Source organism: Tauraco erythrolophus, chromosome 2 (genome assembly GCF_009769465.1).
Source record: "Tauraco erythrolophus isolate bTauEry1 chromosome 2, bTauEry1.pri, whole genome shotgun sequence".
Lineage (NCBI taxonomy): Eukaryota > Metazoa > Chordata > Aves > Musophagiformes > Musophagidae > Tauraco > Tauraco erythrolophus.
This window is the reverse complement of record NC_141466.1, coordinates 21,645,562-21,716,651: the sequence shown is the minus strand read 5'-3', so window position 1 is coordinate 21,716,651 and position 71,090 is coordinate 21,645,562. Positions and strand designations below refer to the sequence as shown.

At 44.8% G+C, this 71,090-nt stretch overlaps 1 protein-coding gene across 2 annotated transcripts; it reads left to right on the top strand.

Moving 5' to 3' along the window:
* Positions 1-32,802: 32,802 nt before the first annotated feature.
* On the top strand, positions 32,803-62,993 carry PRDM1 (PR/SET domain 1). Of its 2 annotated transcripts, none has more exons than XM_086608145.1 (7): positions 32,803-32,862; positions 42,353-42,601; positions 49,349-49,468; positions 52,631-52,883; positions 60,457-61,565; positions 61,871-61,999; positions 62,418-62,993. In XM_086608145.1, exons 1-7 carry the CDS (start codon positions 32,803-32,805, stop codon positions 62,991-62,993), a joined length of 2,496 nt encoding a protein of 831 aa, XP_086464271.1. The 2 variants fall into 2 exon arrangements, with proteins under 2 accessions (XP_086464271.1, XP_086464272.1); XM_086608146.1 differs by lacking the exon at positions 32,803-32,862 and adding an exon at positions 40,691-40,807.
* The last annotated feature ends 8,097 nt before the right edge of the window (positions 62,994-71,090 follow it).

Genomic DNA, 71,090 nt, shown 5'->3' with positions numbered 1-71,090 from the left:
TTTTTTTTTAATGAAACTGTCTTTTTGTGTGATATGTAATTTAATCGGAGTCTTTGTGACTCCAGTTAAAATTAATGTCTGTACTGTTGTGTGGTTACTAAGTTAGGATTTCTGTCTTACCTAAATGAATGAGTGAAGAGCTTACTCCTTTTACTTATTTTTCACTGTTTCTGTTTATTTTTACCGATTTTAGTTTAGTTTTGGTCTGGTGAACACGTAGTAGCTTTCACTGTTCACTGAAATATTTTGTGCCTGTTGAAGGAGCTGTCTAAATAGTCCACTAGCAAAGGCTAGACCTCAGAAGAGAAAGCAGAGGCAGAAAAAGAGTGGCCCTGAATACCCATACATGCATCAAAGCCAGCTGCTGTCGTGGTGAATAAGATTTAAACAGCAAATCATCGAACATGGAAATATTCCCTTCAAATATGTTGGGTTTTTTTTTTTTTCCTGACGAAAAGAACTGTGTGCCACTAGATTTATCTTTTTTTTTTTCCCCTTTCAGCTTACTTGCTCATGTTTTTTTTTTTTTTTTTTTTTTACTTTTTTCCATTGGAAATGAAATCAGCTAGCATTCTGAAGGAAAACCTTTTAAAAACATCAGCAGAGGTGGAGGTGTACCAAAAGGGTTGAGTGAACTGACCAGCACTTGCAGTCCCCTCTTCTCCTGTCCCCCCTTCCCCGTTTCTGTATGTTCAGCAGTAAAAACCTATTGAAAGGTGAGATTACCAAACTGAAGCAATCAGTCTGAAATGATTAAAGCAGATGACTGTTCTTTTCTTCAGATGACCAAAAGTCATCTTGTTGAGTTCCTTATCTTCGAGCTGCTATTTCACAACTGTTTCTTTCTAAGTTCGAATTTCCTGTTAAAATCTAAAAGTACTTTACATCGTATGTAAGCTTATATGTAGAAACCATCACCAGGAGTTAGAAGAAGTGAGGTCTTTCCCTTAAAATTAAGTTGAGATTTTTTTAAAGGAAAAAGTGTGTGTTTGTTTCTTCAGTAATTGAGCAGATTATGTGTCAAACCCAGGGTGAAATTTTGTTTGCCGAACTTATCTTAAACTTCAGGAGGGGAGGAAGGTTCCGTTTAAAGGTCAAAGTGTTTCAGGATTTCAATTCAGTGAATTTTTTACCTTTTAAAGTTTTCCCTTACCCCACCCAGACCTTGGACCTTGGAAGCTTTTCAGATGTCTTACACATGTTTGTCTCGTACTGAAATTTTTGAAACAACTAGACATTAAATCGCAGAATCGTTAAATATTCACATACGTTATTGTTATCATCCACTGCACACAGACGTCCCTCTGGGAAGAAATTCGGTGTTTGAGGTTAGGGGAGAATGCTGGAGCTGACAAAATTCAGATGCTAATGATAATTAATTTATGTAGTGGCAAAGATAGGTGCACTGCCAGGTGCTTTACAGGCAGATAAGATCTGGTTTCTGCTTCAGTGAGTTTACAATCTGAGGCCCTGGTTTTGCAAATAGTTATGCACATGAGGTATGCCACCCAGTGCAGTGACACTGCTCGTGCATGTGAAGTTACTCACCTGTAGTAGTGAGCTATCTGTGTACAGTTTCAACTACATTAGCTTTTCAATTGATTTCGCGGTGAGTCAGTAATTGTTTAGTGTGATAATTGAAGTCATTAAATAAGCTCTGCAAGTCGGAAGTTGAAAGAAAATACAGGAGTCACCTTTCCTTAAGGGAATTGAAAACAGAGATTTTTCTGGCAAGTTTTTTAGGATGCAAACAATCTATGTTAGGTCTGGCACTTTCATGTCACACTGGCTTTAATTATGTCTATTTGCTTACAAATCACACAGGAGAAAAATACCGCCCGATAATCGGAAGGGAAAAGTGTTATTGCCCTTCCTCATTTGTCGTGATACTGATCTTGGGGCCGCATTAAGAGTGTTTCCAGTGAAATTACTTTCGAGTCTGGGAAAATTTAATCAGCAGAGGCCTTGGTAGCTGTAAATTTGTGGCAGCAGTCTCTAATTCATCTTGTAATTCTATGACAGGCTCTGAATTGCCCGTATTTGGCCAGGGATCACCTCAGTGGACAGTTAATGAAAGAGTAGAGGGAACTTGAAGGTCAGTTGTACTGAATTCTTTTTTTCTTCCTGGATGTGTCTTTTTTATTGCAACCTATCTTTCTTTGTATAATTTATTAAACAAAGCTGTTTTTTTTTTTGTTTCCTGCAAAGGCAAATCTATCCCTCTTTGTTTATCTGCCTTCTTTCCTTGAAGCATTTATAAAATAGCCCGAAAAGTCTCAAAATAGATGTTTCTGTTGAAATTACTAGACAGAATTACACTCTAGCCAATTTATATTTCTTGTCTGAGCACGGTTGTGAAAATAAAACTGCAACAGATGCTGCAACCAGGTATGTTTTTGAGAGTGGAATTTGTACATCGACATGTAAATCTAATCTCAGTACAATGAGAAGACTTTAGTTATTGGCTCAAGATCAGAATAAATGAATTTGAACTTCAGAAAACCATGAGACTAATCAAAATGGCACCAGAAAATGCATTTGGGTCTGCTGGATTCAGACTCACCAGCAGATAAACTGGAATAGCTTTTGTTTATTGAAACGCTATAGTAAATGAGTGCTGACTTGGCAAAACACAGGATTTTCTTGTGACATGTATAGCATAACAGATGTGTTGAACATAAAATGGGAAAAATAAAAGCAAACAGGGGGGCATGGCATAAAAATTATAATGGCCTTTTCTTCTTTCCTCTTTCTTATTTAATAAAGTAAGTGTCTGTTAACACTATTTTCTCTTTTTCAGGATCTTTTCTTTCTTTGGAGAACCTGAGCCTTACCTCCTGCTTTAGCTCACTCACTCTCTCTCTCAGAGTACCTTGTGTCTTAATCTTCTCTCTAGCTTATTGCTAGAGATTTTTTGCCCTTTTTTCCTCCTTTTTTTATCGTTTTGCTATTTTTTTTTCTCCTTCATTTTCACTTCCATTCCAAATGCAGTATCTTCCCACCTCAGAGTTCCCTTCCCTGTTCAGGCTGTGTCGGAGGAAAATTTGTGGGGCTCACCATCATTTGACACTTCAAGATCAAGTGTTTTGAATGACTGCTTTGGCTTCAGAGGAAAAGAATGTCTTGGTAAATGAAGTAGTGTTTTGTCAAGCTCTTAGCATCCTTTCAGTCACAAGAAGATCACTGCTACTTTCTCTCAGGCTGAACTGAAAATCTTTTGCAACTCTTGGGAGGCTTCATTTACTATTAAATTAAACCTACAAACTGGAGAGAAACAGGAAATACGAAAAGTATGTAGAGAAGTCAACTTTCTGCCTGGTAAACAAGGAAAAAATAAAAAAGTTTGTAGGTGAGTTTACTTTTCAAAGTGCGTTTAATTTAAACTAGCCATAAAAATTACCTGCATTTTTATGGTTATCATCTAGTCAAGGATGCCCTTACTGTAAATACAGTACAATGAGCTCTTCTATTTGTAAACTTAGGATTTCATGTCACTGTTTAATATTGGCTTCTGAAGCACACGTCCATTTGACTAGCTCTGAATCAGCAGTGGTCATTACTGGCTGCAGGACCTGTTACTTGGCGTACACTAGCTGTGCCTGTCTCAGATGGTGGGTCCTCTCTTGTGGATGGTGTGACTGTGACCACTGTTTGTCATTTACCAGCACCAGGGGATTTCCAGCGTCAGCCCTTCTGCAGATCACAGATGTGATACGGGAAGCAAGATGATGCCTTTTAACCCGGTGGTGCTGTTGTGTCTGTGTGGACAAGTGGGGGTTTTGCCCATATTGAACCTTTTCAAAACGATGCCAACACAATCTCAGTCAAGTCCTGTGGAACAAAAACGGTCTTTTTTCTTGTTCAAACCAATGTGGAGAGCAAGGTGGCCTCTCACAGTGTTACAGTGTTAGCAACGCCGCATTTCTACACGTGCTGAGTTTCCAATATTTGTACAAGAAGCTACTGTGATTGGAAGTGATCAGAGTTGTTTTGCATCTTGATTTTGCGTATTTCTCTTTAAATTAGAATAAGTAGTCGTAATTTGAAATGCTGGGGTTGACAGTAACTGCAGAGTAACAAAATTACTTGAAAGAGGACATGAAAATCTTCTGTTTGTTGGTAGAAGGCTATTGTTAATTTAATATAATTGAGTGTCAAGCTTCAAAAACCATCATACACTATGTGTTTATTATAAAGTGCTTTTATTAATGGAGTAAAAAATCCAGTAACAACCCAAGAAACTTCTCACTGTGAGAGGAGAAAAATATTAGTGCCTTTCCTGGCAGGGTTTCTTTTCACGAGGGATTCCTCTATGGAACACTAATCAAGTCCATTCAGAAAGGCCTTAATTAATTTAATTAAAATCTGTCAGATCAAACTGATTAGCCTGACATCCAGCCTGGCGGGAGGAAGGAGGCCGGTACGGGCGTTGTAACTGCGTTGAGGTGGGCTTGCCGTCTGCAATCAGAGACGTATGGCCGCTGCGGTGATCAAAGCCGTCTTTCATTGTCGTCAGAATAAACGTTACAGCTCCTCCAGGCATGTGATCCAGTTTCTTTTTGTTAGGAAATATTTTATACCTCCACAGCCCCAGCAGCTCAGGAGGGGATGGCAGGTACCTGGCTTTGCGTGTGATTGAAGGGGAGCGCCGGGTGACCTTTCCTACCCTTCTGACAGCGGGAATACAGATTAAACATTTTTCATCCCTTTACCATCCTCTGTGTTAGCCGTTGACCATGACCACTGCCGTACGGGCAGGAGAGAGACAAAGGCCACGTTGACGGGGGCGGCTGTGTGTGCCGGCGGTGAGCACTGATATCGCTGCAGCTGAGCCTTCCGAGGAATGGTGTGTCCGTGTAGGCCATCTTCCTTTCGAGGACTGAACTGAGTTGAGAGCTGAGGAGCTGCACCCTCTGCTATCTGGCTGTGCTCATCCAAAATATGGGGAACCTCTTCAACCACATAGACTTCTTAATCCTACAGCTGCTCATAACCATGTGTAGTTTCTATGGCAAACATCAGGATGGCCAATGCAATCTGTGTCTCTAGCCCTTTCTACTTCCCCTACCCCACACATGTACTTACGGAGTATCTCTCATCTTCAAAGCTTTTTTTATAAACACTTTTATCCATCGTTATAGTGGGATGGATCCATCAAAAGAATAATAGCTAGTAAATGCTCAGGTTTTTAGGCCCCAATCCTGCAGGCGCTTCGGCATATGTTTTAGCTTTATGTACTGTAATTCAGGCTTCAGTGGAACCGTTCACAGTGCATGAAGTTAAGCATATGTGTAAGTTAGGGATCGCAAAGATTAAACAGCATTCCTGTTTGCTGGAAATCAAAAGGTAGATGAAAACAGTGACCCCAGCTACAGGAGAACAGCGGTTCCTGACAGAAGAGCAGCAGCAGCAGCTGACATGAAAGACTTGCCAACAGAAGACCTGCCAGTGCCATGAAAGTGTTTGGTCTTTGTGAGAAGGACCTTTCTCTTGGCAAAATGCTAACAGGCCGCTTCGAGAGTGGGAGGCATGTGGGGCATCCAGTTGCAGTTGTGTGGGCACACACATAGGAAAAGCATCTTTCTACGGTTTGACAGCATGTATCCAATTTTAGTACTTGAGCTTGACCAAACTTTTTGCCATTGAAATGACAGAGATGCATTGTTGGAAGAAACAGAACATAAGTTTCATCTGCAGATATTTTCCCTGACATGTTGCTTCCCAATATTTTCTGTCCATGTCAGTTGAATTGATACTGATATCCCAGAAACTGGCAAGGCAGCTTTAGTTTGAACACTGAACCTGCAGTAAAAAGGGTATGTTTGGTCATTTAGGATCTTGCCACTGGAGAAACATGCCTTATGGAATGATTCAGGGTCATAAAGATATGGCAGACAAATGTGTAAGAAAGTAAGCCACTGGCACATACATTTGTCTTTTTTGAAATAATGTACTACTTTGTCTTCTCTGCTATCTAAGCCTAAGCTTAGATGTATAGACACGTTGTACCCTACCTGCCAAGGGCGTCTTTGATCCTGATCTTGTATTATTTCCATGCTGGCCCAAGGATCTGCCCATAATGAGACTTTTTTGCAAGTGAACGTATTACACAGTATCTGCATGATCTCTGTTGATTGTGACTCAACTCTAGCAGTTTCTTCCTAGTGGAGTACCAGAGTCTATCTTTTTTTTTTTTGTTTTACCGTGGAGTCCCTTCCCTGACATGTTCCCAATTTCTCCGCTGTTTTTGTCCTAAGGTAGTACAAAACAGAATTCTATTCCTCTGTACTCATTAAATTGGATTCTGCTCCAAATTTTATTTTATACTTAATCATCAGGTACCTAGCTTGAAAAATTCTTAAGATTCCTATCATGTAACTGAGAGTGAGTGGTTGGCTCAGCTACTTGCTATAATGCATTTTTGTAGATACAAATCATCAAAAAGAAGGAATTTTTAAAGAGATATTTCTTAATAGGATTTTATAAAGTTTGTCTCTTCCCATAAAACAACTGCACTAACTCTATGTACTATTTGAATCAAAGTGATATTTTTAAAAAATTTTTTCTTCATCCTTTCCTTTCAGCAACCTAATATTTGTGAGGAAATAACACTGGACATTTTTGATCTATTTTTTTTTCTTTTCTTCCTGGGTCCTAGGTCACAGTTTAGGCCCTAGTTCAGCAAAGTACTTAAGAAGAGGCTTATCTTTAAGCACATGTTCAAGTCTCAGCGGAGTAAATGAGAATTAAGCAAATACTTAAGTACTTTACTGAATAGGGATAGAATTAAGCACGTAGTTGAATGTTTTGCTGAATCAGGGCCTTAAAATTAAAAATTAATCTTATTTGTGCTACAAAGATTGGAAAGCTAGGCACTAGATTTGGATCTTGAATTAATATAAACCAGAAACAGAGTAGCACCAACTGTCACAAGAAGAAGGGTATATAGGTGTAAAAATGAGGTAAAGCTGGAGTTGTTAAAATCGTGGGTAGGACGTAGGAGAGATGTGCCTTCAGTTCCTACGTCTGAAACAGGCGCTGGAGATTGACAATCCCTTGTGTGCTTCAGTCCTGGCACTGGTGAGCCCTGGCATGCATAAAAAGCCCTATAACATTAATAGCACCGTGCTGAGTCTAAAGTTGCAAGAGAAGGGGCTTAGTCTTTCCAAGCCTCAATACATTACTCTCATTGTCCTGTGAAGCAAAGGTAAAGCCACTTCCCTTTTTTCATGTTGTGTCTCCCTTCTCTATCTGATTGCAAACTTATTGAGGTGGTGAGATTTCTTTCTACGCGTTTACGTGATGCCTGGCACGGTGTGCTTGCTTGTGGCTTCTAGATGGTTTTGTAATAAAAGCCCATAATAATAAATCTTGGGCTTTGGGCTTGACAAAATAATTTATGTGACGTGACAGAGTATCATTACAGCTAAAGTTTTTGTCAAGATTTAGGTTAATACAAAGTAATGACAGCACTAAGTAGCTTTTTGACCAGCATGAGTAACTTGTGAGTCTCCAGGAAAAAAGATTAGAAGAAGCATGGTAACTTCCCACTTACTTTTAGGAAGACAGTTGCTGTGCTCAGCCATTAGAGTTGGGCTGCTTATGGTTGAACGTATGGGAACGAAACTTGTTTTGCATGGGTTGGTTTTAGGGCCATTTTGTTAAATCTGCAAACCTCTAGTACATGTTTTTAATACTTGTGAATTCCTTCTGAGCAGTGTTTGGGTACCAGTAATACACGTTTGAGTTGTGTAAGTGAAGTACTTGACAGACATCACTCCTTTGAACATGGAGCTTGTTCCCTAGGCTGGCTCAGCCTACATCATGACAGTTGGTGTTACCCTCTGGCGACACTTAGAGAAGACTGACTGACTCAAGTGCTCATCTTAAACTAAACTTAATTTAAGAATACGTTAACAAGTATGCATAGTGAGTGTAATACGATCGGTATGGGTGCTAGCTAATGGTTAACCGCCTCTGTTGAACCTGTGCTCCTTAAACAAACGCTATCAGTGTGGGATGAGTTGTCTTATTTTCTCTGCAGACAGGCGTAGTGCAGGTTGAAGACTAATGCTTTCTTCTTAAGAGTAGAAGACAGCAGGAGGGCTTTCACTGCCTGCTCAAACAGGGAAGGGAAGGAAGGCATCACGTTACTAGAGCTGCTATTTTCAAATAAAGACGGAGGGATGAGGGTGGTGGGGTCTCTGAATATGTCCTGAAGTTCATAGGTAGGGTGGCTGACCTCAACTCAGCTGTTACTTTGCTTTTTTAACTGACTGTTGTCTGAACAGGTGCTTGAATGCAGGATAAAGCTTCTCCGGATAGTTGGCGTAACTTTGCTTTCACGCTGTGAGAAAGGGGAGAGAAATAGGCAAGATCATGCTTTACGTAGGAGGTTACTGTGTGGAGATACTCTGTACGGTGAATGAAGGGGCAAGATAGTGCTGAAACTTTGAGCTTTCTGTACAAGGCAAAACCCTAATAGCTCAGGTGAGTCAAAACTCTGTGGATCTTGCTTATATGCTGGGGGCTTTGAGAACTGTGGAAATTCCTTCTCATAAGGCATATGGGATAACAATCTTGTTTTCTGAACTTTTACCAAGGCAAAAAATTTATGTTTTATATATGGGAGAGCTGTCTCATCCAGGCACAGTTTCTGCAGTGATAGCATTGCATGGTCAGCTTGATGAATCATCTTGGCTTATACATGGGTTGAGTTAGTATCTTTAATCTGAACAGTTCTCGAACTGTTAGAAAAATGCTGAATGAGTTGCGATGGTCTCGTTTTTTTAAATGGCAAACACAAATTCTCTCTGTGCATTGAAATAAGAACAGTGGGCTTTCGTTGAGCATAAGCAAATTATTAATTCCTACAGGTAGAAACCCAGAACTCGACATGGAAGGCAGAAAAGCACATCTAGAGCAAAAACTATGTATTTTGTTTTTTCACAGTTATGGGCAGAGAAATTTGGTATTTCAGTTTTTTGACCATGGAGGAAGGAGGTAGGAGATATGTTAAGTACTTCAGAAATCGTCTCTTTGTGATTATTTTTTCAAACTAACTTCTCCTCCTCTCTTGATGAATTAAATAACTTACCTCTACAAACAAATGAGATTGTTAGCTTTGGATAAAGTAATGGATTTATAACTGTATAACATCTACTGCTCACAATAGAAGCTTCTGTTCAGGACAGAAGTTTAGAATTTGACGCATTTAAGGTATTTTTATTGACCAGATAAAAATTTTTTGTTAAAACATTGTTGGGCATTCAACTCCCTCTTCATTTAGGTTATCCTTGCACTGGGGTAAATACATTTAATTCAATGAAGTTCCCTCTGACTTAGAGCATTAAACATGTGACAAACCAAATGATGAGATGATGAGAGAGTTAAATGACAACTCTCTTATATTTTTTTTGTGTTGTTTATTAACGGTATACTTCATTTGACTTTGGTTGCACAAAGGCTCTGTCAATTAAGTTAATAGTAAATGTCACTTTCTAGTTAACATGTCGTGAAAGCCTCTAGAATACATAGTGATTATTTTAAGAATCTTTCATTCACAAAAATAAAACACATAGCCGTAAATCTTTTCTTATTTAGTCTTTTTAAATGACTATCAAAGAACAAAACCTTAATTTGTAGCCTGAAGTTATTTTTTTTAATTATTTTTTCTTGACAGACTTATTCGTGCATGAGTATGGTTTGATACAATAACTGAATTGATTTATAATGCAGAATGAAATAAAAGTGAAGATATTTTAAACAGATCCATGAAACATTGACAGACTTGAAACACAGATGACTTTGGTTTGTGAATTCTCCAGTCGCTTTTTTCTTAGGCAGAAAACTCACACTTGGACCATTTCTATGATTTATTCTGTTAACTACAAAAGTTTAAGATTATAAATGAAAATTTTTGAAGTGAATCTGAAATTAGGAATCTGAAACAAGAGGCTGGTTTTGGACTCCATGTTTGTTAAACAAAAATGCATTCTCTATTTTGCTGGGAAATGCTTCTTTTAAGCATAGCAGAGTGATAAATATTTATCTCCTTAATAGTTTTTTGGATTAAAGTAATAAAGTCTACAGTGACTTTATGAATCTAAGTTTTGTTTCGCTAACATCCATTTTATGGAGACTTTATGAGTTCCAGTGCACCTTCCAAATATTGACAGCGCCAGGGCTGGATGGAAAGTTCAGACCAAATCTTGAACCTCCTCGTGTTGGTTCTACAGACTGTCTGGAGTCCAAAGGTTACGAACTGCTTGTAAACTATCTCCAGAATAAAAGCCTGTGTGCCAGGACATCAGTTCTGGTATTGTGTTCTCTATTCTTTCCCTAATTTGCAGTTTCTCCCCCCTCTGCCCCGGTGGATTCTCAATGGCCTGAATTGCTTCAGTCTATTTAATTCAGTGATGCTATGCTAATCCATGGCAACCGAAAGCCTGTCCTGAGACCCCGAGACTTTTCAGAGATGTTAATTCGCTTAGTACTACAAGACTGAGGGGAAAAAAAAAAAAAGGAAAAAAAATAAAAGGATAGTTCTAAATTGTCTTCTCCTGAGGCACAGATACTAAAACTCTGAATTCAGCAAACTCTTTCAGTGAGTGCCTTAATTTCAGCCTTAATGACGCTGACTTAACAGAACTATTTTCTTTTAACATTAAGCACCACGTACAAACATGAGGTAACTGATGTAATTTGTTAGCAGTAAAGGGTCTCTGCAGCTTTTTTTATCTCTATTGGGTCTGGCAACATAAAATTTGCATTCAAAATACTCTGTACAAGTTTGTCCCAGTGACTACTGAACTCAAGAGAAGCCTTCCTGGCAATCCGAATTTGAGTTTGCCTCTGCAAGATGTGAATGCTGAATCAAATAAGACCATTTATGTCCTTAAATGTGAGGCAGTAACACACCACTCAACGAGAGTGAATCTGGACCTTGTGGTGGGTACCTGGGGGAGAATCTTCAAGCATGAGTTGGGTGCTAAGGCTCTCCAGGTGGTTCTCTGGGAGAAGATGGTGCTCAGGAGAGGACTCCCAGGAGCCAGCAAGCTCCTGAGTTCAGTTCAACAGCAGGATTTGTGCGTTTTTGCCAGGTGGAGGATGGGGCATAGTCCAACCCCGTCCTCCGATAAACTGAATTGCCTGTCTGTGCTTTGGATATCCTTTGAGGATCCAGGCTTGACCTCTCAGGCAGAAGTAAGTGCAAAGTGGTAGATTTCCTCAATGTTACAAAAACATCTGCTTTCTAAACGAACGTTTCTGCCTAAAGTCCTTTTCTGAAGAAATACTTTCACTAGAGAGGCAGGGAGCGATCCCTTACAGCTTTCCACAGACAAACACTGTATCTATTTTACTGCCAACTGTGATAAATTTACCTGTTTTATAGTTCATTGAGAAAACTTCAGCAGGGAGATGCAATTTCTCGTCATTGTGTAAACGTAACAAATAGTACTTACCTCCTTTGACTGGTTGTTTTTCAGACATGAAATTCCTGGTAAATGGGTCTAATTAATGTAAAAAGCTGAAAAAAAACCCACACATTTTTTCCCCTTTATCAGTGTGTGGTTTTTGGTTAGTAACACAATATGTAGAATCAATGGTTCATTAAAGTGATCAAAGATCAATGAAGGCAACTGATGTGAGTCTTGAGCTCTGAATTGATCCTCAATGATCAACTTAAACTTGTTGCTTTATTCGCTAGAAATAACTTTGTGTGTGTGTGTGTATAAAACAGCCTTTACCAGAAAGTGTTTTTTTGTATCAGAATTTAATGTTATGGTGGCGTATGCCTCGTGGGTATATTCTAAATACCCTTCAGAGCCAGTAGCGATCTCGATGATAAGTCATTTTACAAGGCTTCAAATGTTCTTAACTCTTCGTGAGATAATCCGAAATTTAGTGCATTAAATATTTTCAAGAAACAGGCCCACTGACTTTTAATCTGCAGGTCTGTTTTGTACAGTGTGCAGTTTCCAGGTACTGGGTATCTCTTGTGCCGCGTAGCCCGTGTCGCGTGCGCCGGCTGTCAGATCTTGCGGCAGGTGAGAAGCCGCAGTTTGCGGGACGGCTTGTCGCAGTACAGAAAACCGATGCGGAAAGAATGGTGATTGAACTGTATTTGGCCCACGCCGTCTTAATTCTGTATCGAAAAATAGGCAACAATGAATGAGTAATCTTCAGAGCCATTAAAACATTACGGAGTCACGTGATGCGACGGCGATCCGCACAGGCCACCGGTGCCCCTCGCTCTCTGGGGGCCGAGTGTCTCCGTCCCCCCCCCGCCATGCTTACCAAGATCTGTTTGTCTGGTGATGCAAGAGTTTGCTAATTAAACAGTTCACAGTGGTGTTTGGGGCAGAACCTGTGGACATTTAACCAATTGGACAATTTATTGCTGTAATTGAAGAGGTTAGCTGGTGTTTATTAACTAGCCTTCCTGTCACGTTCGGGTGGCGGGACTAACCCTTGGTCCCTGACTTGTTTTCAAGCGTCCCGGCAGTGGTGCGGCCCCTGCCGTTGTCACTCTTCAGGCTGCTGCTTCAAGGCCAGAACTCTGCTTATCCCCCTTTTGCAAATTCAGCAACATCGCTGGGCGTTTTTTTCCTTGCAGGAGCAAGTGTTTTATTATGAATCAAGTATTGTCCCTTTAGAGTGAAAAGGAGATTTTTATCTTGATACAAAAAAGAAATTGGGATAATTAAGAAATTTCAGCAAACCACTTCTGGCTTGAAAAAGGGTGTTGGGCTTTGTAATTTCAGCGTAGTGCTAGTTTATTTTCCTTTTACAATCGCGGTCACCTCTGCCGTCTCCATCGTCATTAAGACCAGTTTGGGGCCAGGATAAAGGCATCATAGAATCATAGAATCATAGAATGGTTAGGGCTGGAAGGGACCTTCAAAGGTCATCTAGTCCAACCCCCCTGCAAGGAACAGGGATATCTCCAACTAGATCAGGTTGCTCAGGGCCTTGTCCAACCTGGCCTTGAACGTCTCCAGGGATGGAGCATCCACCACCTCTCTGGGCAACCTGTTCCAGTGTTCTACCACTCTCATGGTAAAAAAATTTTTTCCTAATATCCAACCTGAACCTACCTCCCTCTATTTTAAAACCGTTACCCCTTGTCCTATCATAACTGGCCCTCCTGAACAGCCTCTCCCCATCTTTCCTGTAGGCCCCCTTGAGGTACTGGAAGACCGCTATAAGGTCACCCCGGAGCCTCCTCTTCTCCAGGCTGAACAGCCCCAACTCTTTCAGCCTGTCCTCATAGGAAAGGTGCTCCAGCCCTCTTATCATCTTCGTGGCCCTCCTCTGGACCCTCTCCAACTGGTCCATGTCCTTCTTATGTTGGGGACTCCAGAACTGGACGCAGTACTCCAAGTGAGGTCTCACGAGGGCAGAGTAGAGGGGGAGAATCACCTCCCTCGACCTGCTGGCCACGCTCCTCTTGATGCAGCCCAGGACGCGGTTGGCCTTCTGGGCCGCAAGAGCACATTGCCGGCTCATATTGAGCTTCTCGTCCACCAGTACTCCCAAGTCCTTCTCCTCAGGGCTGCTGTCGATCCATTCACCACCCAGTCTGTATTTATGCCTGGGATTGCCACGACCCAGATGTAGGACCTTGCATTTGGCCTGGTTAAACTTCATGAGGTTGGTACGGGCCCACCTCTCCAGCCTGTCGAGGTCCCTCTGGATGGCATCCCTCCCTTCCAGCGTGTCGACGGCACCACACAGCTTGGTGTCATCGGCGAACTTGCTGAGGGTGCACTCCATGCCACTGTCCACGTCACCGACAAAGATGTTGAAGAGGGCCGGGCCCAACACGGACCCCTGAGGGACGCCACTCGTGACCGGTCTCCACTTGGACATTGAGCCGTTGACCACTACTCTCTGAGTGCGGCCATTGAGCCAATTCCTTATCCACCGAGTGGTCCATCCATCAAACCCATGACTCTCTAGTTTAGAGAGAAGAATGTCGTGCGGGAGAACGTGGCAGTGGCATGCAGCAGGGCTTCCAGTCGCACTGCTGGGGCACACGCAGTTTGGGACACAAATCTGTTCAGGGAGACAAGGACTCCTGATGGTGATAGCAGGCTTCTTCTCCCCCTTAGCCGTGAAAGCTTCTATAACTAGAACTAATTGGCCGTTCTTAAAGTGCAATTAGCAGGGATATTAATCTAGGCCTGACAGGTGTGAAAATTTGTTTCTTTTGAATGGACTCAAAGACACCCTATCTGATCAGCCATAGGAGGAACCTGAAGCAATTGTGTCTATAAACTTGCAAGGCTTTAGTTTGTTGGAACTGAGCAGCCTGCTTTTATTAATCACATTTGAGTCAGATGACATTAACTCAACAGAAATGGATGAGAGGAAGTTCACTTAATACTAACATAATACTTGGTATCACTTCCATCATCGGGAAAGGAAATGCTTGCTTCCGCCTTCGTTTGGGTACAGGAAGAAAAGGGAAGACTTTTAAAATAAATATATTTTAATTAGAAAGATAGGTCTGAGTTATTTTGCTTTAAGAATCATTGAGTGTTGTCCCCTGCAGTTCATTTCTAGCGTGGTTTGATAATCTCCATTTGTTATGTTTGGTACTTTTCTCATTTAGTTGTTCTTCATCCCGCTAGGCACAGCACGTAGCAGTGACTTCAAAAGGTGGTACCACCCAGGGTGACATTCTCATCTGCTGTGCAGGTATTAAATAGTACTAATGTAACAGTCTTTGATGGGAGTTTTAGGACTTGTTTAAGGAACTCGGGCTGGATACATCACTGCTAGTTCACCTTCTCTACGGCTGGTGGAAATGGACACAGCTCAGTGGAGCTGCACTGATTTATATGTCTCCAAAGATCCTGGATTCAACCAGCAGACTTACTGTGGGGTGCTGAAAAGATTCCAGCTGAATCTGCAGATGGCTGCTTGTGCTAGTGGGCTTCAGGCTTGGAACTAGGCAAGGAAATTTGTATTTCCCGTTTTAATTAAAAGGGGTGTTCACAATATAAGACTAAAAGACAAAGCCTGCCCAACATGCATCTGTTTTACATAAAATACATGCTTTATAAGAGGGAGAAATTGCTTGAAGATGGTCTTGATACTGAAAATAGTGTGTATTCATGGGCGTGCACATGCATGTATACTGCTGAGTCAGCTAGAGTTTTCTCCAAAGGCAGAAAATTCCATTTTGTTTTATTATGTATGGTCTGCTCTAAAAAAACGTATGCACAGTGCTTTACTGGATCATCCTGCTGGAAGTATCGGAATATCTAGACCACTGTCAAATTTCTTAGAAGTATCTTAGAAGATTTCGTAGAAAAGATGAGTTTAGAGGAGGTCTTCCTGGTCGCTCAGCCCAGTCTTCTGATGGGAAAGGCAACTTCATGAAAAAATTGTTCTGCTAATGAACAAGGCCTGACTTACCATGGTAAGCTGTTTTGCCCCTCCAGTGTGAGAGAAAAGCCCCTCTCAGACTGAAGAACTTCTGACATGAACTTGCTCAGGTCAGTTTTGTTCTTCTGTGAAAATACTCAGCTGAAAAAGGCAAGGAATAGCTCCTTGCTCTTTACCCCATGGCATATTTATAGAGCACAACCATATCCTTTCCCAACCTTGTCAAAGCCAGAAAGCAAGAAAGATCAGCTTGCCTTGCATAATGGAACAAGGTTCAGCAGCCTTCAAGAGTATGAGCAGTAATTGAGGTAGCCTTCGAAACAGTGTAAGTCTATCTCTGGACTTAAAATTTGTGTGCTTTTCTGAGCTGTAAGACTTACAAACTTAGTTGCTAATGTATCTGCATCGCTCTCTTGAGCACTTCCGCAGTCAGCAGGCTTGGAGCTGGCTCTGCGGGCTTTGCAGCAGAGCGTGCTGCATGGCAGACGTGCTCTCTTGCATCTTTTTGAAGAAAGGCTCTGCATTTTCTAACCTATTGCCGTCTAAATTGATCGTGATTGTATATGGATGACCAGCATAGGAAATGACACCCTCCTTCCAGAGCATTAGGAAGGTTTGTCCTTTCTTTGGAACCCATCACCTTTCCATCAAGATGTCTGAATTTTCTGGGTGATACATAGGTTTAGTATTCAATCTAAAGGAGGAGGGCAAGGCAATGTCTTTTTTTTATTACTCTAGATAGTGCAAGACATACAAGAGGAAGGAGAATCTTTGTGATTGAGACGAAGGTCTGTGATTCAGGATGTGTGGGTTCAGCTCCTGTCCCTGCTGCCTGTTTTCAGTGAAACCTTGGGGAAATCATTTAATTTATTCCTCTTACGCAAAATCTCTGACTCTTTCTGTCTTTTCTTGAGCTGAGAAATTCTTGTCACTGACTGCATGTTTGCATACCTTCCCCACCGTCGTTGCCTTCTGGTGTGAGCTGGACAGTCTGTCTTCTCATGTTTAGGGAGGAGGGTTCAGGTATGAGAGTTTTGGGGTCCATTCTTAGAATGGAGAACGTGATCTCACGCCCAAGTGTACTACCAGAACTCCTGCTAACTTTTCCTTCTCTTCCTCAACACCTCCTTTTCTCTCCTGTCCCTCCTGAACCACTCAGAAGTGAAGAGGAAGAGAAGGACTAGTTTCCCCCCTCCCCACTGTATTCCCCACACTATATTTCCCCCCTCTCCACTGTATTCCCCACACTATATTTCCCCCCTCCCCCCTCTCCCACTGTTTCCCCTTCCCCACTGAAGCCAAAATCTATTATTATCAGTCTATTCTTAACCAGATGTGGGAACAAGATTACTCAGATTGGTGTCAACGGAGTACAAGTTACGCAGTTTTGCAAGTTGATGACTAAAATTATTGGGGTTACCCAGAGCTAAATGATTTGATAGCTGGAAATTGGAGAGCCTCTGGTGTTTACACCAGTGTTCGTGGTGGAAGGGATAAGTCCTGCTGCTTCACCTCTTTGCCCTTTTTATAGACAAAAACGGTGCGCAATGAAGATGTTTGTTCATACTCCCTTAACCTCAAATGGTTTGGACAGTTACTTTCTTCATAACTCAGTTATATTTTTATTCCTATTCAGAGTTTTCATTAGCAAGTTATTTTGCAGCTACCCAGAGCGACGTTTAATAATTGCATTGAGATGTTTCTCTCTTAGAAATCTAAACTGTAATAATGCCATAAAACCTGCTTTTGCTCGAGAGATACCTGAGCAGAAAAAAATCAGTGATTAAAATAATGGCTAAATAAACACCGATGTGGTATTTACGGATAGAAAGCTGCAACTCTTTGCAGCATGACGGGTAAGAAACCAGAGAATGAATAATAGCTACCCGTGTCCCAAGTTTGAAAAGTCAGAGGAAATGGCAGCAAGAAAAAGCAAATGAAGATGGATGAAACCTCAGGAGGGTGAAGGGAGACGTCCTTCGTGCTGGACGGGGCCGGGCGGCTGACTCTGGGGTCACCTCAGCTGTTGCTTTTTGGAGTGTTTTGAAAGGGCACTGTTTGGGAGAAGGGCTTCCTGGCTGCCACCACCGCCCAGCGCTGCTTGCAGATGCTGCCTGTGGGTCAGTGGGAGGTCACCGCCAGTTAACTCAACACCTCCAGCGAGGAGAAAGCTCTTGGGGATAAACTGCCTTACTGTCACTGTCTAACCCACACCGAGAGAACTCGCAGATGCTTGACTTGCCCCTTTGATTTGTCCCGAAGTACGTTTTCTTGATGTCCTTAGCGCTGCCAGCTAATACCTCTCCCCTTGCTTGGTACAGCGGGTTCAGCATCGGTTTCTCTGGCCTGGTGGTTGTGTTTTCTCCTGGCAGATCCCTCTCCCTGTGCTGTGGCCAGGGCCGAGCTGCCCTCCAGTCCCTCAACCGAACCTTGGCGAAGCTGCTGGGGACCAAGCGAGACCTCAGGGTCTGCCGAGGCAGCAGCATCCTGCGCACGCTTGAGTGCCCCCAGGGCTTGCTGTGTGCGTGTGGGCATGCCTCGTGGTCCCGTAGGACCTAAAGCAAGGCCAGCTCCCCATTGCCATGGCACTCGTGGCTCCATGGCTCAGTGCCAAAGGCAAGAGGCAGCTCTTAGAGTCATAGAATGCTTTGGGTTGGAAGGGACCTTAAAGATCATCTAGTTCCACCCCCCCTGCCGTGGGCAGGGACACCTTCCCCTAGATCAGGTTGCTCAAAGCCTCATCCAGCCTGGCCTTGAACACCTCCAGGGATGGGGCATCCACAACTCCTTTGAGCAACCTGTTCCAGTGTTTCACCACCCTCATTGTAAAAAATTTCTTCCTTAGATTTATCTTTGGCCTCTGCCTGTGCTCTTGAGTGTTGTCAGTGATGACATCAAGAGGGGATAGGCTGAATGTGAAGCTGGACAGTGTTTGCTTGTAAAATGTAAAGCCTGAATATGCTCTGCAAACTGCAGCGCGTCCTGTAGCTCTCTGGGAAACAGAGCAGTTGCATTTAAATCGTCGTGTTTTGAAAAAGACTAAAGATGCAAGTAATGGCACAAGTAGTCCAGGAGCCCATTTCTTATATGTACGTAGAAGTACCTGAGAAATCAGTGTGTTGTACACTGCTCCCACGTTTCTGGTTCTGACAGCGGTTAAAGAGCCCTGTTCACAGGTGAGTCTGGGTGCAGGCGCTCCCCAGTTGTTACTTCCCTGGGTGTGAGGACTGGTGGGACTTTCTCAAGTATCCGCATGGATTCTGGGCGAAAGTCTGGAAAAGGTAAAATACTGAGGCAAGGGGATTGAACTCTGCAAAACCTTTGCAGGTTGCAGACTGCTCTGTTCTTGTCCATAAAAGAGTTTAGTAGGCATATATTTTACGTGTGTGAGTACATCAGTAGATGCGTAAAAATACATATATCTGCTTTCAATAAAAGTATTCCATGATCTAAACCTCTTCCAGATAACATCTTAAAAAATCTTAGGCTTCACATTTTCTCGAACAGGCTTGTTCAGGGAAACGAAAGAGGGTGCTTGACAAGATTATGGTGTTGCTTCTATACATTTCCTTTATTCTTGTGGCTAAAAGGAAATTACAACGTGTTGTTAAGTCAAAGCGTGGTCTGTGGAGCTGAACCAAAAAACCTTTAAATGGACTAAAATTCCCCTTCTGATAAAAGGGAAAACTACACAGCAGAGGGACAGGATATCTTTAATTTAAATAGTGGGTTTAGATATATTAATTTGAGTTCAAAGCATCTTTCAAAGGGTATGATGCCCACATTTTTAATTTTACCTAATACTGAGCATCTGGTGTAGACTGGTGTGTGGTACTGAGAGCAAAAGGAAGTACATTACTCATAGATGAAAGGACTGAGGGGGAATCACTGTCCTGACTAAAAATAGCCTTTTTTTCCACCAGTTAATATCAGCTGGAGGTTTGATTAAATAGTAATTGTAGAGAAAAGACAATAATTGAGTGTGACTGTTTCCTTTCAGGGGCCAGGCCCAGGTGGTGAAAGTTAAGTATTGTCCTTCAGATAAGGTCCTGAAAGCAGTTTTCCTGGATGTCCACTGAGCCCTTCTGCAAAACGTCCTTTCTGGGTGCTGAGCTGCAGACAGACAAAATCCAGGCCTTTTCGCAGGGCAGCAGCAGCTTTCGGGGATGTAGCGCTGGAGGATTTTATGGCTGCATTGCAGATATGAGCTAGCTCACCTCTTTGGCTGGAACTCTAACCCAGAGGCACAGAGATCACAAGAGACAAATGGCTTGAATTAAGAAATGGGGTTGACATCTATAAAAGTCAGAGCACGTCTAGTAGGCAACATGTGTAATAAGACTATAACATTATATCTAATAGAGGGATGGGAAAGCTGTCTAAAAAAACGCAGCTTCTGTTCAGATTTGCATGTTCAAAACCAAAATACCCCGGAATAATGCTTTTTGGGTTCCTCCCCGCCTCCGCCCCCCCCCCCCCCCCCCCCTAATTTACTGATCAGAATTCCTATGATCTTTTTCTAAAAATCAGTTGGTCTTTCTCAGTACGAGGTTAGTGATGATAATGGTGACGACTTTGCCTACCTTTATTGGAGTCCGTAGTGAAGAAACGCCTATTTCTGTGACATCAATAGTATTTCCCTCTAGATTTCTGTAAGGCTGTTCTCTCTGAATGGCCCTTTTATGCTTCATCACATTAGCACTTATCACTTGTCTGGGACTTTGCATATTATGAATATCTGAGCATTATTTAATTAACCTTTGCAAGCATCTAGTGAGCCAGAGAGCCATGAGACAGAGCCAGGCAGGAAATGCTTCTTCTGCCTTGTGGAAGTTTTCAAGTTGCTACTTATTCTGAGTGGAATGGACTCAAAACTTTGGGGAGTTTTTCACGGAGGAAAAGTGGAGGAGGAGAGAGCGTGAGAGACACATTGGTCTGCTGTGAAATAGCCAGAAGTGACAGATGCTCCCTGGGGAAAGGGGAAGGCTATCGTTTCAGCCCTTTGTCCCGCTTGGTGAAGATTTGGGACTTAGCCTTACGCCTCCACAGGCTGAGTTAGGACCATAATGACTGGGACGGAGTCAGGCCAGCTCTGCTGGGTGGTCTGGGGACAACCTCTTGGAGAGACGGTCACCATAGCCTTCTAGTGAGAGCAGCTCCCAAAAGCTTCACTGGTCGTAGCTCCAACCTTCTTTTCTTTTGTGCTCCAGGTAAGCAAAATAAAAGTGAGAAATATCACTTGGAAAGTGGCATGCATACTCTACTGAGAAGCCTGGGTTTTGGCTGTTCAGTGTTTTCCAGGGGAAGCTGACCCCTTGGGTAGTAGGTAAGGGTAGTTGCTTCAAAGCCATAGCAGAAATTGATACTGTGTTCAGTTTGAGAACTCGGATGTCTTGATTCTGTGGTTTAAACCACTAGACCACACTCTTTCTTAAACAGGTAGGAATATTTGCATTTTTATATAAGGAAACCGAGGCACAGAGAGGGTACAAGGCATGCCAGAAGCCACGTAAGAAGCCCGTGGCAAAGCTAAGAACAGAAGACAGGTTTCCTGATACCAGCACCTGTGATTCAGCTACAACACCCTGCAAGGGCAAAACAGGAAGGAACAAAGAGATAAAAATTGAATTTCTTCTGAAAGTGAAGACTCTTCTTGCTTCAGTTAGCATTTTCCATTCTATCCAGGGCAGCAATAAAGTCAGATTCATTGCTGCATCCCTATAATCAATTTTTCTTTTCTTTAACAGTTGGTTTTAACAATGAATATTGCGTTGGCATCTACCTCGAGAAACTGCTGGCCTTCTGCTAACCACAGATTGGTGGGCTAAAATGAGAGACTGCCCATCAGGAATATAATCCTAGTCTAGCAGGGGGCACAGAGATTTCTTCACCTCTGGGAGGCAGCCTGTAGTTTAAGTAACTAGAGCCTGAAACTCCTTGTTTAGGTACAGCACAGCGTGCTGAGAATTAACGTGGACTTTAAAGAGGGGGAGAACAGTCTTCAGCTGACAAGAAGGGTGACGAGTTTGCTTGTGGCAACTCTAAATATGGAGAAAATACGTATGAAATTTTAAAAGGCGTGTTAACCATGAGTTCAAGAGAGCAGATATTTTCCTGTCTTCCTTCATTGCAAATATAGTGGAAAAACATTATAATTCTGTCCGCGTTTATCAGTGTGTTTTAATAGAAAAAAATGGGGTCAGTAAGTTCTCTGGAAAGAGGCTATAATGAAGGAAGATTGAGAGTTCATTGCTTCCATATTTTGAGCCTGCGACTTCCAAAATCAAAGGCCTAGTAATCCTAATGGATTGACTTCCAAAATTCCTTGGATTTGTATTGCTGGACTTGTCTCTCTCCAGGGCTTAGCTGGATCCCTGCAGATAGATTTTCAGGTTTATATGCTGTAATTCCACTTAGTCCAGCTGTAAACTTGTGGTGGCTGAATTAATACATTATAGGAGGGGAAAAAAAGGAGGGGAAAAAAAAAAAAGAGTATACCTACAAACCCCCAAGCTTGTATATCAAATCCTGAGGGGGGAAAACTGGGCATTTCAATTAGTTGGTTGTGTGGCCTGATTGAAGAACAGCCCCGTGGCTAACAAAGCTTTGTCTGTAGTATCAGCTTGCTCCTCATCCACCAGGACAAATGGAGTGGTTGGTCATTAACGGGCTAGCCATCGGGTAGGGGTTTTGTGCTTAAATGGGGGCTTTGTCTTATCCCTGCTGTTTAAGCCCTCTCCAAGCACTCCTCACCTGTCATATCTGTCATACATTTAATTCATCACGCTCTCTGGTCAAAAGCTACACTGATAGTATCAAAAGAAGAGGAGGGGGCTTCTTATAACTTTAGCGATCAAAGGAGATTACGAAGCAAATAAGATTTTAATGAAGATGGCAGGTTTGGAAAGGAGAATTTACTGCATTGTGAATTGCTAACACATAAAGGTTCGTTTTATCTGCGTAGTATTTGAGAGTGGAATCCCAAACTGTTAGAGAAGGAAGGATGGATACATGTGTTGGTTTGTGGTTTTAATTAAAAACACAGAGGGAGGAGATGCAGGGGGGGGGGAAAGGAGCTCTTTTATTTCACTTCTGAAGGTCATATTTTTAATCTGTAAATACAATAAGTGTAGCACACTGTGTTTAAGCACAAGTTTGTTGCAAGGACGACGAATGTGTCAATTTGCCACCGAGCTGGTGTTGTCAGGCCAACGCTCTCTGTTAATTGACCCGAGTTTCAAAGTATCGATCACGGTACTGAAATATGCTTGGCCTCTCTGCAACTGCTCCAGAGGCACGGCAGGCAGGGAGTTCCTGGTCGCAGGGATGGACACCTGCGTGTTCCTGTGGTCCTACATGACGGAGGCCAGAGATAACAGGATCGCACCTTTTGCGCTGGCAGACGTTTTCCAGCCCCGTGCCTGGGGAGCGGGGAGACGCTGAACACCTTCGCCTACATATTTGTGCAGAAAAGCTCGTGCTGCCCCTTGGCGCTTCGACATGGAATGCAAGCCCGCAGCACCCGCATCTTAATTCACAATTATTTCCTGTTAAATTCCACAGAGGAGTTATCCCATTTGGGTCTGTCAGTCCACAACACTTCCTCCACTATCTGATAAAGTGGAAACAAGTGGTGGTGAATTATCTGTCGTAGTTGCTATTGCAGTCAAGTGCTGCGTGGCCAGTCGTTCGGAGATTCAACTGGGAGCAAAGATGCTCTGCTGGAAACCTAAAGCAGTGCTTCAGCCACCGGCTGGTATCTGTGCAGCGTGTCGAGCAAAGCTGCCCTGTTAGCAGCAGAAGTAGGCAGCTTTATTTTTGCAGTTTTTCCTTCTGATGAAAAGAAAGCCTCTGCGATTGCTGCAGCCTTTGATAAAAGAAGGGGTAGCTGTAGTATTAGCATGGATGTTAGCATCTTTACTTAAAAGACAGAGCGGGAAGTGGCTGCCTAGCTTTCTTTAAATTGAATTAAAAATGTGGGGTCCAGGAAGGAGATCACAAAAACATGTCTGAGCTTGTCAGCCTTTACGGGTTTGGGTGGAAAACTCCGGTTCTCACTTTCCGCTGAGTAATACTGAGAGCTCATTATTTGTGTGGTTTTCAACCTGGCTATGAATTATGAATGATTTATTTAAGAAACTATGGGCCTGCCCTTCAGCTATGAGGAGGTCCCTACAGCTGAGATTTTTTTGCATTCAGCGAGGAGATGGGCTTCAGCATCCTCCCGACATTGGAGCTAATTTCTTCTATTTTCAGTTGTATTTCAGCCAGTATCCATCCCTTTAGTTGCTTTTCTGTAGCCCCTGGATCTCCTGATATGCAAGACACTATGAACTAGTTTTACTGAGAGATGAAAAATCACATGCTGTCATCTGGTGACATGAATTTAGCTGAACCCAAGTCAGACCCAGATTCATTTGCAAGCAAAGACAGGATAAAGACGCAGCCAGCATCAGTTCAGAAACTCTGCTTGAACCTTGCCTTGAGTAAGCATGTCAACAAATAGCTTCTAAACTGATTTGCTTGAATCAATAATGATAAAACCCGTGTGTGAATAGGGCCTATATTTATCCGATAGTGTGATGAGACAGTCCAGCAGAGGCAGCTGCAGCCGGGCTCTCCTGGTGCTCACACCAGCTCAGCAGATGGGTGTTAGTGGCACTGGGAGTTGTTCTGCAAAACTGGGCTCTGTAAACAGGGTTGGCATGCGTGCCAGACGCAAACATTTGCATTTACTTTTGGTGTCAGGACCTCCATGCATTTATTCAGCTAGAAACTGGGGTTTTCCCCTTTTCTTCCCCCCTCTAAGTTAAGGGGGAGCAGAGGCTAACTTACAATATCATCTTTCCCTTCGCAAATCAGAAACTGTGGGAAGGTGGGCGCATGGGTTACTTGAGGTATGGACCAACCATCTCTACTGATATGTTCTGGTTATAGAGCTTAAGAGGTATTTGCAGGACCAAAGTGCTTACGTGAAGAAGTGTTTTTTAAAATAACATAAGTCCACATGACAGCATATAAAAGTCAAATGACAGAGCAATTAATGGGTTATTGTTCCAAACCTAACCTTTCAAACCAGCTCCTAAAAGACTCTGTGGTTGGAGTTTCACTTAAGGAATTTACTTTTAAGCCACTTTCTCCAAGTTTAAATCTGTCGACAGGAAACTTCAAAAACTTTTCTTTTTTGAAAAGAGAGGAAGAAAAATAGCATGCTTTTTTCCTGTGTTAAAGCAAATGCTCTCGAAACATATCACCCCATACCTGACTGGAATTTAAAAAAAAAAAAAAAAAAAAAAAATTACCTTCAGGAAGTGGGCATCAGTTTTCTCCAACAGAAGGAAAGCCACCATCCCAACGCTTAGAAATGCAACACATCGACTGCTCGTATAGCTCATACTTTATTCTCTGCATCAAAGCTCTGATGGGGGGGGGGGGGGGGGAGTAAAAACAGAGAGTGAGAGAGCGAAAGAGTCAAGCTCTTCAGAGCCTCTAATGACGCGTGCCAAACACGTGGAAGGTAAATCCCCTAATTCAGTCTATTCTTTCAGCATTCCCTGGCGGGCGGCCAAGCTAAATATTTCTGCCGGATAAAAAATGCACCCTCGTATGCGGCACTTTCTTAACAGGATGGCTCTCCGGCTTTAGCAGAGGGGGCTTCTCTAGGGGAAAGCCAACATGTGTGTTCCCTTATCTATTTATTTATTTTATTAAAAAGGGGCTTTATGGGCTGTGATTGGATTAACTTAGTGAACCCTGGAGGAAGAGGAAAAACAAATTGGGAAGCTGGTTTAGCACCCCCACCTTTTTGTCATCTTCTTTTGGGATTTCCTGGCTGGCTGCCACCTTGAGCCTGTTGAGTGTTCTTTAGATCAATCAATTAAAAAGGCTTTAATATTTGGGTGATTGGAACGCAACATATGGGCTGCTGGTGCGGATGTCATGTGGTGCGTGGAGTTAATTGAAATGATTAATAGAGGTGTTAGTTTCTTCAAGACTAATTGAAGAAAGAATATAATTGGAAGCATGGACTAACCATTATCGTTGATTTTTTTTTAACATATTGTGTCTCTTAAACACTTTTACATGTTTATAAGCATGCAGATGGATTTTGTTTAGATTTCTTCAACAGGGTGATTTGGAAAATCATGTTTACTGTACATCCAAAAGTCAAATCTAGTTTTCCTGTAAATTAATCTGAAAAAATTTTTCCATGTGTCTTGTCTGTTTCAGTAACCAGCACGCACACTGGATTTCTGGTACCTGTTTGTCTTTAGATCCTGGCTAGACTTAAACCAATTTACCCAGCCTTGCTGTTATCTGTGGGGTTACAGCATCCATCCTCAGAAACTGATCACGAGCCTCCGAAGGTCTGTTAGGGCACTCTTCTCTGTGCAGGGAGTTGTGATAATTTACACACTTCTGGTGTCCTAGCACACTGCAAACATGACAGGTATGTCAAGGAAACAGCAGCTCGATTGTACCGTCTTACCTTGTCAGCTTGACCATATTTCATTCTACACATAGGACTAGCAAAAGTTTGTCTTTGACAGTCAAAAAGAAATGTGAAATGAGAGAAATCCAGAGGATTTAACTGAGATTCGATCTTTTGGCCCCTCCACCTTCTTTAAGAATAATACGTTCTTTTTTCAGTAGTGGTAGTAGTCTGAATTTTTACCAAGATTGTTAAGCTATTGCGAAATATGAAACGAAAGCCATGAACTGGCTGCAGAGGACATCTGGCAGCAAGGAGAAGGTACAAAGGATGTGTCTTCTGAAAGTCATCCCGCAGCACGGGGTAGCTCTCAGGTTAGAAGTGGGGAAACTGAGAAAACATGACAATCTGTCGTCTGTAGTCAGCAAGCACAGGCTGGCTGCCTGCGCGCCGCGCGAGCAAGAGCAGAGTCGTGTCCTGCTCGCTGCTGGGCTGTGGTTACGAGTGCCGTAGCAGACTTTAGGCTGGGAGTTTTTTAAGACTGAAGATCATGGCTTAAATAACTTGTGAATCTGCTAGAGAGCAAGCAGTTACCTTTGGGAGAAGAAAATCGGGGAAGATGGTCATGGAGTGTTGATCCAAAAGGTGAGTCAGTTCGGATTTAGGACAGATAATATACATTTTGAAGCACAGTATTTTCTTGACAGCCTTCTTTTTGCCTGCTTTTGGTAATAGAGGAAAAGGTTATGCACAATTTTAAAGTCCTGGAAAAGAACTGCCTTTCTGGAAAGGACATACAGATTTTCTCTATTGTTTTCCTTTGCACATGCGTACAATACAGCTTGTGTATTTGTGCATCTTCTTCAGTAGTCAGAAAGTTTATTCTGCAGCCCAGAATAAACTAAACAGAGAAGTGATAGATAAGTTTAGAGGGGGTTTGTTGTTGGCTTAGAAGAAAAGAGTATAGGATGGTTTTAATATTTCAGAATCTTCCCACACAGATTTCCAGTGATGCTTTGAAGGCAACTGTGTGTCTGCAAAGACTTTGAGCCTCCCCGGAAGATGTGGCCTGTCTTGTGTACAGATCTGAGCAAAGCGTTTGTAGAAAGGAAGTGGCTGTCCTGTACTGGGGGCTGAGAGGAAGGGAAGACATTAGGTCTGATTGCAAGCTTCCCTTACTCCCTGTTGCCTGATTTGTGTGCACGTAGTGCTAATAATTCTACATGAGGGGTATGACGGGACAGACTGCTGCAAATTAATCTTTGAAAAAAGATTTTTTATTATTATTATCATTTAGTGGCAAGATTAGTCACATAAGGATCTGGTTTTATTACATCAAACTACTGCAATTTGACAGTCACTTGTTTATTTCTTTCATCTTAACAGTGATGAAAAATAGCAGCATCAGCGTTTTTGTTGTCTCCATTGCCCTTTCGGATTTCGTATATGAAAAGGAGTGCTTTATGTAAACTTGTTGGAACAGGAGCATCCTCTCTTTCTTTATCAAACCTTGCCATGTTGTATAATTAATACAATTCTAGTGCGTTGGCCTGGCCACGGAAGAGGAATAGCAGGCCAAGGGAGTAGGGTTTAAATTTATGCACGTGCTTTGTGTATGATTTATGTGCAATGGCACTATTCTCATTCTCATACAAAGGAGAATGTTCAATAACATCACCCTAAAATTGATCTCAGGAAACTGATCTCTCGTATAAGCAGGGCTGGTAGCATCACCTGTTGCTAAGACAGACAATTTGCATTAGGAGAACCCACTTTTAGGTGCTCATAAGTCTACCAAATTCTAAACGTGTGGCTTAGTTATTTTTTACATTTTACTTTCCTCAGGCTGCATTTTTCCCCAAAATCTATTCTGCCATTTCCAAGAACTTGGCTATGTTAAAAATTATGTTGCTAACATGAAGAGAGTGATGACTTTTCTTTTGAAAAGTAAGCTCCACCATGACAGCCTCCATTTTTTGGAGCAGAAGTTTGAATGACAGGTTCAGTGGCCTGGGGAAGGACAGTGTACGTGGCACGGGAGGGTGGTGGCCGTTGTTGTCAGGGATGCTCGAATGCCATCACTCTGCCGGGAGCACTTCCCAGTTCCTGGGTCTACACGTTTGCTTCATCGAGTCTCTGTCAGAGCAAGACCAGGACACAGACCAGTCCTGTTCCCCCCTCCATCCCTGACTCCCATGCCCAGGAGAGTACTTTTGAGCTAGAAGCCAGCCTAGACGACTGGCTGCATAGCCCCCCCGGTGCTGTAGGAGGGCATCACGGCTCGCTTCCATGAGTGAACGCTGTTGGATCTAGAACTGAGCACCTGCAGTGAGAGCAGAAGAGTGCACGTTCAGTGCATGCTTACTGCAAACCGTCCTGAGCCCAGAGAGTCATCAAAAGGAGCTATTTTTAAAAGCCTGTGGAGAATATCTGACCCTTGAGGGGATTATGAAGGAACAAGGAGGAGAGACTGTGCCTGGACATCAGCAGTGTCAGGGAGGAGGGAAACTGAGAGTAAGGTTGGTACAAGACCGAGGGATTTATCTTTGTGGGTTATTGTAGACGAAGACGAGCAAGCTTGGTGTTAAAAGCGGGTGGGATGTAAGCCAGCTCTGATCCAAAAGCTGCCTGACTGCATTAGCATGGTGCTAAGCCCAAGCTAATATATCCGGCTTCTCACCAGGGCTTATTAGCTCGGGCTCAGTGCCATACTAACATAGTCACAGGACTTCCAGTTGGCTTGACACCATGTCTGTTCAACGTGTGAACTGGGCTCACCACTATGTGCCTGCAGAGGAGCACCAGGAGATGTCAGGAGACTTGACTACACCATGCTGCTGTTCAGGCCGTGGAGGTGGAAGGGGACACGTGGAGATGGAGAGTGTACCATGTCTGCATAGATCAGGAAGGGAAAGAATGGCAGTGCAGATGAGGAACCAGAAGAGACTGAAACTGGCTTGATGAGAAGACCTGGCACAAGGAGCCTGGGTGTGAGAGAGGAAAATGGGAGTGACTGGAAAGGGAAACTACAAGAGGGGTCAGGAGGAACAGGGTGAGGACTTGCTGGGCAAGGAAACCAATCAGAAGTCTGAGGCGAGGTCTGGAGGATGGGCTGAGACAGGAGGAGAGGAGGAACAAACTCCACGCCAAACCTGGCGTGAAACTGAGATGCCTGAAAGTGGTCGTTCCTCTGCTTCCAGCATGTCACCTGTGGAAACCCAGCAGTAGAAGTGTCCTGTCCTTTCCAGTACTTGTGCTGACCCTGCTGAAAACAGCCATATGGTTTCTCTGAACCAGGTCTGCTGGCTTCCCTGCAGAAGTCTGCCCGTGGCAGATCAGAATATCCCAGCTCTGCCGATGATCCGTGTGGGCGTCAGTGTGATGCCAGGTCATGGGATGTCTGCTTTTTCTACTTGCAGTTTCAAAAATCAGCACAAAAACTGTTGAGGAACATTACTAAAATTGCAAACTCAGGTTCTCCAGAGTTTACGTTGTTTGCCTAACCCCAATTTGATCCTCTTAGGCATTATGATACAGTCTTTAATTACTCATTTAATTACTGTTTTTTCTACTGATTACTTGCCTCATTCAGGCATCAGACAAGCTTGCTAGGGGAGATGAATCGGGGTGGTGTAATAAAATGTTATCTTTAAGACACCTCTCAGCCCTATCTTGTTCACTGCAGTGTAAGGAAGTGAAATGGCCGTGGTAGGAAGAAGTGTTGCTCTTCTCAGGGCAGGTGAGCTCTGCTCTGAGGAACCAAGTATTGCTTCTGCCCATGATTCCGAGTAAGATTCATACCAGTTCACCTCATCAAAGCCTTTTGCAGGTAGTCATTAATTTTGACATCTTCCAGGGTGCCCGATGTGAAGCCCTGCAAAATACAGAGCCATCACAGGGGATGCCAGGAAGAGAAACGCTTTGAACGTAGAAAGTAGTACGCCGTGCTAAGTAAATCAGCTGCTCTGCATCTCAAAATTGATGCACATTTTTGATGTTAATGTCATTGTGTCTCCATACCCCTCCTGCAGAGCAAGCGTAGCAATAATATCTTCATCAACATATGGGGGAGGTATTGTGAAAATCCGGTTAGTCATTATTTGATATTTGTGTGGCATTCAAGGGCTGCTGTTCTGATAAGCAAAGTGGAAAAACAGAAGACAAAATTGGTTTGTCTTCCATTTGAACAGTCAGTGGTAAAGGTAAGGCACTGGGCCTTCCCAGGAGAAAGAAGAGAGAAAAATTCTGGAAATACGGCTTTTTTAGTCAGCACTTTTCTTTCTGAGCACTGAATGAAGAAGAGATTTGGTGGAAAAAATTAAAGATGGTGCACCATATGCCAGGAGTGCAGAACTGAATTTCCGTGTGCGATTCTACACCTGGCATCTCCTGCCATTCGAAAGAGTGTCTGGTTTTGCACCATCATAGTCTCCGTTTACTGTCATTTTGGAGTGTTTGTCTCACTGCAAAGTGTGGCTTTTTATGTGAGGCTGTTGTCTTGCAAATCTGATAGTTCGCTGTACGTTTTTACAGAACTTTGACTCAGCTTCAGGGAAGGAGGAATGAAGAAGCAGAAGAGTGAACTTCTGGAAGCCGAAACCCTCCTTTCCCTGTGTTTGAGCAATCTGTGCTCTTATGAAATCTTTCGAAATCTCATTTGCTGATGTCTTTCTGACCCCCAAAATTATTCTTGTGCAAATGTTGACACCCAGCAGAGATGAAATCATTGACTTAGGAAAACATATCTAGCTTATCAGAAACTGCAGGATTCCAACAATACACTACCAACACCAGCCTGTCTGTCTGTCTTTCTTTCTTTCTTTCTTTCTTTCTTTCTTTCTCTTTCTTTCTTTCTTTCTTTCTTTCTTTCTTTCTTTCTTTCTTTCTTTCTTTCTTTCTTTCTTTCTTTCTTTCTTTCTTTCTTTCTTTCTTTCTTTCTTTCTTTCTTTCTTTCTTTCTTTCTTTCTTTCTTTCTTTCTTTCTTTCTTTCTTTCTTTCTCCTTCTTTCTTTCTTTCTTTCTTTTAAATAATTGTGGTTAATTGGCAGATGGTATTGTGGATCAGGTTATACGTATCTGAGGAAGCAGAATGTTTTTTCAGTTCATATGAATCCAGATCCATGTCATGTACCAAACTCTTTATTTTCTGGTCTTCTGCTCATGAATTTTCTGTGTGCTGATGATTTTGATACGGTTCTAATTTTGTGTTGACAGCTTTAATTACACACTGCCAGAGTGTATAAGCAGAACCAGAACTAGATATGTTTTCCAATCGAGTTCAGGCTGTGTGTAAATTTTCTGTGTGGGTTGGACCCACAGCTCACTGAAATCGAAGGACAACAAAATTTCTCCACTGACCACCTGCAGTCACTTAGTCCTCAAGTGTTGGTTTTTTGATGATTCTGACATTGAAGTTCTTCGATTTGATTGCTGAAGTAAAGTGATCTGAAAGTAGATGGACAAGCCATGAGAAAAATTTTGAGGCTTTGGTCTCCTGTACAGTTACAATCCATTTATTCCTGGACATCCGTAAAGACAGAAGATGCATTTAAACTTGATTTTACATCTTAGATTTTTAGGGTCACAAAGAAAAAAAAGAAACACACGTTTCAAGGGAGTTTGCTGTGCGTAAGAGGAGGGAGCTGCCCTCTAATAAAGTAGCTAAAAACCAAAATAGTCTCATTGGTCCAAATGTGACAATTTTGAGTTCTGCTGTTCAGATCGGAGTTTTGGTTTTTCTGCTTTAAATTAAAGGCGTGTCTGAATGTTCATTATCCCTGTGATAAAAGCAGTAAAAATAGATGTAAAATGGCTCTTGTGCAATGTTGTAATTTACCTATATTTTAAACTGGCTTACACATCTTAATACATTATGACAATCAGAATTATCAGGCCACCAGGCGGAGAGGAGTTTGTTTTGTTAATTGCTCTTGTTAAGCCTAATTACAGAACGGGGTGGAGTGGATGCGAGGGGAGGGAGGAATCTGCTAGCAAGAGGAAATTCTAAAATCCTCAGAGCGGTTCCAGGCAGTGCGTGTTGGGGAGCGAGGGCGCGGGTGTGGTGTGTGTGGTGTACGGGTGTGCGAGCATGCGTGTGTGTGTGTAAGGGTGTGAGAGGGAGGGAGTGAGTGACAGACTTTCCATATGGACTAAAATCCTGAGATGCATGAGCTGGAGGTGGGGAACCTGTGCTGTGTGGACACATGAAGGTACAGCTGAACAAAGAACTGTGCTGTGTTTTCCTTTGTGAATTAACTCCTTTTTCTTTTTTTTTTTTTTTTTTCTGGGGAGGGGGGGCAGTGAGGCAGGTTACTTAACTTTGCTGTTAATTTTGGAGTTTTGCCTTAGATTGAATGTTAGAACAGTTTGCTGATGTGACGTGCCATCCTCTGATATTATGGCTTGCCAGCTCAAGGGGTGTGTACGTAGCTGCGGGTTGGTATCCTAAATCCCTTTGAACTGTTCTCCTTTTTCCCAGTGATTGCAGCAGAGATGTGCTGTCCAAAAACTGTGTTATTTGTTTATAGACTTTCCTGTAGAAAGCGTACATCCAGAGAGCGCTTCTGCCCTGTGTTATCCCAGTTTGTTTGTGTGCCCCACATTACGCTGCCGGCGGCTTACGGAGCCTGACCTGCATTGTCAGCCCCCTCCATTGCCTCGGGAGTCTCCGGGACAGAAGTTTCTGATAAGGCAGTTTTGAGCAAGCCAGGCGCAAAATAAATGATTATATACCGAATCTGTGCTCTTCTCCCGGCTATGTTACCTGACTCGTTTGCTGCCAAGGTGGTTTTACTGTTTTGGCTACTGGGTGGAGGGAGGAGACTAGAGCAGCAGAGGAGTCACGCTTTTGTTTTGCTTAATTATAATGTACGCTTTTAATAAAACCTTTTAGTGCCATGAATTAAATGGCATCCCAGTCCTGCACCAGAAGAAAAATGCTGCTGCTGTTGGAGCTGACAGCTGAGTGGTTAGATGGCCAGCGTGGCTCTGAGGCTCAGAAGCCTTTTCTTTGCTGGCTGGAGATACTGCTGGGTAAATGTGTTTACTTTTTCCATAGTATTTATACTAGTTAATGTGTCGCACTAGATAAATCTACTTCCTGAGTCCATCTTTCAGCTTGCTCTCTTCCCTCCCAATTGACAAATGGTTTGAGTTTGACACCGTTTTATCAGTTGAGCCCCTGCTGGGTGCTGCATGCTGCTTGTTTCTGCTTTATCATGAAAAGTGAATTATCTGCAATATTTTGTTACCATCTCACTAGCAGTTGGCAGGCTTTCCTATATGAACTGATTTAGATTTCAGCAAGGGGAGGCTGTTGTCTCTCTCTGCAAAGCCCCGTTGTTGCTCTCCAGGAAAACAAAAGATCCCGGAGCTTTCTGCACCGCAATCTGCTGCTGTCCCACTTTCAAGGAGGTGTTTTGTTTGTTGCGGCAGCTTCCTATCTTAAAATGATAAATTGAGCAGACATGTGCTCTCTTTTAAACCTCTGTCTCCAGGGCTTTGTGTTCACTTAGGATAAAATACATTATTTTGTGCTCGGCTCTGGTGTGATTTAAACTTGGTTCAAAGATTACAAAGCAAAAGGGAAAACATCAACATCTTTAGCAGTGGTAGTTTGATGAGGAATAGCTGTCAGGAGAAGAACTCTCCTGACTTACCTCAAGTGGGTTGCAAACGCATTAGGGATTCATTAATATTAATAGTAGAATAGACATTTCCTGCATTCGTTTGACATCTTCTACACTTTTTTTTTCTGTTCCCCCTTTTTTTTTTTTTCCAAGAGCAACTTGGAGTGCAGTTTTAACACTTATTCAAGTTAGTACAAGGATGATAAGCTAAAGTTAAACAGAAGGAGACCCCTGAGTGTGTGGGGTCGGTCTCTAGGAGTTCTGGAATTTGGTGCTGTGCTTTAGAGAGACTGTGGTAAACTCTTGGGCGAGGCTTTCAGGGCAGTTTGCAAAATGAGTCTGCTAGGTACGATCATAACCAGAAGAAATTGTTGCCAGAAGAAATTGTTCTATGAGGGTGATGGGAAGGTCACTATCAAAATGGCATGTAAGGGTTAATAGCTGTGTAGATTTCCGAAGTGGACACAATAGTGGCTTGTTCACAAGTTCAGGGGTGAAAAAAGAAAAGCCAAACCATTCTTCAGTCTACAAATGCTTTGTGAGGTTGGCTGAACAATTCAGTTTGAAAAACAAATAGATCCAAGGTAATTTTTACTTGTTTTCCATCTTTTGAGTCCTGTGATGCACATTTTCATGCTTTTGCTGTCACCAGCAGGCTTCCAAGCTTTCTTAAAAAAAACAAATGAAATTTGATAAAAACACCAAATATCTTTGAGACGTAAAATAAACCCAAGAATATTGTCAGCACCAGGAGGGAACATGCAATTGTGATGCTCGTTTTTCAGCATCGTGCACAGCACATCAACTAGAAGAACTCGTGGTGGGTAGGCAAGTGAGGCAGGGGCTTGCTTTTTCTAGGAAACACTGCTAAGAGTCCCAGTCCGTAAAAACGTCAACAGAAAAAAAGGTAAGCCCCTACAAAGCACCTAGCCTGGCAAGACTGGCGATGCAGCAGCTACAAATGCAGAAGTGCACGCGGGTTTGGCAGCTCTTACTGCTGGGGCAATTTGAATTGTCAGTGTGCGTCTGCTCTACTTGTTGAGCCTAATGAAAAGTACAGTTTAATCACTGGTGTGCCAAATTGAGCATGATTAGCTGTTATTGCAGATTAGTGCATTGTCTGGGGCTCCAGAATTATTGATCCGGGTGCTGTACTCTGGTGTGTTCTGTGCCCTCTATCGTAACCTCTTCTTAATGCTTAGAGGAGGGAAGCAGGAAAGGAGAGTAGGAGGGAAGAAGTCCAGATGGGAAGAAAACAGGTCCTGAAAAGACCACATAGGAACTAGGTCAGGTACTCTGGAGATTAAAGAAGCATGCTTCATCCCTGGACGCAGGAGGCAGGGACAAGTAGCATACAATTACGAGGAATTAGAACGGCAACAAGTAGTGCAGATTTATCAGCTTTAATTGTCTATTGTCAGGACAGAGCCCTTCTTGTAGATCAGGCGCTGCCAATGCTTTAATACCTCTAATGGACTCTCTATTGTGGGATTATCTGTCCTAAGGACAATGTCTTTCTTAAAACTAGTTGTTTTGGGAGAGGGAGGGGAGGGGAGGGGAAAAAAAAAAAAGTAACTGCAGCCCTCGGTTTTTTTGGGTGTTTGTTTTTTTTTTTTTTTCCTCTCTCTGGTTTGTCGCATTGTGCAGGAAGTAGCTGAGAGCCCCGTGTTGCTCTTCTGTCAGCAGCGCTATTCCTTCAGGGGAACTGATAGATCCCTATTGAACATTAACCCCCTTTGCTCCACCTTCCCCAACGAGCTCCTCCAGAAACAATAGCTGGTTGATAAAGAGCAGATAAGCAAGGACACCCGGCTTAAGAATCTCTCTGCTATCTTTATTTTAAAAGCTTTCCTGGGTTTTGCAAAGTAAACATTACAACATTTAAAGAAGGATAAGGTGTCAACTATTTAATGAGAAGTTGTGTTTAATAGCAGAGGAATTCTTCCCTCCCCCAGCCGACGCACAGGTATGAAAAGACTGTTATTTCACCACCCTGGGGTAGGGAAGGTGAAGAAATGACAACTGTGCTCTTAGAAGCTTAAAAAGTGGTCCTTCAGCCCACCCCTGCCAGATTCCCATATCAGCTCTAAACATACAGTCACTCTTTCAAATCCTTTGGTCCTAGGTGCACGGTAGTCGCGTTGCTGGATCTGTGATAATCTGTGGGTAAATATTTTCGTTTCCACCATATACGCTTTGTCATGGTGTGTAGCTGTTGTTTTTGTTAATCTGTTTTGAAACGCGTTCCGTGGCTAGTTCTTTGTCTGAGAAAAGTGGCGTGGTTCCACCCATGGATCTCGCCCTCCTTCTGCTGTGTTCATTGGCTCTGTGAGGTTGGGCAGCCTGGATAGTATCCGAAATGAAAACTGAACCGTGCAGGAACAGAGTCGCTGTGGTTCATGTGACTATGACTTACCAGGCAGGTTGAGGAGAGAATACCCCAAAAAGTGTCATGACTGTCAAGTTGGGAAGAGACATGAAAGTTGAATTAATTCAGTTATTTCTGAGGTGGCTTCGTTATTTCAGATTATGAGCTTGTCACGGGGCTGGTGTCTTTGAAATATTCAGAGGAGCGAGCATTCTGCTGTAGGTATACTGTCCCATCCCTCCTCCATAAAGATCTGGGCACCAGCCTATTTTAAAGGAAAATTTTCCATAGCACACTTTTTTTTCAGTCCTCTACCACTAGTAAGGTTGGAAAGTGGTTGGAATGAGTTGGCCTGTTTTCATTCATTTTTCCTCAGACTCAGTTGCTATGGGCAGAATATTCAAAAGTCTACGTTTGGAATGTGGAAGGTTGATTTTTGTGCTCAGGTTTTCTTGTCCTGTATAAATTTGGGATGGTAGAAACATGCAAAGACAATACAAGTATTGTTTTATGGGCTCCTAGCAATCAATCATCCCTACCTTTCCCAAGACCACCATTGCTCAGAAGTGTGATAGGAAAGTTGATGGTAACCAAGAGGGGAACATCTGTGGTCTTCACTGTGAGGCGTTTCCTTTCTCATAAGGGACAAGGAGATGGCTCCTTACGTTTAGTCCAGACCCTGACGTCTGCTTCCTTTTCCCACAATGAAAAGAAGTGCAGTGACAAAGCTGCTGCTGCTTTCTCAATACCTTCATCCTTGCTTGCTTCCTGGGAAACAAGAGCGAGTGGATTTGGGCAGTTTTGTCTTTGCTGCTCAGCTGCATTTGCAGCCAAGAGAAGCCCGGCTTCTCACAGTGACTTCTTGCAGGCCCAGACAGCCTTGGCTCCTTCTTCTCAAACTTGAGCCTCAACAAGAGGAAATGGCTGAAGCTTAGTTCTTGCTTCTGTGTGCTGCAAGAATGTTTTTTCCATTGGAGAAGGGTTGTTTTGGCTTATGAATAAGTCATCCGAGCAGTATTTTAATAAGGCCTTGCTGGAAACAGAAAGAGATACGTTATTTCGGTTTGACTCCTTTTTTCTCTTTTTAAGGAAAATTTCTTGAGAGGATAAACCAACAGAAATCGAAAGAGATGTTGAGGCTTGCACTAGGCAGTATCTGAGAGTGCAGCCAAAAGATCTGCTCTTGGTATTGCACAGCTGAGACAAAAATAAACACCAAGGCATTTGGAAGTGCTACGAGGCAATGACCAGGGTGCGCTGTAATTAAAGGCAGTCCCTGGAAGCTGCATGTGCTAATTCAAAAGCCTCCTGGCTACAACATACACCACCCCAAATGCCCTTGCAAAAACCTTCATGTAGATTCAAGTGCAATTTTCATTTCTCTCCTTATAGGCAGTACCATGCTGAAGTCGCCTAGGCCATACAAAGCCTCTGAGATCATATCTGAAGCCTATAGGCTGTGTTTTGCAAAGGGCAGGCCAGTCTGTGAGAAGGCGGCTGTAACTTTTCCTGTTGCACAGTCACTGGAGCGTGCTGGGTCTCTCTCTTTCCCTTGAATCCGACAGCAACCACGTTTTTAGAAATGTGTCCCCGAAACATGAGTGTATCTCAGCAGAACTTGAAAGTGAGTTCTTCTTTGAGTTTGATTTCTCAGTTGGCTTTTATAAAAGATGTGCAGTCGTGCAACTACATCATGTACCTTCTCCGAGTAATGACCACAACTGGTCCCCAAATGTTTACCAGCACAAGGATGCCTACGTGCAGGAAGTGGGAAATGGGGGTGGGTCTGGTAGTTACTCTTGATGTGGTCAATCTGCCACTGACCTTGTTTGGGTAAGGGGAAGGGGAGGATGTGAAAATGAGACTCTGCTTTAATCTCTTGTGTGCATTTTATCTCCCCTCCAACTTTCGAAAGAAGTTGCATCTATTAGAGCTGTCTCCCTTCCCTCTTTCTTCCCTGTACAATTACAGCGGGCGCAGGGAGAACAGCAGCGGCAGCTGAGGCTGAGTCTCGCAGGCTTGTTGTTGAGCTGAAGTGGTGATAGCATCAAAGGAAATGGATGGGGATTTCTGAGATCAGAGCTGTTAGGGCCATTCATGATTTGTTGCCAGGCTGAAAGCTGCTGCAGAGAGAGCTGCCTGAGAAATGCTGATTAATACGGTAATTGAGGTTTTCTATCAGCGAGAAGGAAAAAATGAAAATATGACTAAAAATGTTCTTTTTGAAATGAACAACATTTTGAGATTGCACATTCCAGACAATAGCGGCTACTGGTATGAAAGATTTCTATAAAAGAGCAGAAAACTGCTGGTTGAACAAGGCGTCTTTTTATGTTTCTCTATTAAGGAGGAAGGTCAGAAGGTCAGTCTATATATTTCTTTAATGGCAGAGTTTCCTTTGTGATTCTTGCTTTAGTATACGTTCTTAAAAATTTGTTTCTGTCTCTTCTTGCTTGATAAACTCAGTTTTATTCCAGATCAGGCACCATTAGGCTAGACCTGCATGCCAGTGAAATCCCTTCACCTGTGCTACGGTAGTTCTGGGCTCAGCTTCACTGAGACACCTGAAGCTAATTTCAGGATAGCCTCGGAGTGTGCCACGGAGTTATTTGAAGTCCGTCAGCTTTATAGGCTGTACTCACCTCCCCAGGCTCTGGGGAGAGAGAGCGCACTGACCTGGGGTATTGGCATCCTCCTGTTGTCCTGAGGGGTATTTCACTCCATCTGATCTGATCTAATCTCTGCTTCCTCTTCTTCTCCAGCCCAAAAGCATTCTCAGTTCCTTGAAAGGCAGATTTGCTTTTCTCCTGCTCACCTTCACATTAAGAAGATCAGCTCATGAAGGAAACACATCAACCCTTTTTTCTTTTCTTGCCTCCCCCCCCCTTCTTTTTTCTTTCAAGCTAACAGGGAAGTGAAAAGCTCTGAAACAGCTGCCTCTCAGAGTGAGACTATTTTTCGGTAAAATAATCACCTTCAGTATGACTACATTGTTTTTCTGTTCTATGCGGTGTGACTCAGCATCAGTTAATTAACCCAATCAAGTAGGCCGGATTTCTCTCCTTTAATGAGTGGTTCTTCCTACTTCAGAGCCTTCCTAGACCTCATTTTGGATGCACCTTGGTTTTACTGGGTATATCCAATTACATTTATATCCTTCAGCCCAGTGCTCGGGCCACCTCTCTTGTGGAATTACGCTGTGGTGGAAGTTAAGCCAGGACACTCACTTGCAGGCAGTTGCCCTACTTACGTCTGTTGCCACGAGCCCTCCTGTGTTAGCACACACGGAAGGTCTTTACACAGATCTACTATTCTCAGCGTTGCAGACCGAAAATGGCATGTAATCCCTTCCACGCGTCTTTTTATCAGAGGGAGGAGGAGCAGGTTAAAGGAAAGGGATGTGTGTACGCCTGTCAGAGAGACAGACAGGCACTCGATTGCGTAAAGCGTGCTTTTTTTTTTTCCTCTTTCTCCCTTTTTCTTGTGAAGAAATACGTAGCACCCAAATTACCCCAAAATATAAGTGCACGTGTTTTAGAAGAATGTGAAACTAGCTGCCACGTAAAGTGCTGGGAAAGCGATGAGAAACACGCTTGAAGACGTGTGAGAAGAAGGAAAAGTAGTAGGGTTGCCTCACAGTGAAGCAGCTAGCGTTCACACTGGGCTGTAGATGGCTATAAATGGAATTGTGCATCACCGTTCCTCTAAGCCCGAGGACGCCTCGCTGAAGAGACAGGACCACTGAAGGAAGTCAGGCATCTGGTTGTTTTGTAATGAGAAGCAGGAATGCTCTTAATAATAAACAAACAGGACATTGTATGCCATCATCACAGGATGTCCTTCCTTCAGCCAGCACGCTGACTTGGATCAGAGGGGAAAAAAAAACGGGGTGCAGGGTCCACTGATAGGCATACGGATCCTCCTTCCATCACCAGCATGCTCCCAGACCGTCGCTTAGGTACTGTCCTGTGCAAGATCAGTGGTCTTTTTCTTACTATGCTGCAAAAGAGGTGTTGAGTTTGGAAATGCTGTCTGCCGTGCCCTGCTCTTGTGAGCTTCCCTGCTGTTACTTAGGGAGAGCGGGAAGATTTTATTTAAAGGAATAAACAGAAGGTGTTTTTCTTAATTCTTTTTACAGGCGTTGATTAGAAGGAGACTCTGGAAAGGGATCAAATCAAAACTCTGAAGCTCCCAAATTGGTCCTATCAAGTAAAGAACTATAATTGCTACAGTTTAAATAACCGCTTTAAGTAAGCGCTTTCAATCGGGTTTTAATCGATATTTTGGAACCTGGGAGTAATTTTAATTGTAATTTTTACAGTGTTCTATCTAGTCAAATTGAGGGAGAACGAAAGTGGGTACGTGTTGACCTGTGGAGCTTAAAATAGCACAAAAACCAGATTTCTAGTAAAAACTGTCTCACGTGCCCTTTCTGTGAAGCGAAGAGGTGCCCGCCCGCCAGATCCAGGCCGCTGGGCAGCGCGGCGGCTCTCCCTGCTTCCCCAGCGGCCGTTCCCGGCCGTCCCATCTTGGTCGGGAAAAAAATATTAATAAATTTTAATACTACTACTACTACTAATAATAATAATAATAAAAATAAAAATGCCGGTGGTTGGTGTGGGGGCCCGGCGCAGGGCAGGGGCCGCAGGTAGGGCCCCACCTCCCGCGCCTGTGAGGAGAGGAGCCGGCGAGAGGGAGGGGGCGGGCCGGTGCGCGAGCGCCCGCCGCGCGCGGGCTGCGCGAGCGCGGGCCGCTGTGGCAGGCGGCCCCCCAGCGTTTCGCCGCGGCAAGAGCAGGGCGCGCGGCAGCACCTGTCTGACAGCGGGGGAGGAGCGGGAGGGGAGCGGCGGCTGGAGGTGTGAGTCAGTCTCCCGGGGACCCAGCCGCTGGAAGGAAGGAGAAATGTTTACTCGGTAGAGATGAGCCAGGTTTGCCGCCGACGGTGGGCTTCGGTGTGGAAACGCGCGCGGACTCTGCCCCGGTAAGGAGCGCGGTGTCTTCTCCCCCCCCACCCCATCTCCTCACGCCCCCACCTCCCCGGCGCCTTCTTCTCGCCCACGCCGGCGTCCGGAGGACGGAGCAAAAGTTTCCTTGTCGGCTCTCCCGGGTCGGCAGCCCTCCTCCGATCGGCGTTAACCCTTTCGCTCCGCCGCGCAACTGTCGCTCTCCCCTCCCCGAGTTTCGCTCTTAGCCTCCTCTCCCCCTTTTAATGCCGGGAGTCGGTCAGCCAGCACCGCACCGCTCGCCCCGGCTGCAGTCGGGACGGGGCGCGGGGGCTGGTCCCCAGGCGGCCGCGGGGGAGCTGCGTGCCGCCATCCCTCGCCTCAGCCTCTCCGGGCAGTGGCCGGCGGCTGCGGGCGGCCCGGCCGTGGCTCCCCGGCGGGGCGCCGGGGGTCTCCCGCTAACGTGGAGTCAGTCAGCCCTTAACCTCTTCCTCGGAAGGTCGTGCTCTTTCAGTCTTCGCCTTTCGTTTTTCCCGGAGGATGGGGTGTGAATTTCACAGTAGCTGCGTATCCGAAAAGGAAAAGTGAAGGGATTTTACGCCGGGCGTGAACGTCATTCCCAGCTACCGGTGTAGGCACAGATTTTGGTCCCTAACGAAACTTAAGGAAAGAGCCCGACCGAGTACCTGTTCGGGGATAGGTTTGGTAACAGTGCTGCTCTCCTGAATAAACAGAAAGGCTGAGGGACTTGGTGGAATTGTCCTGCGGAGTCTCCTATTCGGTGCTGTGAGATAGTAGTTTTCGGAGGTACCATTAAAATCAAAAGAGATATAACCCCGATTTTTTTTTTAAATGTATTTATTTCGTTTATTTCCTTTGTGTCTTTATTTTTTTTTTTTTTTTTCTTGGCCCCCGGGAACGCGTTGCAGTGCTTTGTGCAGGGCTGCTGCTGCGGTGATGCTGGCAGGATGTCGGCTTTCTCAGCCTTCCATGCCAAAGGATAAGGGGACGTCAGGAGGAGGCGGGGGGGGGGGGCCAGGTTGTTTTGAAAGTTGTTTGTGTGTTGAAAGCCGGTGGGAAAGTTCAGGCTTCCCCATTTGGAAGAGGCAAGGCTGGGTTCCGCTCTTCCAACATGCGCTTTCCATTTTTAGCTTCATTCAGACGCAGACAGCAGCTCCTTTCCTCTTCCTCTCCTTGTTTGTGACACTTCTTTTCTGAGGCAGCTTTTCCACAGGCAACTAAGTGGTCTCACGGCCATGACCCCACGGTTTCTACAGCATGGATTTTTTTTTTCTCTCTGAGGCATTAAGGAAAGGGGTCTGAAAAAGGTAAAGCGATTGTCAGACTAGGGATTTTTTCCTCTTTGTTTTTGTTCCTTCATTATTACCGAGGCTGGCGTTTTAAGGCGCTGCTTCAGTCAGAGCAGCTTCGTTTACATTGCTTTTTGGCTATTACTCAACTGTACCAACTATCCTGCATACGCTTTTAAAGTGTCACAGACTACAGTATTAGTCACGCTGTCTCAACGGAAACCACAACACTGAAGGACAATGAGGATTAAAGGCTGTTTTCTTATTTTCCAGGCTGTTACACAGTGTAGCTCGGACGCTGTGAGTTTCAAGAATCTGGTGAAAGGGAGAGAGTGGACAATGAAAATGGACATGGAGGATGCTGACATGACTTTGTGGACGGAAGCCGATTTTGAAGAGAAGTGCACGTACATTGTAAATGATCACCCGCTGGATCCCAGTGCCGATGGAGGCACCCTAACTCAGGCTGAGGCTTCCTTGCCAAGGAACTTGACTTTCAAATACGCATCTAACTGCAAAGAGGTAAGCGGCAATGCTCTGGGGAAGGTTGGAGTCAGACAAGCCAAATCACAGCGCTTTGGAAAGTGTATGCTCACCCTGGCTTCCATTCTTTAACACACACATGCACACGCGCCCCACCAACAACAACAAACGCTGCCCGCTGGCTTTTAAGATGAGATCCTAATAAGTCTTTTAAGAAACTGTGAGCTGGTTGTCTGTTGTGTAATATTTTCACTGGAAATCGCAACCAGTCTGTCCCTGAAACTGGTTCTGAACCAATTCGCAAACAGTTAAATTTTCACACAATTTGAACAGCATCTGAATAAGCATATTTAAACTGTGGGGTAGTTCTCCGTGCCAATTTCTAGGCTGCTGTTTGCCAGGACCATTCATTGCCTCTGGCTCAGAGATTAAAGTGCCTCGGTTGTCCAATAAATAGCTTTAAAAAAAGTAGAGGGGAAAAAAAACAAATTCCTGGAAATGTGTTTAATTATTTCTTTTTGTTTTCCCTTCGGTTATGAAATTGCTTTATTCTTTTCATGAGCTTGCCGTATGCCCGACTTCCTAAATTCTTAAAAACTCCGGCATATCGGTTAAGGAAGTGACGGTAGAGCCGTAGCAAGCTTGACAGAAGGGTGGCCGTAGCTTATATTAACTTTTGTTTATCTGGGACAGTATCTTCACTGGTAGCTAGCCGTGCGAGTCTGTCCTATCCGTGTCCCTGGAGTGGGTACATTCTTTGTTGTTGTTTCAGAAGGGCTGGAAAGAAATGAGCCCGGATGAGCAATTTGGTTTTGTGTTTACTCCTTCGTATAGAGTAGCTATTATAGCTAGGTGTGATGTTCGGCAGGGTAATAACCCAAGGGACAACCCTTCATTTCTCCTTGTGCTGAGACTTGTGGTATAGCAGCTATTACCTGTGCTTCTGCTTTGGCTAAACACACTGACCACAGAGCTGAAAAGAAGAGGTGCACTCATCTGTGCCTATCAAATATTTCCTTCCAAAGTAGGTACTTGTTTAATCCTGTGTGCAGAAGTAGGGCCGGACTCCCAGCTGGAGGGTATTGGCACTATGGAATTTAGCTTGGCAGTGCCTTATACAGTGTCTAGTAGGTTTGGTAAGAGGTTAAAGCTAAATTCTCCTGCAAAATCACTCTTCTCTTCACATCTGCCCTGCCTTGCCCTGCAGAACAGAAAGGCAGAGAAAGGACACGCTCCAGAAAAGAAGCGCGAAACCTTGGTTTGTGTTATTGCATCGGTCTTACTTTGGCGGGCGGGGAGGTGGGGGAGATAAAGCTGCGACTCGGCTGCGTGATACAGCCGGATTTCTTGGTTGAAGGATGAGGTTGCAGCGCGATAGCTTGGGCAGATCCTCGGCAGCCAGCTGGTGACTGATTGGCCGCTGGGGCTGCTTGCTCTCTCTGCCCCCTTTCAGTCCTGCCGCCGTGGCAGGAGACATCTGAGGAACTTTCAAAATTCCCAGTGCTGTGTTTGGAAACACAGAGGTGTAATTTCCTTGCGCTATAGCTCAGGTCAGTGAATCAGGGTAGGAGGGTTGCTGACATCTCTGTGTAAGAGGTGGAGGGAGAGAGAAGTCGTAGAAAGGTTCCTGGTTCTTCCCTGTAAAATGTGACCCGTGCAGCTCCCTGCTAGTGGGAGTCTGAATATAGGACATCCTCCTTTTGTTCTCCGGAGTTCCCCTCAGTCTTTTATTTGCACTGAATAGCGTCTACCGTAAGGAGCAATAGGAACTTTCGAACCCTGACTCTTTCTAAGGTAGCTCTGAAAGAAAGGGCCGATCTGATCCTTTTTTTGCCCCCTTTCAGTGAAAGCTACAGTCCTGTGAGTGTATGGACAGGTCTCTGCTTTGCTGCCTGTCTACAGGGTGAAATAGTTGCAAATGATGTAAGCCGCCTGCATTCTGGCAACTTCCGACGTGAAGCATTATTTTTTTCTGTCTGCCTTCCAAGTTCGATTTTGTTCAGTGGGATCAGGGCTGTGTGCGTGTTGCTCTTGCACATCAGTGTTTGTGGGGGTCAGCGAGGGAGCCTGGTTCTGGTTTTGACCTCATGGAAAACCACTGGAGTTGTGACGGCTCGATGGGGTGGGTTTTTTTCACTTGCGAAAGGATGAAGTAAGACTTTAGGGGATGCATGCGTGCGTGTTTGCCAGTGGGTTTCAGATGTGAGCTGTCTTCTTTGCTAACTGGGGAGAGCTGTGGCTTCATCTGGTTGAGAGTTTTAAATGCTGAGTCAGTTTATTGACAAAAACATATATAATACATTGCTTGTGAAACACTAATACTGTCATGGTTAGATCATGAAATCCTAGTGCTGTCATGACTAGTATTGTATCTCCACTTGAAGTAGGAAAAGTACTGTGTGCCTGCTTAGGAGGGAGGAAGTACAACTGCTGTCGTTTGGGGAGGCTTGCTTTTTGTGTTTCTTGCATGCTTTGTGAAGTGAGTAGCTCCTCTTTAAAGGTTTATTGAGTTTGCAAGGGAGTCCATGACACGTCATACTCTGGTTTATTCTTGGATCTCGATCGAGGATTTTTCTGAAGGACATATTTTTCATTATGAGTTTACAGTATGTGTCAGCATTTTAAAAAATGAGTTACTACTGCTTGTAACATTTTAGGCTGCTAGATTTACGTGAAGTCATTTATTTATTTCTATGTGTGAATTATTTATCCTTTCCTCTAGTTTTAGCAATTGACAAAAAATGATGAAATGCAGTGCCAAAATCACGTTCTAGAAGGCCATATGTGAACAATCTTTTTCATAGAGACATTTAAAAACATTTTTTCCGATAATTTTTCTGTTTCGTCTCAGCCCTTAAAGCCCAAACAGCCCTTCTTGATATAAAGTGCCAGTTATTCTGCTGTCTTGAGTATTACTAGTGCCCCATCTTGGTCCATGAGCTTGACAGAGAGAAACATATCTCAGCAAACCCCTCACTTGTTGCATTTCTCTGCTAAGGCCGTTTCTTAGACCCTGAATCCATGATTTTGATGGAATCAGTGATTTTCAGCTGTTAAAAAGAGTGCCTTCGCTGACCTCAGACACTTGCTCCCCCCCTGTTGCTTTTATTTCATTTTTTTATAGATGATCCAAGGAAGCAGTCTGAAAGTGTTTTATTTTGTGGCATCTCTTTTAGAAATCTGGTCACTGAATGGAGGGATAAAATTTATGTGGATTTATGTAACTGTAGGAACTAGTAGTGAAAAAAAAACCCAACAAAATCAGTGTTACTCCAGGACACATGGTGGCCTTCCATGTTTGCATGTGGAAAATACTGTTATTTCACTGAAGCCATTAAGAGTTTGTTCGGTGGTGGTGGTGGTGGTTTGTTTGGTTTTTTAAAGCAGTTTAGTGGTGCCGTTGCAAAATACCCTCCTCTTAGAGAATTAACAGGGGTCGTTGTGTACTTCCAGTGCCCTCTCCGCAAACAAAGATGTGTACGAGTGTCGGTCTTTCAAAGTGCCTTTTAATATCAAATTTGGAACCGGAGCCCATCCGTCTCTTGTCCGGGGGCTGCGGGCAGGGCGGGATGTGCTCTGCCGCCCGGCCTGCTGGCCCGGCCTGCCGGGCTCCAGGCCTGCCCCTTCCCGCCGCCCGGCCCCCGGCGCCGCATTAGGACCCTGGTCAGTTCCAGGGCCGCCGCCCCGGGCTGCTCCGGGCCCCGGCCCCGGGCTCCCGCGCCAGCCCGGCTGGGCGCCGCCGCTACAGCGCCTCCGGTTTGCAGCTGGCCCCCGCTCGCCAGCCGGCTCCTCTCGGCGCACCCCGTCCCGCTCGAGCCGAGGGGAGAGCGGGTCAGCTCGGCCCGGCCTCGGCGGGAGCCACAGTTGCCCGCAGCACCGGGAACCGGCCTTACGGCTTGAGGCTAACGTTTGACTTGATCTTCGTGCTAGAAATGCTCTTTTACTGAAAGGAAGAACGTGGCAGTGGCCCACTTGCAGCAGTGTTGAAAGTTGGAGCTTTGAAGGGAGCGGGGGTAAGTGTCTGTAGAGAGGACATTGTTCTGAAAATAGCACGTTGCTCCCGTACGGCGTGGTTTAGACCCAGAAGGTTGCCCAAGGGCGGTAGGCTTTTATTTGTGAGGAGCGAGCTCAGGTCATGCTCCCCTGTGGCTCCCTGCCATCAGGCCGTTTCGGAAGGTCTCATTGCCGACAACCAGCAGTGTGCTGAAGGACACCTGGTGGACACAAGTCTGAAATGCCTCTCTGCGACAGCTTCTCGGCAGCCCGGAGACGGATTCCCCTCAGCACTGGACGTGGACTTCCTTCGCTGTTTTGCCTACAGGCTCTTGGCAGCTCTGCACTTCATGGCCTCTTGTTAAGCCTCACTCCCCCCCGGTAAGCTACGGCAGGGCGGGAGCCCCTTTTGCCTGTGGCAGAGGGGTGCCGGCAGCCTGGAGCCAGCCTGTCCTCGTGCTGCCAGCACCCCTCTCCTGGAGAGTACCCCTCCTCGACCACAGCAGCTGAGCTTATGGGGACACAACGGAGGCCAAGAAGTGCTGACCAGAAAGCCACCCTGGGTTAAAAGTCATCTGGACAGCTTTAGTCTGGTTTAGCAAAACTTCAGTGCTGGCACACATGGACGTGTAGAACATCCTCTGCCAAAATAACCTTCTGATGGGTACAGGGTGAGAAATCGTCTCCCATGTTTAGCTGTGCTGGGGAGAAGCAAACGCTGCATGTAAGGTGGATATCTAAAAGTATCTGCTGTGTCAGAAGCACCAGTTCAGTGAGTGTTTCAAGTTGACTGGTTCGAGGAGTGATTTCTAGAGATTCTGAGAATTTCAGTAAGTCATTTTAATTAAGGCCAAGATATTTTAGAAGCATGAAAAAACTTGAGCTACCCATGCAGTAAAACTGGTAGGGTGTGCTGTAGCTTGGTTGTGAACTTTTCTTGAGAGGGCAGATGGATGTAAATGAAGATATATGGGGAAGATGAGAAGAACATCTGCCTTTTTCAGCTCTCTGTGAGAAATGTACAAGCAAGACAAAAATAAAACTGAGCCACTGAGCTTGTTTCAGCTTGTGGTAGGTGTAGGAAAATTTCTGGAAGTCCCTTTTCTCTCTCTTCAGTCCAGATGCATAGATCAATGGAGCATTTAACTACCTCTACTGTTGATGTTTAATTTTTTTGTAGAGTGCTGAAACACACTTTGAAACACAGACAAGCGCAAACAGCCATCACCTACACCCAGCAATCTGTTTCCAGGTGGATTACCTCCTTGATTCTATGGCTGTTATTTGTCCCCTTTATTTTGATGTTTAACATGAAGTTACACTAGGTGTTAGTGCTTTACTGGGATTTTTAATCTTGACATATGCAGGCAAGTATGTCTTTGTCTCTCTCCCTCTCTCACACCAAGGGTGATACAACAGAAGAAAATGTAGCATGAGAAAATCACAAGGCTTAGTTAATTTGTGAGGTGCTATATCCACAGTCCAGGGTTTTTACTGTCCTTTGCTGCGAAGGACTGTTACAAAGAGAAGGAAATGCTCGCTGAAGTGAGCTATCTCCAGGGTCTGATGAGTGCTAATCTGCTTTGGTAAGAACGTTGATTCCTTGTGGGAGTACAGACAGCAGTAATCCCAACTCTCTGTTTGTCAGCCACTTCTGCTGTTCCTGTCTTGTTCTGAAATCCTGGTGAGCAAAAAGACAAGTGGCAAGATGTGTAAAGGGAATACAATTAATACATTTTGCTGTTAAAGTTTGGTTGTAATACCAAATTAATGGGCTTTTTACCTTCCTTTTTTGTTTTTTTTTTCCACTATCTGAGCAGCAGAATCAGTGTTGAAGAGGCTTGGGGTTTTTGGTTTACAGAGTTGTTAGTTTCCTAACATTGTTTGGATACATTAAATTTAAGAAGATTGGTGAGGAACAGAGAGAGACAAAAGCAGTAACTCAGCAGTGTTTTGCAAAGGGTTACTCCAAGGCACGTTCTTCTGAATAATGATGAATTGCTTCCTGATTTGTGGTCAGTGCCTTTTTTTGGTATAATTACTGTCAAGAAGGAAGCTGAACAACTAGAGTACGTTTCTTAGACCTAGCATAGTGGAGCATTTTCATCAAAACCCTTACGCCTTTTTGACCAAACCCACTTGACATGTGTTACCGGAACTGCTGCCTCCTTTTTATAAAAAAGGGTGATCTGTGAGTACATGTCCCAAAGCCATTTCATACTCTGTTTTGTGTGGCCCTGTATGCTCGTGAGAGAATTGTAGGTTGTCTTTTTTTGTTGTTCTCATTTTAGCTGTCAAGGACGGGTATAGAGCAGTGAAGGTGGGGGTGGGGGGAAGGTTTCATTTTGATCTGTAGGAGCAGTCATTCCAGTTCCTAACTTATTAGAAAAGCTAGCTCTGTAGCAGTGAAGTGATTGATAGCTATTGAATCCATTTTTTTTTTGCTGGAACTAGACTTTTGGGGGTTGCCTTTGATAGGAGAAATAACTTCTGAAGATATTTGACAGTATCTGTACATTTCGCTTACTCTTTCTTCTTGTAAATGTATTTCCAAAAAACACGTTTTTCAGGTGGTGTTCATCTTTGGCTTCCATATGTCTCGGTAAGATGCTAGTATCTAACAACGCTGATCGTATCATATCCAACACAGTTGTTAATTTATTTCTGTTTTGCTGACCTGTCACTAAAAATTTCTTGCATTGATTGCTTTACCTTGTTAAGTTCGGGGGACAGGAAGGCAGACTTTTCGATTTCGACTGGTGATGGACTGATCCTGTGCTGCTCTTCTTGTAGGTCACTGGAGTTATAAGCAAAGAATACATCCCAAAAGGAACACGCTTTGGACCCCTGGTAGGAGAGATCTATACCAGCGATACGGTTCCCAAGAATGCGAACAGAAAATACTTTTGGCGGGTAAGCAGGAAAAAACAGCACCATGTTGTTGCAGTAAGCAGATCACTAAATGAGTACAGCTGAGAAGCTGGGTCACTTCCTGCTTCAGACCTGCGTGAATGCAGGGGGCAACTTCTGTGTGCTGCCAGGCACGAACAGAGCCGGTGGGGTGAACTAAGCCGAGTGGAAGCCTGGCTGTCTTGGACGCAGGGGTTGTATGGGTGGAGAGAGCAGGGGAGATAGATGCACAGCGCTTCCCGGCTCTGTCTTCCGAAACGGATTGGTGCTTGATTGTGTAAAGAAATAGTTCTGCCGCTTGCTGTAGGGGCAGGTTATTTTGCATTTCTTCGCTGTGGAAAGTCATTCTTATTTATGCAAATATCACGTATCCTTGATTTTTCCAGCTGTGAAGAAGCTGTGAATATACTGCATCATCTTTTATTCTGGAATTATGATATGTTTTGTGACATTTTTTCCCAGATTTTGAATAGAACTGGTATACCACAGCGGTGGTGGTCTTGAGCGTATAGCGTTCAAGTCATAAGCTTTTCTAGTCCGCTTTAGAAAGTGTTGAAAGAGCAGCCCACGGATCATAGTAAAGAGAAAAACCCATTAATGCCAGACGAACACTAGAGGTGGTGCCTAATTTGTACTCCGTAGTATAAGCTGGAAGGGAGCACCAGCCAGTTTGTTTTGGCTTGGTAAGTCTATTCTGGGGAATATGCTTCCAGTTTATCGGTTGACATAATCCTCAGTCTCCTTTACAGACCCATTATTAATTGTTAGAGAACGTTCCTTCAGCCCCATCTCCTTTCGTGGATTTGTTTTGCTGCCTTCTAGCCATTTAGGTTGTGTCTGAATTGGTGGATTTGGGAGTATATCCAAACCTCTGTGCCCGGGTGCCTGCCTGCCTTAGCAATAGCCCAGCCTCATATCCAGGTGAAACCCAGGGCAAGCACCAGCATTCCCCACACCCCTTTCTTCCTACCTAATTGCATCATTTTGGTTTTCTCAGATTGCCTTTGTGCGATGTAATACAGCGTTGCACAGGCAGTTATTTGCATGAGCATTTCTACAAAGCAGGTGACTGTTCTCACATTCACAAGGCTACAAAATGTTTCTTGTAGCTGAATTTTTCAGGAGCTTGCATCCGGTGTAGGAAGAGACTGATATGCCAGCCCTAGCCTGGCCAGTTGCTAATAAGACGGCAAACATTGGGAAGAGGGGCTGCTAACCATCTTGCAGGACTTCATTCATGTATTGCAGCGAGAAAGATGACATCATTCTCATGATGAGATTTTAAGCCTTAATGCAGAGGGATCCTCAGAAATAATATCCTAGGAGCCATCTAAGCATCATTAAATTCCCTGTTAGAATCTCTTGATTCGTTCAAGACACGCTGCTGCACCGAAAATGAATTCCTTCCTAGGGGTCTGAAACAGGCTTGCATATGCAAAGGAAATTGTGGGAGATAACTTGCCACATGTTATTAAAGGCATCCTGGGCTTGCTGGCAGCAGCAGGAACATCTGCTGCTCGCGCGGGGGGACGCTGCCTGCGCCTTGCCGGCGCGAGGGAAGCAGGGCCGCTCGGGGCCGACGTCATTTCAGGGAACGGCGCCATGACTCAGCACATCTGGTCTCGCCTTCCCCAGAGTAGGTGGGAGCCCAGTAGGGCACCTTCCCCCCAGAGTAAGGTGATGGGCAGCATCTGTGGCCCTGCTGTGGGAGCCACAGAGGGCCGGTTTGGGAAGCGGCGGCGGGCATCGAGCACCGGCGCCCCGTGTTCCTGGAAGTTTTCGAGCCAGGGTGAGCAGAGAAACCCAAAGGCTCCTCTTGATGCAGCACAACTCGCCCGGCTCCCTTCCATCTTCTCATAACAAACACACCGCAAAATCTCTCGCAAGCTGCTTTGATGAGGCCACATGTATTTCCCCCTTCTCAGTTTACAGGAAGTTACTCTTAAAGAAAGTGATTCTGGTGTTTACTGCCCGCGTTAAAGGGCCAGGCTGCCTCGCCCCTCTCCGCCGGCAGCTCGTTCCGGGAGAAGAGGACAGGTCCCAGACGGCCGGCGGGCGCTCGCGGGGTGCGCTGCCCGGCCAGGTAGGTGCGAAGGACAGAAGTGTGAACATAAAGGCAGGAACAAGTCATGGAGTGGAGCATTTTGTCCCTGAGATAAGCTCTGTCTCCCCTTCGGAAAGGCGTTTCCTGCTCAGCGAGGTGCGTTGCTGGTGCAAGCTGCTCCCGCTTCAAGGTCTGGCTTTTGCCCGGTCATGTGTTTTGCGAAACCCCATTTCATTCAGCAGGGAGCTTGTTCCCCCCGAGAATAAGGGATGTGTCTTTTAACAAACGTATCTCTTGGATTTTTTTTCTTTTTGTTTTTTTTTTTTTTTAAATAATTCTCTTATTCTTACGACTCAGTGATTGGGGCTTCTTTCCTCCCAAGCTGCTGAGCAGTTTTTAGATTCATGTTTTCTTTACCCTCTGTGGACAAGCCAGAACGCGTCCCTCGATAGGAAAAGTGACTTCTCATCGGTTGGCCCCTGTCCAGGTCTTCGTTGAGTTATGGCAGGTGAAGTTCATCTTCGCCTCGCCCAGCCTTTCTACAAAAGGGCTACAGTCCAACTATGAGCAAGTGTTGCTTTAGGACTCTGGGGGGGTGGAGGTTGTTTGCATACTTTAAACCTTTGGGCGGAGGTGGTAGGAAACTGCAAGTACAGAGGCCATAGAAAAAGGCGAGAAAGACTCTGACGTAGCACAGCCAGTCAGTCTTATACACAGGTGACTCAAAGCATTAATGCAAACACGCACTCAGACCTGCAGTCATTAGCATCACCCACTTGTTGATCATAGCACCAGGAAAAGTACTCTAAGGTAGACTGTTCACTCAGGGAGTACTCTGCATTTCAGATTTCGGGTCTGGTTTGTCCATACTGGCAGAGGCACAGGCTAAGCAGAAATGGAAAAGGTGACTGTAGACTTACCTTTGAATAAGCATCTCTTCTTAACGCAGAGGATATTGTAGTTGGAAAGTGGAGAACCCAGCTTGAGTTCTTATTTTGGTAATATCTTCTCGTTTAAAAAAAAAAAAAAAAAAGGCTTATCATTTTTCCCCTCTGGACTCTGCGCGCAGGTGTTGCGTATTGTGCGTACGTGTATTCATAGGCTCTTCCTCTCTATTCCAGATCTATTCAAGTGGCGAGCTTCACCACTTCATTGACGGATTTAACGAGGACAAGAGCAACTGGATGCGTTATGTAAACCCTGGCCACTCTGTTCAGGAACAGAACTTGGCTGCTTGTCAGAATGGAATGAACATCTACTTCTACACCATCAAGCCCATCCCTGCCAACCAAGAGCTGCTTGTGTGGTATTGCCGAGACTTTGCAGAGAGGCTGCACTATCCCTCCTCCAGAGAGCTGACAATGATGAACCTCAGTAAGTGGATTACAGTACAAACAAGGAATGCTAGTAATGTCTCTTCTGCCTATGTGATCTAATAATAAGTTGTATAATTACACAGCTGCACCATATGTTGTGTCACAGTAGGTAGCTCAGAGTGGAAAAGGGGAATTAAAAAACCCAGCACAACAGAATGAGTTCCCCGTGCTCGTTTAAATGTAAACAGATTATAAAAAATCTGAACAGTTACTGGTTTACAGTCTGAGTCTTATCTGTTGAAATTCTGGACGGACAACCTGAATATATCCTCTGCCATCAGAACAGTGGATGTTGGTTCACTGTCAGGCTTTCCAAGTCCAGGTCTCATAGTGCGTTGAGCAAAAGTCTGCTTTGATAGCGTGCACTAAATACTGTCCAGTCATGCTCCCAAAGGGCTGCCTCACTGTACAAGGAAGGGGCCATGTGCCGTGACTGTGTAGGTGTCTGACAAAATATGTATGACTGTATAATGCTCTTTGAGCCTTGCATCTGCATACTTATCTTACGGGAGCAAACCTCCTGTGGTCTGCTCATCTGGTTACTTGTTTTTTAATCTCAGTGTATTTTGTCCCCATTTCGTGGCTGTATATCACAGCTTTCGTTTTCTGTTCAAAATTAACAGCACTGGTAGCAGGGGGAAGAGGTATTTCCAGGAGTTTATCTCTGTGTTCTTCTGTGGTTTCTGACCATTTCCAGAGCTCAGCACTTTACTCATAGTTTAATCACTGCCTAGCACCTCACCCAGAGCCCCTTGAAGAAACGGGGAGATTCTTGCTGACTTCTCATTCGACTCCTAAGCTGCCTCCCCTCCTGCAGGCTGCTCTGAGATAGAGCAGAGCATTCTTTTTGTCCTTCTGCCAGCACCTACATTGAAATTTGAAGGAAAAACTGCAAGCAGTTTTTTTTATAAAAAGGACCGTTTGCTATTATTTGGCAACAAATAATGGGCTATAAAATATCAGTGTTACTTTAGGGATCATTAGAGCTAAAATGTAATTCTGCATCATGAAAGTGATGTCACACATTCAAATTAATCAAAAGTACATCTGTCTTCCATGGATGTTGTCCTTTCACCAGTTTTTGGTATTTCCCTACTAAATGTAACAAATTACAGAAGAAAATTTGTTTTCTTTTAATGGCAGAGGGAAGAGAGGGAGGGGATGTCCTATTCTGCTATGTTCCCTGTTCAAGAAATATATCACTGATTCTGTCATCTTTGCACATACGTCATTTCACCACTCACTGTGCACTTTTATTTCCTGATATGATGAACTATTGGCTTTTCAGTGGGGCCTGCAGGTGAGATGAGACAACAGCCTTAAGAGTTCCTGTGAATGAGGAATTTCCAGAGATCCAACCAGACACGTTTGGATACTAGCAAGGAGGATACACAAACGCAGCCTCAGTTTCCTGCATCTGCTGGCATCTTAGGTTGCCTTGCAGAAGTTGTGAGGAATGTATTTGTAAAGTGTCAACTAATTACCTGCTTACTCTTACTCAGGTCAAAACTAGGGGTGTCCGGACGTGTGCAGAATAATCCATTTTAGTAAAAGTAAGCTCAATATGTGGACTTAGAGAGATGGATCTTGAGTAACAATTACGTAGTTCAGCCTTAACATTCAAAAGATATTTATCTCTTCGCCTCATCTTTGTGACAAACGCATTCAAGCCTAAGGTCAGCAGTTAGGCCAGAAACCCTACAGGTACCATAAGAATAGACGTTTTCTAAAGTTTCAGTGCCCTTTCTTGAAAAGTATGGAAAAAAATCCAGAGGTTTCTCAAAGATGCTTGTTTGCTGAAAGCCCTGTAGCAACAGCGTGAGCAGGGATGATTATTTCTAGCATTAGTACTGGAACCAGATGAGTTTAAAGTGAATGTCAGCACTGTTCAGTTTACTTCCTCCCCTTCATCCCAGGCCACTTCTTCTAGTTAAATCTAAAGTTAGTGAGCATTCTGCTGCTTCTTCAGCCTGTCTCTCTAGCACAAGCCTGGCCAATGTGCCATCACATAGCATTCATCGAAGTGCAGAGGGCTTGTCCCCAGGTAGCTGGCATCCTGTGCCTGCTGCAGACATGGGGCTTTGCCTCATCAAAACAACACAGTCTTGCTTGGGGCGACCCCTGTCCTGGTCACCTCTTTCACCTGCTAGCAAGTCAGGAAGGTTCTCTCCCACCAAACAGATGACTAATAATTATGTGTTGAAAGTAGCATGGCTTCCCCTCGGAGCAGGTGAGCATCGCCGCCTCTCCTAGCTCCTGGCTGCTGGTTTTGGCACCCTCTGAGGAAGAGAGAGGAAAAGTTGGGGTCCTGGTCCCAGATCAGGCTGAAGTCAGGGCTCCCTCCCACTTGGACACGCTCCGGTGCAAGCGTGGGGCAGCAGTACTGCCAGCCCACAGCTGTGGTGTGTTGCACCCAGCTCGCTCCCTCCACGTCTTAGGTGTTCAGAGCATGCCAGTGCCCGCAGGAGGCTTTGGAAGAGCTGTGCCTTGGCTGGTTGCCCGGCCCAGCGCACGAGAGGCCACCTGGGACACACACCTACAGAGAGCTTCCAGTGTGGCTTGAGTCTTGCCAACTTGAAATATAGGCAGCTGCTTTAGGTGCCTCTGGGGTTTGGGGATCGCGGTCTTGAAGTTCAGCACCTCAGTTCCTCTTTAAGCACCCAAGTGGGATGGGTCTCTGGGGAAAAATGTATCAGAGAATTTCCCTGGCTTTATTTCCTGTAATTAGTGGCCTTAAAAAATGAGAGAACCACCACTTTAGAGCATAAATATATTTACACATCCGCATATAACATCTACTTGCCTCTGTAACAGCAAACTTTCAAATTAAAGGTAACTTCTCCAGCGTTAGTTCATTTGTGCTGTAGAAGGAAAGCATCCGATGCAAGACAGCAATTAGGCCTGTACTTAGTTATGGGTTTAACCCTGTCCTCCTTGTTTTCTCGAATTGGGGCCTTTGACCCGGTCCTTCAGACGCTGAAACACACACCTACCTTCATGGCCACGATTAGCTCGAGTGGAGCTACGTAACTGCCAGTGGATGTTGAAGTGCCTCCAAGGAGTTGCACAATAGTGGTGGTAGAGGCAAGACTCCGCATTATCCCAGCAGTGGAAACTTGGTCTCGTTTCAAGCAATTCCCTTCTCCTTCCTGCCTGTGATGAGGCCACTGATGTTATTTGCTATCAAGATTTGAGATACGTCACCTTCAGATGGTGCCGTTGTCCAGTAATTTTCGGTAATTTGTTAAATGTGCTTAACCTCGTTCAGCTGGGGCCTTCAGATTGTCTTCTAGTCTGTGGTGGTTTATTTTTGGACTAGTGAATGGACCAAGGAAATTTGCTTCAGAGGTCCCACGTAGTTCAGCATTTCATTCCTACCTCATCGTAGGAGGATTATTTTGGGATGGAGGGTAGAGAAGGTAACAGTTTTTTTTAAAAAAAATAATTAAAAAAACCCAAACAATTGCATTGACTCAGGACATGACTATTTGATAATAATGTTCATGTATTGCAATCATATGATGCAACTTCCTGCTGCTCCTGTCTTTGTTTCCTCAGACAAGTACGGGCAGGTGACATCTTTTGGTCAAGCTTCAGAAAAAGAGTTTGAGTTGGGGGGAAGACGAATCACATATTTACAAAACATTTGGCAATCTTTTTGTTTCATTAACAGGTTTAGTGAGGTATTATTTAAAATCTTTCAGATTATCTGAAGATGAAGTTTTTAATGCTGTTCTTAAATGTAATTTACTCTTTTCTTCTTCCTGCTGGCCCTGACACGCTGGCCATTAGCTAAGCCCTGCCGCTTGCTTTCCCTTTTGTTTATGGGCAGTTTCACTTTCTGGTTTTGAAGCTTTTCTGTTTAGGTTGAGAGGAAACATCTGCATTTGCTTAAAAAAATACCTTCTGGAATCTTCAAAAGGGCTCAGGAAAATGATTTCGAAATTATATGAAAGGTTGTCTTCACAAAACCAGAGTTTGGGGCTAAAGTTGACTTAATATTGAGGATTATTTGAAGGCTCCCTTAAAGACCTTCTCTGAGCAACGTTTTTTCAAAGGCATGTCACCCCGCCTTGGACACATTTAGAAAACAGATGATCAAATTATATACTTCTAAATGTTGGTCTCCATTCTCATTTTGAGTGGAAATGCTCTTTGTTTTGCCTGCTTCACAACTTCGAGGTTCTCTTTCTACTAGCAAAAGAGGTGCTTAATTTAGATCGAAAATGTGAATCGGCATAACTGAGCTCCACCACTCGAAGTGTTCAGTACCATCTCACTCCTGAAATTACTGTCTGCCTACAACCGTTTTTCAAGTTTTTAGAAAAAACAGTTCATTGTTTTTATGAAGTCTTTCTCAGGCTACAGCTCGGAGCCCAAGACGTGAGAGCAAAGCCTATGGCTGTGCAGCAGTCTGTAGCTGCAACACCCACATTGGAGTGACTTCAGGCAGCCCCTTCGCTCAAGTTTTATTAATACTTACTTAAAAGTAAGAGGAGTGTTGGCCCTTCTCCTCTCGCACGCACTCACTAATCTCAGGTCTGAGTAAATAACCTGTTGACCTCGGTGAGAAGTGGATCAGGCTCCTCAAGAGGCACGTCTGGGGTTTTTTCTTTCTTCCCCCCCACCCTCAGATTCAGTAGCTTGCAAACGCAACTGCACTGTTCTTGTTTTGTCACGAACCTCTTCTCTGTGTGTCTCTGACCACAGAAACTAGACAAATCTTGGAAGAGTATCTGCCTATATTTAGTGTGTATATATATATGTGTATGGGAGTGGGAGGGAGAAATGCATTTCAAGAGCGAGAGGAAGACATTATGATCAGTAAGACCTTAAATGGAAAATCACAAGGTTTTTTTTTTTAAAAAAGGCATTTATAAGAAATCTATCTCTTTAACTTTGAAGTATGGCTCCTTTAAGAGCAACAAGAAAGGCTGTAAACCTCTCAGTCAGTTTCAGCCCTGGTTTAAATCCACGTGCAGTATAAAACATAAGAACCTCTCCGTGGCCCCGTCTCTTGTTTTACACGGTGCTGACACACTTGTTTATGTTTTGATCTCTCTGGTGTTCCCAAGTGTCCCTTGTGCTCAGGTAATAGGGTAAAAAGCCAAGAGGGGATTTATGGACCAAAGATAGCTTGCAAACTAAAGAGAGCTGCCACAGTTAGACTTGAAAAATAATCTTTAAATATTGCGACTTCTGTCTACACATGGAAGTTAGTAGGAGGGGAGACTTTACCGGGAACTCCGAAGGGAAGGAAAGAACAATTATCTTCAGTGTGTCAAGCGGGGACATGGGCCTGTTGCACAAAGAAGGTTACGTTCTCAGTGTGAGCTTCCCTTCTGTCACTCACGGGCTTGCTGCGGCGCGTGAGGCACGTATGTCCCCACCCTGGTGTTTAACCTTGTGACAGCAGGAGCTGTTCCTCCAGCCGAAGTGGCCCCGGTTTCTCTATCAGCACCAGCACTTCTCCTTCCTCTTTCCCTCCCCCCAGGATTCTTTTTCTTTGAAAGAGAAAAGTGTCAATTTGAACTTCCTGCTTGACAGACCCCACTGAGAAACTGATACAGGCCTGATAAGGTGGTATTTATTTTTTTTTTTTTTCTACTGCAAAGCTTCACAAGTCTCACTTCCCACCCACCCCCCCGCCCAGCTTTCAATACTTCCCGGTCTCGATACTTCCCAGTGCCGATAGTGTCACCAGGAATGTTTGCTCTGAGACACTGGCGTGGTGACAGGCAGCTGATAAGAAGATGTAGATAATATTATCCACAGTGCCATTGTGGAGCTTCCTGAACCTAGTGGGACCTGTATGTTATACCCAAAAATCTGGGTGGACGTTTAGAAAATGAGTTACCAGTCCACAAGTACAGACAAAATGACAAAAGAAAGCAGGTGATTTTTAATGCCAGACAATGCAACAGGCTGTTAATTTATTTTTGAAACAGCTCCGCATTAAACTTCAGCATCAAGAGAAGTAATTGGGAGGCTCTCTGCGCGCTTATGTGTGTACGTGCTTGCTGTACAACACGCCCCATGTTTTATCATAAATATTTTAATTGAACATAACTGTGTTCAATTGCATTTCATTGCAACTTGAAAATCAACACAAAATGCCCACGTATCTAAAACTACATTTGCTTGCTACTAGTCTAATGTGATTTGAAAAAGGGTGCTAATGTAAAAATGGGTTGCTGTGAGCAGGAGCATGCTTTGAAAACATCTGTTTTCTTGGGTACGTTTAACAAGTGGCTGTTTCGTTACCTTATAGGGTAATGTTGCCAAATGATAGATTCCGTCAGAGTAGTGAATAGCGAAGCAAAGAATCCACGTTGAAAGCAGCGTGGTCATTGCCTGTTCCCGTCTTCCTCACAAGGGTCAGCCGGTGCTCCAGAAATCAGAAATAACCATTTCTCAGCCCAGTGAGTGAAGTAAGAACAGTCAGTCGCTAACGCAGAAGTTTGGCTGAAGGGCTGTGATGCTTTCAAGTCACGTACCTCTTGGCGTTGACTTGTACATCCTGATGGAAAACCTTGCACGTAACTAACCACAAATAATGAAACCTTCTTGTAGTTTTTCCCCTATAATGAAGTATGTTACAAGTCATCATTTCAAGATTATATAACTATTAACTTTGGGAGATTAGATAAAAGCAGACTTCTTTTACTCTTGAAGAAATCTTTCAGTGTACTGTTTGTAATATATTATGTCCAGGTAACAAGGTAAAGCCTTTGAATACAGATAAACAGTGTACGTGCTGAACTGATTCGAATGGATGCTAGCTTCTTTCTTTTGCCCCCCTTTTTTTTTTTCTGAAAAGTATATTTCAACTTAAGCTGGAGCCAACCAGTCTTGCTTTCTTTTGCTTTGCTTCAGCATTTTTTTTATAAAGTACAGCTGTAAGCAGAGGAGTTTTGCATAGACTGAATGCCACAGAAATCTGCAGTAAATAGTCTGCTTTGTTGTAGATGTTCCTAAGCAGTATATTTAATGAGTAATGATCTGTTTACTGATGGAGAATACCTTCTCTTTGAAGAAGGCTTTCATCCTAGCCAGCCATGGTTTTTTTGGTACTGTAAGTAATTGAACTGGCTGGTGAAGTGACTGCTGCGGTTTGGCAAAAGCCAGTTTGTCATGCCTTGTTATTTTACTGAGGAACATTTCTGGGAGCTTGTGTTCTGCAAAGTCCTTCTGTTAAACCTGTATGGTGAACAAATGCTTGTTACGGTATTTATTAGAAATGCTGCCCAAATAGGCATTCAACAGCGAAGCTCGTCCAACTTAAGGGGAAAGAAAGGTGAAATCAGTTTGTGAAGTGGAGACTAGCACTCTGCAAATGAATCATCATCCAGATCTGTATGTACTGGCTGGTGTCCCTTAAATTAACGATGCTTTTTATTAACACTTAATACCGGCAGGCATTTCTTCTGTTTTTTGGTGAGTTGAGTGATCGCTCATCTCCGAGAGTGGCCCTTCCTCCACACTAAACTTGTAGGAGTAAGATTGTGTTTTGAAAAGAGATAATGATGGCAGCATATCTAAGTAAACGTTACCTTGTCTTTGTATTTCAGCACAAACCCACATTAATCCAAAGCAGCACAGTGCTGATAAAGACGAGCTCTATCAGAAAAGCGTCCCAAAGAAGGAGCACAGTGTGAAAGAAATCCTGAAAATGGAATCCAGCCCTCCAAAAGGAAAAGACTTCTTCCAGACCAACATTTCACCAGTTACTCCAGAAAAAGACTTGGATGATTTGCGTAAGAACTATAGCCCGGAGAGGTGTTTCTTCCCTCGAGTTGTCTACCCGATCCGACCTCACATTCCAGAAGACTATCTGAAAGCTTCCTTAGCATACGGGATGGACAGACCCAGCTACATTACTCACTCGCCCATCCAGACATCTACTACACCGAGTCCTTCCGGGAGAAGCAGCCCAGACCAAAGTTTAAAAAGTTCAAGCCCTCACAGCAGTCCGGGGGTCACAGTTTCACCTCTGGCACCTACTTCCCAAGAGCACAGAGAGCCATACCCTTACTTGAACGGATCGTATGGCTCAGAAGGATTGGGGTCTTATCCTGGATACGCACCCCCCGGCCACCTCCCACCTGCCTTTCTACCGTCCTATAACCCCCACTACCCCAAATTCCTGTTACCTCCATTCAATATGAGCTGTAATAACCTGAGCGCTTTGAACAATATCAATGGCATCAACAATTTCAATCTTTTCCCAAGGATGTATCCTCTTTATGGCAACCTGCTCAGCGGAGGTAGCCTTTCCCACCACATGTTGAACCCCACCACGCTCCCCAGTTCCTTGCCCAGCGAAGGAGGCCGTCGACTGCTGCAGCCTGATCATCCGAGAGACTTCCTCATACCAGCACCTAACAGTGCCTTCTCTATCACGGGCGCTGCTGCCAGCATGAAGGACAAACCATGCAGCCCCACCAGCGGGTCACCCACAGCTGGTACAGCAGCCAGTTCAGAACACATAATGCAACCTAAACCTACCTCAGTGGTGTTGGCTGCCACCGGCGGTGAAGAAGCCATGAATCTCATTAAAAGCAAGAGGAACGTGACTGGTTACAAAACCCTCCCATACCCACTGAAGAAGCAGAACGGGAAGATCAAGTATGAATGCAACGTTTGCTCCAAGACCTTTGGCCAGCTCTCCAATCTGAAGGTAGGCAGTGGAGAATAAGACACGAGCCTTCTTGGAAGGCTCTGGTGTCTCCCTGTAGCTTATCTAGGAAAAGTAGGGACAGGCCTCCCTTGCTCCTTAGGCTCTTTCTCAGTCTGGGCTTAGCACAGCACCTCCCAGCAAGAAGGCATGGTGGGAAAGATGGTGTTTTAATACTGACACCACCTAATTAGGTAACATTGTATTTTGACAATGAGAGTCTTCTGCTAACTTTAGGAAACATCTGAAAGTACTTTTGTTAACAGCAGTGGAAACTGCAAATTGTTAATTGCTTTGTTTCTCCCCAGGTGCACCTCCGAGTGCACAGCGGAGAGAGGCCATTCAAATGCCAGACTTGCAATAAAGGCTTCACGCAGCTGGCTCACCTCCAGAAGCACTATCTGGTACACACGGGAGAAAAACCCCACGAGTGTCAGGTACGTAACGCTCCACAGAGTCGGCTTCCTGTGGAGGCCAAAGGGACAGCCGGCCCGCACACAGCCCGCACGGTGTGCGGGGAGGGCTGTGTGCCAAACCCTTGGCAGCTCCTCGGGGCTGGAGCCTCTGCTGCAGCCGTTCCAGCCCTGGTGCAGCAGCGTCTGCGAGACAGCAGGGCTGCCTTTAGCCTGCGAGAGCAGCATCTGCTTGATACGGTTTTGCCATCGGCCGTACTCGAAACGCTGTTCAGCAATATTTAAATAAAAAAAGCAGGGATTTTTTTCCCCTTGTGAGAAAGTGTGAAGATATAAAAAGCTGCTGCTGCTTCATCCTGCCGTCTCTTCCTAGGTGTCTGTGATTTAGACCATAAATTCCCCTCCCACTCATTCACTGTTTCTCTGCCACCCCCCACATTAGGTTTGTCACAAGCGGTTCAGCAGCACCAGCAATCTCAAAACCCACCTGCGGCTCCACTCTGGAGAGAAGCCTTACCAGTGCAAGCTCTGCCCGGCCAAATTCACCCAGTTTGTGCACCTGAAGCTGCACAAGCGTCTCCACACCCGGGAACGTCCCCATAAATGCATCCACTGCCACAAGAGCTACATTCACCTCTGCAGCCTCCAGGTCCACCTGAAGGGCAACTGCCCCGTTGCCCCAGCCTCCGGCCTCTCGATGGAGGAGCTGAATCGAATCAACGAGGAGATCGAGAAGTTTGACATCAGTGACAACGCCGACAAGCTGGAAGAAGTGGAGGACAATATCGACTTAACGTCGATCGTGGAGAAGGATATACTGACCATGCTCAGAAGAGAAATGGAAGGAGCTAATCTGAAAGTCTCTCTGCAGAGGAACCTGGGAAATGGACTCATCTCCTCAGGATGCAACCTTTACGAGTCATCAGATATGTCAATTATGAAGTTGCCTCATGGTCACCCACTACCTCTGTTACCTGTAAAGGTCAAGCAAGAAACAGTTGAACCAATGGACCCTTAAGACTTTTTGGCAAAGTGATTTTTTTTTTTTTTATTTATGACTTGGCAAGTCAGGGTGCCTGTAGCAGTTGCTTGTACATAGTTTCAATGCTGCAAAGCAATCTTGGCTTACAGTAGTTTCCCTACGCTCTCCAGCTGAAAGAAGGAACTCCAAAGTTACTGTGTTCTCAGGGCATAAAAAGAGGCAAAGGACTGTGCGTTGCCTCACCAGTTACTAAAAGACAATCATCTATCCATAATTATTTTTTCAATGATAGTACTTCATAATTTATTATGCAATTAATCATTCTAAAAGCAATAATTAGGAAAATGTTTACAATGACTGGAAAATTCATTGTAATTTTTACTTTAAATGTGGGGTTTTTTTGTTTTGTTTTACGGCCATTCTTTGTAGATATTTTTTTCTGCACATCTGTTTTAAGAACCTAAGATTGGCGTTTCAGTAAGTGTGTTTTATGTACCGATGTCTTTTAAACAAATGTGGTTTTTCATATTGCCAAAGTTGGACATTTGACATACAGATTCCTAGATCCGTTGGTTTGAAAAAAAAATGCTGTGTACTTTGATGTGGAAATCACCCCAGGGTAGCAGGGAGGAAACTGCTACCTCTGCCTCTCCGAGGACAGGAGAGAGGTTCCTCTACCTGCAGCTCTACCCGGAACAGATGTGGCACAGCAAACACCTCCCTGCTGTGGACAGTACCACAGGGTTTTAGAAAACAGCTATAGCCCCACACCTTGTCACATCACTTTATGACCAAAGGAATGCATCAGCTTCAAGTGGCTTTTCCAAAATAAAATCTCACTTACCTTCTTTTGTTTCCAAAAGCAGTTTAAAAGCAAACACACAAATATTCTTAATATTCTGCCTAAAAGGAGTTTTTTGGCAGACTTTCTTCTTCTTCTTCTTCTTCTTTTTTTTTTTTTTGGCCAGAGCCTTCCAGGGATAAAAAAAAAATAGATGGTCAGATTCCCTGAGAAATAAGGGGTTCGGTTTTACTTTTATTTTCCTCTCCCACTTTGCCTGGGTAGAAGTGGGGAACAAAGTCCTGTCCTGGCACATACATTTTTTTTTTCTTCCTTCCTGTACGACTCAGATTTTTCTCAGTGTTTGTGTTTGTACATTTTGTGGTTAATTTAATTAAAGAAGAAAAGGGCATTGCAAAGTTGTTGAACAACAATTACCTCAGTGCTTGTGTCCAGTGGTGCAGACAATGCTGTTTTATCTAAATGCTTTGCTACTTTAGAGAAGAAACCAAAATGTGCACAGGGAAAGACGGAATGCACGTCCTTTTATCTTTTTGTTTTGCTAAGCCCAAAGATGATACGGTGACGTTTGAGGTGTAGCAAAGAATACATGTATATTTATAGATATATTTATACCACTATACTATATATGTATATGTATATATATTTATACCACTTAAGTTGTGAGCCAAACCGTGTAATAAAACCTATTTTTCATCTAAGCGTGAACATCAAATGTTATCCAGTTTTGCATATCACCAGTGACCTCAAAACCAGAAGGTTGTACTAAGGCATGTACCGCTTGCGAGTACGCGTGGGCGGCTTGGCTGAAGCCTGAACGCGCAGGCACCTGATGTGGATGACATCACCCACATGCAGCGTCTCGGCGGCGTCCCGTGCACAGGACGGGGTCAGTGGTCCTCTGCTGTCCCTGCCCGGTGTGCTGGGGGGAAGGAGGCGGGTGGTCAGTGAGGAAGAGCAGCCAGAAAACGTAACTGAAAGAACTCGGAAAGAAGCCGAGTAACGACCCGTGCGAGGCGTGTTCAGCACAGTGAGGGCAGGGTGGTGGTCAGTGGGGATGAGCCCCTCGTCCCGTTTTACCCTGCCAGAAACGAGCTGCACGTTTCTGGTCAACTTGCATGAATATTAAGTAGCATGACACGCCTCCCCTCCATGTTTATCTTTTTGTCTGGTTATATTCTTACAAATTTTGAAATAGCCCACTTCAGCCATCCAGCATCCAGGGAGCCTTTTTTTTTTCCAGCAAACTTCATTTTAATGCCTTCTGTTAAAAAAAACCCAAACCATCCTGAAATAGAAGTGTCTCAACACAGCTTTTGAAGGACTACAGTTCATTACATTTCCACTCCTGCAGATTGTGAGGCTGACATCTTTAAAATGTAGCAATAGTTCATAAATATAGTGCTTAACTTGTAGGATAAACCAAAGTATCACTACTCTGTCACTGGACACACACTTTTCCTATTACTTGCCTGTAGTGCTTTCTTGTATTTGATACAAATTTTACAAGAATTTATATACATCAGCTTTAAGAATTGTTACTTCTCTTTACTGTTTCCCCCTTCCCTTAGAAGTTTTACATGTGAATGTAGCAACAATCAACAGTGTTTTGGGGGTTTTTTTTTGTCTCTCTTAAGAAAGACTCTGACCAAAGTTAACAGGCTTTTTACTTTGCTAGAACAACAAACTATCATATGTTTACGTATTGGTTTACATCATTATTTATGTGCAAATTGTCAAATGTAAATTAAATATAAGTGTTCATTGCTTTACTGATGCTTGCCTTGTCTTCAATCGCTCTGCACTGACCGCCGGCGCAGCCTGGTTGCGGGGTGCCAGCCCCGCGCAGCCGTGAACGCGCACTACGCCCAGGGCGACGCTGTCTCCAGCAGTGCCAACTTCTGCCTTTCTGGGCTGTGATTTCCCGTCGTTCAAAGTTGCAAACAGCAATGCTGGAGCCGAATGAATACCCTGGCTTCTTCGTCAGTTGTGCCGCTCTCTCCAGTTTTAGCCAATACCCTTTAAAAAAAAAACAACAACAAAAAAAGGCATTTTTTTTAAAACAACCCAAGAATTTTCAGTGTTTCGATGGAAATACGTGAATGCTGTCTGCCTCACAGATATATGACCAGGGTTCTCATTTACATATTTCCAAATGATTGTCATTTCTGGCCCGAAACCCTAACCACTGGGACCACAATGACACACTCAAAGTGTCAGCGTGAGACCACTTAGTCCTGTGTCAACACGGTGGGAACTGCACTCAAAACAAACGTGGATCTGTTTTCGCTGCTCGCAAACGAGACGCGAATGCGAACTAAATCCAGTAGAAGGTTGAGTGTCCGTTCCCCCCCCCCCAACCTTCTCAGCCAAAAAGTAACAACAGGCCAGGATGCCCCAGAAAAACTAATTCAACATTTGCTCCTTCCATCATTTACCGTGAGATCTAAACCAGAGAGGCCATGTGCTGCCCTGCCCTACCTGAACGTTAAAGAAATAATGTTCCTGCTCATATTGAGACACTCAGCACCGTATGATGTTTTAAAAGTATTTCACTGTCCTCTTAAAAAATTCATTTAAACATCTGTCTGAAGAATTTGAAATACTGCCAACAGTGAACTGTGGAGTTAAGAAAACCAGAGCCCTGTTGTCATAAACGTGCCAAATGCTGCATGTTATATTCTTATATTCGACAGAGCTATTGCTGTAATAATTTCTTTAAAAAAACATAGGATAACCGTTACTGCCATAAATCAGACTTCATTACTTGGCAAAGCGTTACGTTGTGCTGGAGAGTTATGTCCTGGGGACACTTGTAAGCTTTAGAAGATGTTTAATAAAACACATTACATAAAAAGACAATGCACGTTATAGATCACAGCCTGGCGAGGCCGAGCCTGGCAGCTGCTGCCTTGATTTCTGGCAGCCCCCGAGCCGGCTGGAAGCCGCGGGAGGCGTGTATCGCGACCAGAAACACAGCCGGTTTCAGCCACGGCACCACCACCACCGCCAGGTCGGCTGACCACGATGGCGGTGGCAAGGTGCAGGGGGGGACAAGCTCATTGTTTTGGGTGCTGCCATGGAACGCAGTCCTGCAAGGCCGCGTGGCCATGGGCTGCCTGCGGGCAGGGGGCTCGACGCCCACCTCGCTGCCATTGGCGTGAAAACCTTGGGGGACCAAGTGTGACGTGGCCAGGAAGGTGACTTTCACTTTCCTTCCATGGCTTTGCCAGCTGAGCTGCTTTGCCGTGGGACAGGGCAAATTATGGCTGAGACCAACCCGAACACAGATTTGAGGAGGATCCTGCCCTTCTGGCCGGTTTATGAAACCCGGTGTCTCTCAGCTGGGTGCTGGGGAGACACCGCTAATTCCCAGCGTGGGCAATTATGAACCTTGAGAGCGAAAACTAAAAACGTGACTCACCAAGGGGGTATGAGCCCTTCGGGTTCAAATCAGAGGCTGACTGTGCACAGCTGCATCCCAACACGTGCTGGGACCGCGCTCGATGCAGCCCGAAAACCTTTGCTGTTGTTCAGAGGCGTTACATTGGAGCGAGGGAAATAGTTGTGGTTGTAATTAAAGGCGGCCAGGAAACACTTGGCTAATTACTGCATGAGCCAGGGCTGAGTGGATGCGGTGCGGCCGAGGAATGTGCCCGTCACGGGGCAGGTATCTGCAAAACACAAGCTGTCATGGTGGCCTAAGAAAAACTCACCGATGGCATGGAGGTAACCGCCCTGGCACTGAGCTGGAGGTCTCCCTCCTCCGTCAGGGTTGGAGTAGACTGGCAGGGAAGAGGCAGCTGCCTGGGCTGGGATGTGGGGAGCACAGGTAGAAATTTTAATGACTTCAGCACTAACCAGTCCTCCCTGAACAGTGGGAAAACATGACTTTTTGTCAAAGACGCCACACTTGCCAAAACCACGGGTGTTTAATTTTTCGTCAGATGCTGAAAAAGGACCATCCTGCACACAGCGCGGCTGCGGCCGTTCCTGTTCTCATGAGCAGCACGTGGAAGTGCTGGCAAATAGCGCATTTGCACACTCATCGATGCCGTGTTTGCACTGGCAGCAGTCAACAGCAGAAGGCTCGAGAGTTTTCCAACACGCTGCGGGACTCTGCTTTCACTGATTTTTAGAAGAGGTTGGGAAAGATTTCCCAGCAATTCACAGTGTTGGCTGAAGGGCAGAGAAGCCGCTAATCCTCACCGAGCCCCTGCTGCCTCGGTGCCTACTTCAGATGCAAAGTCATATTCTTGTCCCATGCTCGAGGGGTCAGATGACAATGACTTAGAGGCTCATGCAAGCAGACATCGCCTTTGCTTCACAGCCAGGCCTCCTTACCTCCAGCATGACATCTTGCAGCTTGGCACAGGTGGAATGGTGTTGTGCACAGGAAAACCCAGATGATACTTTCTACCTCCAGGCAGCACAGGCTCAGCTGGCTGGGGCCGTTCAGCTCTGCAAACTTCAGCCCGCACAAGCTCACCTAGGAAAGGCACCGGAGATGTAGCCTGGGCTCCTGAAGTGTTGTCGCTCGTCTAGTGCTGATGTTGTCCTACCACTCACCATAAAATTCTCCCCAGCACCCTCTCCCAGGGCAGGGCGATGCAGCCCTGTGTGCCAGCCACAGCCCAGCACCTAAACATCTGTCTCCTAGCACCCACCAGCCATCACATCTGGCCACAAACTGCTTTCTGGAGCTGGGGGTTAAACAGACTGGCTGCCACCAGAGGTAAGCCAAGGTCCTGGGCAGAAGCTGAGCAACAGGGCAAGGAGCTTCGGTCACTGCGCGGGTGGCACGCACCCCTGGGAGGAGACCCTCTCCAGCAGGGACCCCCTCAGCTGGCGGGGAGAACCTGCGGCACAAGGCATGCGTGAACTTCTCCTTTTTGATGCCTGAGTTTGGGGCAGAAACCCATGCCCAGAGCATGGGGACAGGTGGCACTGGTGCGTGTGTTGGGCAGAGATCTCTAAAAAGAGATGCCCGGCCCTCCAGGAAAAAGAGACAGGCCTTCACTGCTCCCTGCCCCTCGAGCTGGTGGCCAGGCACCGTGGTGGCACGCAGCGCAGCGGCCCAGCCCTCCCCCTTCCCCCCCCGGGTGCGTGCAGGGAGATGGTTGGGATGCCAAACCACTTAGCTAGGTGTGACCAAATAGCCCTATTGAAAGGAGCCAAACCAGTATGACTTCCTTATTGTGCAACGATTAATAAAGGCCTTCAGCTTCTTTTTTTCCATTAATTGTGAATAGGCAAGTCCTTGATCATTTCCTTATCCAAGGACCGAGTGAGATTCCTTACAGCATTCCTGCCCCAAAGTGGCTGCGCTGTGCTGGGAAGAGAAGCGATTCCTGTGCTGCTGAAACCACGCACAACAAAATCAAAGGCTGGAGACCTCTTTCCCAGTTCACCCGTGCTGAGGACTTGGCTGTCACAACATGATACCGGGCTTAGGTAATCAGGTTGGGGACACCCCAACGTTCCTGCCTTTGCCAAGATTTACACAGTAAATCCTAACTGGAATGAGCAAAGCAGAGAGTAGGTTTGGGCAAGAAGAGGAGCGTGGCAGGCTGCAGTCTGTTTGGGATTTCTTGGATATTATAGCCTTGGTTCCCAGTTTCCCTATGGCAAAATTTTCAGCGTGAGGACTGTCCCTCCGCAAACTGCAGGCAGGCAATGTTTGCTTTCCCCTGTCCTTAGTCTACCTTGTGTATTCAGATGGCCTTTTTTTTTTTTAAAGGACAGGTCCTGTGCGTCTTTACAGCCCAGACCTGCTCTTCTTATCAGCCTCGAAGCACCGTGCAGGAATTCTTTAGTAAGCAAAGGTTTGGTTTCTTCTGGTCACTCTGGGGCCATGTCCCCAGGTAGGGACCCAGCGAACCAGGCTGGGTGGTGTCCCCGAGAGGTCTCGCTGTACTCACAACCAGTCATGAAAAAAACAAAAGGTTAAAAGTGTTGTAGAAACTGCAACCAGGTGCGAAAGGGAGCAAGGATACATGAAAAGTGAAAATTTGCCTTTTTAATGAGCCGTTACAAGCTAGCTGGGTGTTCAGGAGGGAACACGCGCTGGTGCTTATAGTCATTCAGAGAAGACCTTGTGTGCGTGTGCATATGTGTGTGTGTTTTTACTGAGACCAGAGGGTGCAGAACAGGGCTCCTTTTCTAACCTACATCGCAGCAATTTGTGCATGTCTGTAGCTGTGGGTGTTACGTGCTTTCTACTCTGAGTGGTAAGTTTCAGTTTGATTCTGCTCTCGAGAGCTGTGGGGACAGTTTGCACTCGCCTTATCAAGGCAGAATCCAAATAGCTCCACGGTGCGCCTGGCCCCCTGACACTGCAAAGTGAGAAAATACACTTGAAGCACAGCAAAGTGAGTGAGGTGACAACCAGAGGGCTTTTTCTCACCAGAGCATCCCAATCTGCCAAAACCCTCATGCCCCAATCAGTGGGGCAATAAGCTGCCTCGAGAGCCGCAACCTCAGCACCGCCCAGAGAGGCCCTGGCCAGGACCCTGGGGAGCAGAGCCCTAAAACTCTGCACTACCTCTTCCAGCTCCTTGCACCGATGCCCCAGCAGTGGGGGCCTGGCCCAGCCCTGGCAAACCGGGCAGCTGTCGGAGGCACTTTCCTGTCCCCATCCTGCCCCCAGGCTGGCCCGGAGCAAACCTGGCCACAAGCCACTGACCAAAATTGTGCCCATGATTAGAGACGGCAGCAAGGGAAGGGCAGGGCAGGTACTTCCACGACCCTTGGGAAGCAGCTCTAGTTTGGCTCCAAAGACTTGTGGTTTCAACAGCAATCCCTGTGCTCAGCCATGCAGCTGATTTCCCAATGGACAACGCTATCTTTACATCTGTTTGCTAAAAACACACGTCTTTTAGACTACACACCAATGTCCATGCTGCCTGTCCTGCTGTCCCCAGGTAGACTGTGACTAAGCAATGTCCCACGTCCGCCATCCCTGCGTCTCCTGCCTGAGGGTCCTGTGTGGCCACGGGTCCCATGGCAGCAGCCCCGTGGTCCATTACCCTCAAGAAAGCATGTACCCTGCAGAGAGAGACTCCCCCACAGCGTCAACAGTTGCTGATGAAATCTGCAGAAAGAGGTCTCCCCGAATCTAGAGCCATTCAGGAGTTCAGTGTGGTTCACCCGTGATGTCTGAGTTCCTCCCACCCTCCTTGGATGCCACGTGCCACCATTCACGGAGAGGTTTGTTCATAAAATATCTGAATGTTTCTCAAATGAAGTTATGACCTACATAGCAGACAAGAGCGATGTGCAGATTTCCTTCCTCTCTCGGATCTGCTTGAGGTTTTTAATTCCCCCCAGAT

Coding starts and splice junctions, on each gene's coding strand:
- PRDM1 (XM_086608145.1), top strand. CDS start 32,803: ATGGCCAGCGTGGCTCTGAGGCTCAGAAGCCTTTTCTTTGCTGGCTGG. Junction 49,469..52,630: donor ACAGAAAATACTTTTGGCGG/GTAAGCAGGAAA, acceptor TCTCTATTCCAG/ATCTATTCAAGTGGCGAGCT. Junction 61,566..61,870: donor GCCAGCTCTCCAATCTGAAG/GTAGGCAGTGGA, acceptor GTTTCTCCCCAG/GTGCACCTCCGAGTGCACAG.